This window comes from Halichoerus grypus, chromosome 5 (genome assembly GCF_964656455.1).
Source record: "Halichoerus grypus chromosome 5, mHalGry1.hap1.1, whole genome shotgun sequence".
Taxonomy (NCBI): Eukaryota; Metazoa; Chordata; class Mammalia; order Carnivora; family Phocidae; genus Halichoerus; species Halichoerus grypus.
In genome coordinates, this window is record NC_135716.1 from 181,070,642 (window position 1) to 181,131,589 (window position 60,948).

At 48.1% G+C, this 60,948-nt stretch overlaps 2 protein-coding genes and 1 long non-coding RNA gene across 5 annotated transcripts in view; 1 reads left to right on the forward strand and 2 right to left on the reverse strand.

Moving 5' to 3' along the window:
• The window catches only part of CA6 (carbonic anhydrase 6), a 23,694-nt gene extending 12,857 nt beyond the window's left edge, over positions 1 to 10,837 (reverse strand). For both annotated transcript variants that reach the window (XM_078071758.1, XM_078071757.1), the window contains exons 1-4: positions 10,653 to 10,837; positions 8,920 to 9,593; positions 8,233 to 8,374; positions 6,111 to 6,290 (exon numbers count right to left, since the gene is read on the reverse strand). In XM_078071758.1, the coding sequence (XP_077927884.1) occupies positions 6,111 to 6,290; positions 8,233 to 8,311 (259 nt within the window). In that variant the 5' untranslated portion in view covers positions 8,312 to 8,374; positions 8,920 to 9,593; positions 10,653 to 10,837. The remainder of the gene's footprint in view (positions 1 to 6,110; positions 6,291 to 8,232; positions 8,375 to 8,919; positions 9,594 to 10,652) is intronic.
• Positions 10,838 to 38,956: 28,119 nt separating this feature from the next.
• Positions 38,957 to 45,643, reverse strand: LOC144381992 (uncharacterized). The gene is made up of 2 exons (XR_013448396.1): positions 44,257 to 45,643; positions 38,957 to 42,051 (listed from the first exon to the last, which is right to left on the reverse strand). It is a non-coding gene; the product is annotated as an uncharacterized LOC144381992 (long non-coding RNA).
• A 132-nt stretch (positions 45,644 to 45,775) lies between these two features.
• On the forward strand, positions 45,776 to 60,693 carry ENO1 (enolase 1). 2 transcript variants are annotated; one of them, XM_036090537.2, is made up of 12 exons: positions 45,776 to 45,915; positions 48,750 to 48,843; positions 51,153 to 51,248; positions 52,634 to 52,692; positions 54,450 to 54,519; positions 54,922 to 55,055; positions 55,491 to 55,713; positions 56,998 to 57,195; positions 57,685 to 57,886; positions 58,640 to 58,748; positions 58,919 to 58,977; positions 60,225 to 60,693. In XM_036090537.2, the coding sequence occupies exons 2-12, from the start codon at positions 48,759 to 48,761 to the stop codon at positions 60,292 to 60,294; spliced, it is 1,305 nt and encodes a 434-aa protein (XP_035946430.1). In that variant the 5' UTR covers positions 45,776 to 45,915; positions 48,750 to 48,758; the 3' UTR covers positions 60,295 to 60,693. The 2 variants fall into 2 exon arrangements, with proteins under 2 accessions (XP_035946430.1, XP_035946429.1); XM_036090536.2 differs by lacking the exon at positions 45,776 to 45,915 and adding an exon at positions 46,236 to 46,393.
• Positions 60,694 to 60,948: the final 255 nt, after the last annotated feature.

Sequence of the window (60,948 nt, forward strand, 5' to 3'; positions counted from 1 at the left end):
AAGTTCTTGCCTACGGGAAAATGGGCCACTCATCCCACTTCCTCCTCCTGCCCTGTGCCCTACAGATTGGCCCCAGGGAGGTCACTCTGGTCACCTAGCTACAGTTGTTCCCTTCACTGGCTCAGGCCTCAGAGACATCGTTAAGCTTTGGAATGAGCCAGGCCAAAGGGAGACACAGGAGGGTGACAGCAGAGAGTGACGAAGAAAAAGATCTATGAGGATGTACATAATTTAGGACTGGGACAGGGACAAGCAGCATCTATGCTGTTAGCCAGGTCTTTCTATTTAAAGTCATCAAAGAGGATTATAAACAAGCAGGCTTTCTTAAAGAGTTAGTGTTAGGGATTTGATATCTATCCATAATGTCCCCTTCTTCCCTTTCAATTTGTCGAAAGCAGCAGCGAGCTGTGATTAAGTTCATATGCTTGTAAAACAGGAATCTGACCCCAAAGAGTTTAACATGTTCTTTGGCAGAGCTTTGTATTTATTTAGTGCTTAAAATGCAGCCAGCCTCCAAATCAATGTTCATAGGAAAAAAAAAAAAAAAATGGAAAAGCCTTTAAAAGAAGATATGCAGAATCATCTGTGCCAAGAGATTGGAAAGCAGAACACCAGACCAGAAATTTCTAATTGGACACTTAGCCCCACGTGCGCAATGACAAAACTCCTGACAGGGATGTTTCCCCCAAATATAATTCCCTGCAGACAGAGTGTTTTGCCCCTCAAGTTTTATCGACGGATCGCACGGGCTGGATTGAAAAATGGCAGCATATTACTTCAGAGCATGTTACCGTGCCTTTGGAAAGGTGAAGCCAAATACCTGTCCCCAAAGGTGAACTTGCTGAGCCTCCCAGATTCTGAACATTGATTTAACTGTTAGCAGAAGGTGCTCCTCTTTGTTTGAAACTAAGTTCTTCAAGCTCTTTTCAAGCCAGAAGAACCACGTGATTTAAGCATTTTCTGTGCCCGAGAAAATGACAGCGAAGCGTCAAGGTCGTGAGGGTCAAAGAACCATGGAGGAACTGACCGCGGTTGGAGGAGACTAAGGAGATGGGAGAGCTCCATGGATTGTGGGATCCCGGATGAGGTCTCGGAGCAGAGAGAGGACATCTGTGGGAACGTGATGAAATTCACATGGGTCTGTGAAGTAGTCGATCGTGTTGTATTATCAAGGTAGTAAAGTTATAGGATGTTAATATTAGGAGAAGTGGGAGAAGGGTATGTGGGAACTCTGTACTATTTTTGCAGTTTTTCTAGTCTAAAACTATTTCAAAATGAAAGTGGTTTTGGTTTTTTTTTTTTTATTTTTGTTCTTGTTTATTAAAGACAAAACCAGCCTTGCTCCCTCAGCCTTCAGAGATGGAAACCTGCTGAGAAGCCTACATCACTCATGGGCATCTACTTGGGGATTTATCCTCTCACACATAAGTGCATCTGGCCCATGTCTGGCTCTGTGCCAGGTACGGAGATAGAAGGGTGAATGAGAGATCCTTTCAAGGAGCCTAATAAATGGAGTAGCTAATAGTACCTACTAAGAGAATAGTGTTGTTTCTCCCACCGACCTGTAGAGGCCAATGTCTCAGGCCTGTAAGCTTTTCTGGAGCTTATGAATATATATTTTGGGGGATAAAAAATATATATATTAATCAATGAGTACTGGTCCACCCACTGTTACTAGTCCACAACTAAATAGGGAAATTGAGAATAAGTTTTGGAAACCTTTGTAGCAATTTAAGTTTGTCTCAATATCAAACTATGTTTTCAATTTCTTTTTACTGAAATATAATTTTATATCTGTTGGATCTAATAATAGAAAATGGGGTACCTAAAAATGTAAATATAAAGTAGAATTTGAAATTAAATGCTGGATGCCATTTGTATGAGCACTCCCCGAAATTAAATACTTACGTACGAGTCTAACAAAGTGCGTACAAGATCTATATGAGGAAAGTTCAAAATTCCGATGAAAGAAATCAAAGAATCAATAAATGGAGAGATATTCTGTGTTCCTGGGTAGAAAGAGTTGATAGTGTCAAGGTATCAGATCTTCTCCACTTGGTCTAGAGAGTCAATGCAAGCAAAATTCCAGCAAGTTATTTTGTGGATATCAACAAACTGGTTCTGAAGTTTATATGGAGCAGCAAAAGACCCAGAATAGCCAACACAATATTGAAAAGAACAAAGCTGGAGGACTGGCACTACCTGGCCTGAAGACTTACTATTAAGTGACAATAATCAGTACAATGTAGTATCAGCAAAAGAAGAGATAAATAGGTCAATGGAACCGAACAGAGGGCCCAGAAATAGACTCACATAAATATACTCAACTGATCTCTAGCAAAGGAACAAAGACAATACAATGGAGTCTTCACCAAATGGCGCTGGAACAACTGGACATCCACGTGGAAAGAAACCAATCTAGACACAGACCTCACACCCATCACCAAAATTAACTCAAAATGCACCACAGATCTAAATGTAAAATGCAAAACTGTAAAATTCCTAGAATAGAACATAGGAGAAAACCTAGATGACCATGAGCGTGGTGATGCCTTTTTAGACGTAACACCAAAGACAGTGTCCATGAGATAAGTAATTGACGAGCTAGACTCCATTGCAATTAAAAACTTCTATTCTGTAAGGGGTGCCTGGGTGGTTCGGTTGGTTAAGCGTCTGCCTTCGGCTCAGGTTGTAATCTCAGGGTCCTGGGATCCAGGTCATGATCTCAGGGTCCTGGGATCGAGCTCCGCGTCGGGCTCCCAGCTCAGCGGGGAGTCTGCTTCTCCCTCTCCCTCTGCCCCTCCACCTGCTTGTGCTCTCTCCCTCTCTCAAATAAATAAAATCTTTAAAAAAATAAATAAAAACTTCTATTCTGTAGAAGACACTATGAGGAGACTTAGAAGGTAAAACTCAGGCTAGGAGAAAATATTTGCAAAAGACACACCTGATAAAGGACTCCTAGCAAAAATATACAAAGAACCCTTTAACACTCAACAATAAGAAAACCACCAACCTAATTAAAAAATGGGCCAGAGACCTTAGCAGACGCCTCACCAAAGATATACAGATGGCAAATAAGCATGTGAAAAGAGACTCCACATTGTATGTCATCAGGGAAATGCAAATTAACAATAGTGAGATACCACAGCACACCTATCAGAACGGCCAAAATCCAGAACACTGACCACACCAAATGCTGGGAGACTGGAGCAGCAGGAACTCACTGCTGGTGGGGATGCAACAAGGCATGGCCACTTTGGAAGACAAAACTAAACACAGTCTTACCATACAGCTCAGTAATCATGCTCCTTGGTCTTTACCCAGTGGAGCTGAAAACTTACGTCCACACAAAATTCTGCACCTGGATGTCTATGACAGCTTTATTCATAATTGCTGAATTATGAACTTGAAAGCAGCCAAGATGCCGTTCAGTAGGTGAATGGATAAACTGTGGGCTATCCAGACAATGGAATATTATTCAATGCTAAAAAGAAATGAGCTATCAAGCCATGAAAGGACATGGAGGAACCCTAAATGCGTTACTAAGTGAAAGAAGCCAATCTGAGAAGGCTACATACTGTATGATTCCAACTCTGTGACATTCTGGAAAAGTCAAAACTATGGAGACAGTAGAAGGATCAGTGGCTGCCGGGATGGCAGTGGGGGGAGAGATGAACAGGCGGAGCACAGGGGATAATTAAGACCGTGAAAATACTCTGTACGATACTGTAATGATGAATACTGTCATTCTACATTTGCTCAAAGCCATAGAATGTATAATACCAAGAGCAACCCCTAAGGCAAACTCTGGACTTTTGGTGATTTTGTTGTGTCAAGGTAGGTTCATCCGTGGTAAAAAAAAAAAAAAAAAAATGTACTATCCTGGGGGCGCCTGGGTGGCTCAGTCGGTTAAGCAACTGGCTCTTGATTTCGGCTCAGGTCATAGGATGGAGCCTGTGTGTGGGGCTCCATGCGCAGCACAGAGTCTGCTTGAGATTCGTTCTCCCTCTCCCTCTGCCCCTCCCCCTGCTCACTCGCTAAATAAATAAATAAATAAATAAATAAATAAAATCTTTTTAAAAAACCATACCATTCTGGTGAGTGATATTGATAATGTGGGGACAATGTATGTGGGGGCAGAGGGTGTATGAGAAATTTCTGTACTTTCCTCTTAATTTTGCTATGAACCTAAAACTGCCCTAAAAAATGAAGTCAATTAAAAATATGTATATATAAATACATATATACATTTATATCTTAGGTTCCGAGATCTAGAAAAACCCTGCAAAATAAAAATTAATAAATGTTTATATCATATCAACTTTATTGTTAAACTTATTCACCAAAATGTTATCAGATTTGAAAATTTGTTGATTAAGGTGTTGTTGTTTTTTCCTTCAGTAGAATTCTTAAAGTTCGGAGCTTGCTGACAATGTAAAGCCAATTGTAAAGAGTTCTAAAAATCTTTCAAAATCCTTGACATCAAAAAAATATAAGTAATGGGAGCTGTTTGAGTGCATTCCAATATGTTTGATATGATGTAGGGTAGATTGGGGACCTTTGGCTTCCAGCCTTCAGAGAGCCCAGTACAGCCCATAGGAGGAAGGTCCAGGGCCCTTTCCAAACTGGGAGGAGGGAGCTGCTGTAAGCTTCGTCCCCCACCCCCACCCCCCGCCTTCCCCGGGGAAGCTGGGACCTTCCTAACACCTCCCCTCTCCTGGGTCCCCAGCACAAAACCCTACCAAGCAGACATGCAACACAAACAGCCCATGTTACCAGTGGGGGTTTTCAATCCTTCGATACTTCTGGCTGCCTGTCCTGGTGGGGTCAACCAAGCTTCTCCCCTGCCTTCAGCTGCCACCTTTGGCCCTTCTTCCTCGAGGGCAAGGAGAGCAGGGGAAGCTCCAACCTGCCAACCTGCTGGAGGCTTCAGGGAGCAACTTTGGAAACAGGAGCTTGACATTAATGATAAAATCAGGCTTTCATGAATTATTTGTGGAGTTCAGGGATCTAGGCCATGTGTGCCTGAGGCCTTTTATAGATCTTCACTCTCCTGTGTCCACCAGCTCCATTAAGGGCAACTGGTTTTATCTTCTCACTTGTGCACATGGGAGATCTAAGTCCTATGACCCCCATGCACCTCTGTGGGTGGGCAGTAAATCGGCCCAGCCCAGGTGGAAGTGGGGGGGTGTCCAAGGAGGACGTGGTTGAGGAATCAGACATGAGGGGGAGGGGCCTGGGTCCGGCTCAGCCACCAGACACTGTGTGACCTTAAGTCCTTCAGCCTCCCGAGGCCCCTGGCCTCCAGCCTAAACAACGGCCCCTGCCAGGGGTGGGAGGTATCATGAAGCTCGGAGGAGATGGGCCCACTTGGAAAACTCAGAAGTGTGTTCAGTAAACATAAAGCATGGATTTTCCAGTTGTCCAGTCCAGACTTCTAAAGGCGGGGGGGGGGGGGTCTCCAAGACCCAGGTCAGCCTTTTCCTATCTGGCCTCCACCCCCTTCCTAGAAGAAGACCTAATTCAAGACCTCAAGAGCCTCTTTGTAAAACCTTTGAGGGATGCCTGGGTGACTCAGTCAATTAAATGTCTGCCTTCGGTTCAGGTCATAATCCCAGGATCCTGGGATCAAGTGGGGAGCCTGCTTCTCCCTCTCCCTCTGCCTGCCCCTCCCCCTGCTTGTGCTCCCTCTCTGTGTCAAATAAATAAATAAAAAATCTTTAAAATAAATAAATAAATAAAACCTTTGAGAAATACTGGGCCCGCCTGTCAGGCATTTTGAGCCAATCAGACTCAATACAGAAAATATGGAAAAGTCAGAGCAGGGCACAGATCACAGATGGCAGGCGGGTCAGGGCCTCGGTCAGCTGGATTGCATGCTGGCTGGGTCAGACTGAGCTGGGGAGAGGTTAATGCACAGAAGGAAGGAGCCAGCCTGGAATCGAGGCCAAAGACAGAGGCCCTCCCGCGCAGCTTGGGGTGGAGGCTGCCGCCTGCCTGGGGCCTGCAGCTCCCAACCTGCGCTCTGCGTCCCCCGTGTGCCCCTCTGGCACCCGGCACCTGCCGCCAATGCTGAGCACCTGTGGACAGTCCTGCCGCCTGCCCCTTACCTGTGTGGCCGTTGTTGACCACGGGGAACTCGCCCGCCTGGACCTCGTAGCCTGACAGTTTCAGAGCCTTCAGCGACGGGTTGTACTGAACCTTTCTCCTCTGCAGGTCGATGGGTGACTGTCTCGTCCCCCCACAGGTGGGGTACTCCCTTGGCCAGTGCGCTTCGTCCAGTGCCCCCTCTGTGACAGGAGAGAGCCAAGGGGGGGTCAGAGTTCGGGGGCAGTTAGCTCTCAGCAGGGTCTGCCCGGCGGGAGGCCAGGATCAAGGCCAGAGGTCTGCCTTCTGGAAAACAGAGCCTGACCCCCAGAAGGAGGTGGGAAGGACACCGTCGAAGTCCGCTCCGTGGAAGCTGGCGTCTCAGGGGCTTTGACACGGATTCCAGACTCCCCTGTTGCTGTCTCTGGCGCCGAGAACAGTCGGCGTTTGGGAAACAACGAAGGTCTTTAATATACAGCTTTAGTTTTCCCCTGGAATGGGAATATGCTGATAAATGCACTGGAAGACTCCTTGGGGCTTGGCATTGCTGTGTTATTCTCAGGGGTCCTGTCCCCATTTCCTCCTAAGGGCACAGTTTTTCTTCCCCTTCCCCAACAATCTTGCAGTCCCCTCCCCAACTGCAGGAGCCCCCACCTATTTACTTGCTCCAGCCCCTTTCACTGGGTCCCACCTGGGTGCCTTCACCTGTGGATTCAGGGCAAGAAAGGGAAGCATCAGGTTCAAAGATGACCAAAGTAATTAGCTGAAAAAAATCAAAGTAAGGAAATGTCTCTTTTTTAAGGTGGGCAATAATTCTAGGGAGAGAAGGAGGAAAGCTAGTTGTTGTAACAGGCCCACCCCTTCGCAGTCGAGGACCCAAGCTCTCTCCCCCATTAGGGGGTAGCTGCATGGCAAGTGCATGGCTTGTTTTAAGGAAGATGTTTGTATTTGGGCCCCTCACAGCTGCTTGGTTTTGCAATCAACAGAAAAGTCAATTTTTTATTTCTCTGCTCTTCTTGATTTAATACTACAAACCAATATTTAAACAATTCTTTCCCAGAGGTGGGATGCCAGGATCAAGGCCAGAGGCCCCGAGCACAGCCCCCTGCATGGATCAAGAGGCTTTGGCCTGTGTCCCTAGCAGTGGTGTGGGTTTCTCAAATATTCCTGAAAGGCCTTTGAAGTAGCCGCCCCCCAACCCCCCGCCCGAGTGTTCCCTGGGCCCTGTGGCTTTCCAGAAGGCCCGCAGTCTCAGAGGCTGGGCTGAGCCTGGAAAGGACAAGGCCTGACTGTTGGAATTCTCTCTCTCTCGCTTACCCGTCTGAACCACCCCGAGTACCAACAAGCCACACGAAGCAGAGGCCCAGGGCCTCCGTGGCACTGGCCGCACATGGCCTCCTCTGCTCCAGAGCGAGGCACTTGGTCAGAGCTGGGGGCCCCTGCCCTCTGACGCTGGACTCTCTGAGCCTCCCATGATGTCCCTAATTCTTTTGCCCTTGACTTAACAGGGCATCCATCCACCCTGAATGTATGCTTCCCCTGGTGTCCAAAGCTGGGGGGCGCCATGTGGAGAGTGGGTCAGCCAGCGGCCCTGAGGGTCCTCCAGAGCCCCATCCCTGGGTGCAGTGCAGAAAAAGGGGGGCAGGGGCAGGAGCTCTCTTCACCGCCCCGTGGGAGGGGTGACTCGGGTCCAGATGTGCAGCTCTGGGCCTCAGCAGGGTCATGGCCACTGGGAGACGGCAGCCCAGGGGCCATGCAAAGTCGCCGGGTTCTCGGCAAGTCGGGATGTTCTGGGTAAACCTCAGACCATGAACTCCCCAAGAAGAAAGCTCTCACAAACCCGCACACCCTCTGTGAGATGGCAGGAAGCCCTTTCTAGCAACCTCCTCCTCCACGTGCAGAGCCGGGGGAAGCAAAGGGCTTCGCAGTCAGAGGCGGCAGGTGGGCTCCCAGCCAGCACCGTGGCCAGAGAAGGTTCTAAAGCAGAAACCCCGGCCGGGGCAGCGGGGGTCCGGGGAAGGAGAGCGAACTCGCCTTGTCCCCATCAGGGGTCTGAGGTCAGTGCGCTCTCCGGAGGCAGGGAGGGCAGGCCCAGCAGGGGTGAGGGTAACGAGGAAAGGCGCAGCCCCTGGGGTGGGGGCTTACCTGAGTAGGTCCACTCGGAACTGTGCTGGGCCCGGGCCCCCAGCAGGAGCAGGGCCAGCAGCGGGGCCGAAGCCCTCATGGTGCCGCGGGTCTGGAATCACGCCGGTTCTCGGGCCGCACTCTTCTTTTAAAAGCTCAGAAACTGTAAATAACAATTTACCAAGTCTCACTGACTGACCCACCCTCAGCTGCGCCCACTAAAACACTAACACCTTCCCACAAGGTCCTTGTGACTTGGGTGGCGGGGCCGGGTGGCGCCCTCGTCCGAGCCCCACTGGCGTCACCGCCACGGGCCCTGAGCCCACGGTCTGGGTTGTTCTGTGCCCTACCTTATGAAAACTCACTTGAAGGACCACACAGTGCGCGCTTTGTGGATGAGTGGCCACAGGACAGGGCAAAGGCCCAAGGCGGAGAATCAGGATGGGGAAGATTTCCCGGGACAATGACACTTCCTGTGCCCTTGCTCCTGGCAAGCAGGGACTCTGAGAGTGGGTGAGGGCCGTCCCCGGGGGCCTGGAAGCCCTAGCTGGATTCGGCTTGCTATTTCCTGCCCATCTCAGCAGTCCACACGGGCTGCCCCTGCAGACCTGGGCTGTCCTGGGAGATGGCCTGGCCCCCTGGGCTTGGGCACGGACCTGAGAGTCCCACCTGGAGGCCCTTGTGTTCTTAGCCTCACTCTTGAATCACCTGTAGACCCTGGAGCCCCAGCTCAGGAACCACGTCCCAGGGCGTGCCTCGGGGCCATGGAGTGTGGGCGTCCTGTCTCTCCACGGGAAGCCTTCGTTCTGACAGCTGCAGGCGCTTGGTCACACCCAGACGGGTTGGATCAGCCGCGTGCCTAATCCTCCTGTGTCTACTTGGGTAAACAGTCCTTGAAACCAGCTGAGGGAGAAACTTTTTGAGTTTATACCTGCTGACAGGCCAGCATTTCCCATGCCCTTCCGAAAGGGCAAAGGCACGGGGCAGGCAGCGTCCCCACAGGGCGCATGGGGCACTGGCCAGACACAGACGACCGTCCTGTTCTGGAGAGCAGCGCTAACGCGACCCCTGCTACCCGAGCTCAGCCCTGGAGCCCGGGGATGCGGGACCCGCTACGTGCCGGCGCCAAAGGAGCCTGGCCCAGAGCAAGGGTTCTTAGGAAGCCAGACTGACGGGGTGCAGATCCCCGCTCTGCCACTGACGAGCTGTGTGTGACCCTGAGCAAGTTCCTCACCCGCTCTATGCCTCAGTTTCCCCACCTTGAGTAGGCTTCCACGATAGGAAGGGTGCGTGGCGAATGGCTTGTGTCTTCTGTTCAGATCCCTCCCTTTATGAAGAAAGGAAGGCACTTCCCATCATCAGCCAGCCTGTTAGTGAGGGAGCTAGAGACAAAAATGAGGGGCTCATTCTTCCCCTCCTGGAACTCTCTTCCACATTTTCAGAAATTGGAAGCCCACTCCCCTGTCTTTGCAAACTGAGTCATGCCCTGCCTGCTGGGCCCCGGCCCTGGGTGAGACCCCGCCTCTCCTGAGGACAGCAAGGACGCCAGGGACCTTCCCATGGGCCAGGGACCCCTGACGTCCAAAGGGCAGGGAAACACAAACCGAGGCGTCTGAGCATTTTTCTTGGGAATCTGAAGTGGGACTCGGGGAAAGAGGGAGCACAGAGGGAGCCTGAAAGGTCATGGCCTGCTGACTGCTGGGGGGGCGGAGCCTGAGCAGGGGAGGCGGGGGGGGGGGGGGGCTGAGTGAGGGGTCGGGGCGGCCTGCAGAGGGAGGGAGGGAGGAGACAGGACCCGTGCTCACGGTAAGGAGGGCTCCAGGAGCAGGTGTCCGCTGCCTGCCAGGGAGTTGGAGGGCATCTGTTACCACCCATGACTCCATTTCCCACGGGTCCCCCGTCCTGCGCTTAGCGCTTTGGGGATGCCCAGGGAGCCCCGGCCCTTTTATAGCCCCACAGAGTCCTCACAGTAAGCGCATGTGAGTCTGTAATTTTAGACACCTCACCATGGAGCCATCCTGCAATATACTCATCCATCAGACCCACAGCCTTTCCCTGGTTTCTCCGAATCCTTGGCTCAGGCAAGAGCCGGGGCGTGCTGGGAAGCTGTGCAGCTGGCCAATGTGGACAAGAGGGGGTTAGAGTGAGTAATTGAGTTAACCAAGTGATCAGACCAGGCAGGACCCACCTGCTAAGGAGGGCGCCTTACTGGAGAAAGAGGGTCCCTCCCTCTCCAAGGACATAGTGGACAGAGTCAAGCAGGGTCCCTTCCATTGCCTACTTTCTAACTCACTGTCTTCTTCAACCATAAAATTTTCCATTAACTTTGAACATGAGTTTCCTCCTTCTTGTATTTGCAAAGCACGTTGCTTGTTTTGGTTCGGGTTTTTCTTTCATTGTAATTTGTTTCTTCGGGGTGTCGCGTTTGATTCTGAACTCACTTTTGCCATCATCCGACCACATCTCCGGCTCAAGGCTGTGTCTTATTCTAAACGCCTGTTTTTCTAGGCCTATGGCTTGAGTGACTGGCTGAGACGAGCTGTCAGGTTGCCAATTTCATCATAACATCAGGTCAGAAATGAGAAGGGAGCTTTGTTCTTCCTCAGTGCCACCACAGCTCCATGCCGAGACCCATAGAGACAAAGAAAAGGAAGAGGCAAGAATGTGTGGTCAGCCCAGGTAAACAGGGAAGCACCATCAACCCAAGTGAGCAGGGAGGGGTGGTCAGCCCAGGTGAGCAGGGAGGGATGATCAGCCCAGGTGAGCAGGGATGGGGTGGTCAGGTCAGCCCAGGTGAGCCAATGATCAGGTTTGCATAAGACGCCTGGGTGGTTCAGTCAGTTAAGCATCTGCCTTTAGCTTGGGTCATGACCCCAGGACCCTGGATCCCAGGACCCAGGACCCTGCATTATGATCCCATGATCCTTGCATCATGATCCCAGGACCCCGCATCGGGCTCCCTGCTCAGTGAGGAGTCTGCTTCTCCCTCCCTCTGTCTCTTCTCTGGCTTGTGCTCTCTCTCTCTCGCTCACTCTCTCTCTCAAATAAATAAATAAAATCTTAAAAAAAAAAAAAAAAGACTAGCATAGAAGAATGGATCTGGCTACCCAAGAATATGCACATTCTGATTGTGGTAATACAGACGGGCCATCATTTTGTTTCATTCAGGAGTGCTAGCTCTGGAATTCTGAAGAATGAATCATTCTGGACAAGTGAACTTTCTAGATGGTTAAAGGCTCAATTCTATATAAGTACCAACACACAGTCTCTTTTGGATTAAAATTAACTTCTCAAATGTATCACACTCATGCCTGTTTTCTTAAACAGATTAAGCTAATGTAATTAAGTTTTTCTTAATGACTGAGGCTCACTGATATGAAAATCAGTCATCCTGCATTGTCATATATTAAATGCCCACGGGCCCATAACTATATAAGACTGTTCTCCCTACATGAAACAACCCCTAACTGTTTTATTTTTGGATTTCTTAGATACTGAGGGGGGAAAGTTAGCTAGCTTAATTATTAAAGCAATATACATTGGATGTTCCTGAGTGATATTCTAATTATTAACATCGATAAGGCCAAAGCATGACCAATCAGGACAGAAGTGATACTTGGTTCTGTAGCAAGGTCTGGAAGCCCTGTGCTTTGCCAGGAGTTAACCCTTTCGTTGGTGGACTATATGGAGATTGTGAGGCTGGAGCCGGGCTGGGCAGCAAGAGGCTCTGGAGGTACCACTGTGTATATGTTTATTTTTTGCAGTTAGCATTGCTCACACAGGTTGTCAACTGTTTCCTCTTAGGGTCGTCTGTTTGCCTGCCCTTATCTTCCGGCTTCCTAAGAAGTACTGTTTTTTATCTGTTTGGCCAGAAATCAGATGACTACACATCTTAGAATTACATGCACAAGAAGAATGGATAGAGCTGAACTGAGAGCCTACAGAGTGTACTAAAACCAAAATATGCAAACCCTGAAACATCTTTTTTTTTTTAGTGTATCTTTTATTTTATTTTATTTTTTTAAGAAAGCTCTACACCCAACATGGGGCTTGAACTCACAACCTGAGCTCAAGAGTCGTATGCTCGACCAACTGAGCCAGCCAGGCACCCCTGAAACATCTTTTTTGACTACCCAAAAGATTTTTATTTCCTTTCTGACTTTCAGCTATGTCCATATAAGTGAAGCATTAACATAACTAAATTGTCATGTGAAATAATCTGCTTGCAGAATATTCAGCCGTATCCACCCACAATCAGTGAGGATGCTCATGCTTTCTCTCACCAGCCTCCCTGGGAAGAGACCCAGTCTTACAGGGTATCTTCCAACTCATCCGTTCCCCTAGAATTCAGCACTTAGGGTGTCTACCAGCAGGCATGTTCCTCCATCATATCTACCCTTCTTCCAGTAACCCACATCAAAAAAACACCCAGACCAAAACCCTGGTGGAAATTCTCTTCTCTATTATTAGTTTAGGTATTAACAAAACTGGAATCAAATTCCTAACAACATTTGCAGCCCAGCCTGCCATCAACATTCTGAGCCCTTTATCTGTGTAAACTCACCATAGGACCTGCTGTTGGAATTGGTCATCCCTTTTGCACCTGCTGGATGGACCTTCTACTTCTTGGAGCAGGCCAGAGTCTTGCTTATATCCCTTTCACGTACTCCACGCCCACTTGCCTTCTGGAGGACAGGTGCGTGCCTTTCAGCTCCACCCCGAAACCAGTCAGTAAACAATTCCAAATCTATGCTGAGTCCTGACACTCCCCTTACACCCAAGAGAATGGTTATGAAAGTAGACTGTATCAGTTTCCTGTTGCTGCTACAACAAACTGCCCCGAAACAATGTAACGTATTCTCTTACAGATCTGGAGCTCAGAAATCCAAAACCAGTTTCGCTGGGCTCAAGTCAGGGTGTTGGCAGGGCTGGTTCCTTCTGGAGGCTCTGAGGGGAAAATCCGTTCCCTCACCCTTTCAAACTTCTGTAGCCACTGGCCTCCCTCCCAGAATCCCTCCCATCTCGTTTCAACCATCACACCTCCTACATCCCCCTTGGGTCTTCTTGCTTCCCTCTTATGAGGATCCTTAAGATTGCATATAGGACCCACCCCAAAAATCCAGGATAATCTCCCCATCTCAAGGTCCTTAATCACATCTGCAAGGCTCTTGTGACAGTCACAGGTTCTGGGGAATAGGACATGGTCGTTTGGGTCAGGGGGCAATATTCAGCCTACCACAAGGAAGGAGGTAGGGACCCACCAAGCTAAATGAAACTTTGAGCCACTGAAAACTGGATTTAGACTCAATGTCACGAAACACGCTAGGAATGTGTGTCCCCCCACAGGGGCTGTGGGGGAGCAAGATGGACCAGGGCTGATCTGTGGGGAGCATACCTATTGCTGGGCACTTCTCTGAGCTCTTAACAGTCACCACGGTGTGACCAGGGTCAGCTGGTTGGACCGGTACAGCAACCCAGTAACCTGAACAAGTGTCAGTAGCACTTTAGGAGAGGGTATCAAAGACCCAGTGTGGTCAGTCTTCCAGGAGTGGGCAGGACCAGCACCCCTTGATGTGCATCAAGAGGGACAGAGGAGTCACCTTTGGCCTGAGGGACAGCCTTAGCATTGCTCACATCAGAAATAGGGTGTCCTTTGCCTTGTGCCCACACACACCTCTGCGATATCGATCAAAGCGTGAAAAGGAGAGTGTAACGGGTAGACTGAAATTTAAAATCTTTAAGGTTTTTCCGCTTCAGCAAAGGAAGCCTAACTTATTTTTTTACCAATACTTCCACCAAGAAAACTAGAAATGCCGGAAAAATTAGGTTTTTTAAAATATTTTATTTTTAAGTAATTTCTGCACCCAACGAGGGCCTGGAACTCACAACCCCAAGATCAAGAGTCACGCACTCCTCTGACTGAGCCAGCCAGGCACCCCAAGGGCAAATTCATTTTTTTAAAAACCTCTTGGAAAACATCAGAGCTCACCAAGACAGGGATATATAAACAGGATAATACATCACCAGAGGTTGGGTTTGTCCCAGGAATGCAAGGTGAGTTTAACATCAGAAAATCAATGTAACAAAAAATAGGAGAAAAAGATATTAAAAGCATTTCAGCATATGCAGAGAAAATCAATCAATAAAATTCACCATCCAAAAGAGAAAATCAAAATCCACTTATGATTTTTTTAAAAAGCCTCTTAGGAAGCTAGAGGAAAGGGGGAGTTTTCTCAATCTGATTGAGAATATCTGCAAAAAATTCTACAGCAAGCATCATACTTAATGGTGAAACATTGGAAATTTTCCTCTGACATTAGGAAAGAGGCTAGGATACTTGCTACCCCAACTTAAAATTTAAAATTTACCTGGAAGTCCAGGCCAGTGCAATAAAGGAGGGAAAGTTTTCGGGATTAGAAAGGCAGAAATACAACTGTCTTATTCACAGATGACATAACTGAGTACATAGAAAATCCAAAATATCAACAAATATATTATTACAGTTAATAAGTGAGTATACAAAGTTGATGTATACAAGGACAGTCTACAGAATGCAATTGTATTTCTATATAACAACAAACAGAAAATGAAACTTGAAAAAAATTTTTAAGTAAACTCCACACCCAACCTGGGGCTCAAACTCACAACCCTGAGATGGAGAGTCGCACACTCCTCCGAATGAGCCAGCCAGGCACCCCAGTGGTGGTATATTTATACAGGGGAATGAATTGGCTACGGTTACAGGCAACTACATGGAGGAAGCTCACAATATGTTAAATGAAAGAAGGCAATCACAGAAGAATAAATGAAAAATGATTCTATTTATATAAAGTTCCAAAGCAAGCAAAACTAATCTCCGGTGGTGGGGGTGACTAGAAGGGAACACGAAGAGCCTCCTGGAGAGCCAGAGGATTCTGACCTGGGCATTGATTTGAGATGATTGAGTGAAGTGTGCATGTCTGATTTATGCGATCACCGATGCGTAAAACTTCAATTAAACAGGGCGCCTGGGTGGCTCAGTTGGTTAAGCGACTGCCTTCAGCTCAGGTCATGATCCTGGAGTCCCAGGATCGAGTCCCACATCGGGCTCCCTGCTCAGCAGGAAGTCTGCTTCTGCCTCTGACGCTCCCCCCTCTCATGCTCTCTCTGTCTCTATCTCATTCTCTCTCAAATAAATAAATAAAATCTTTAAAAAAAAAAAAAAACTTCAATTAAATAGTTAATAATGACAGAAAACCGTTTGGCAATTCCTCAAAAAGCTAAACATAGAATTACTGTCTGATCCAGCAATTCCATTTTTTTTTAAGTTTTTATTTATTTATTCATTCAAGTAATCTCTACACCCAACATGGGGCTCGAACTCACCACCCGGAGACCAAGCGTCTCATGCTCTTCTGACTGAGCCAGGAGCCCCTCCGCTTCTTGATACACAGCCCAAAAAATTGAAAGCTGGGACTCAGACAGATACTTGCGCACCCATGTTCACAGCAGCGATATTCATCATAACCAAAAAGTGCAAACAGCCCAAATGTCCTTTGACAGATGAATGGATAAACTAAATGTGGCATATATATACAATGTCATATTATTTATTCAGCCTTTAAAAGGAAGGAAAGTATTTTTATTTATTTATTTTTTCCAGCTTTATTGAGATAAAACTGACATCTAACATTGTGTAAATTTAAGGTGGACAGTGTATTAACTTGATATATGTATATATCACAAAATCATTACCACCATAGTGGGAGCTAGGAATGAAATTCTGACAGATACACACTACAACCAGGATGAACCCGGAAAACATGCCAAGTGAAAGAAGCCAGACACAAAGGGACACGTACTGTATGATTCCACTTACGTGAGGTACCTGGAGTAGGCAGATTCATAGACACAGAAAGTAGAATAGAAGTTACCAGGGCCTGTTGAGTGGGTCCAGTTTCTACTTGGGAAGATGGAAAACTTCTGGAGAAAAAACTTCTGGAGATGGATGGTAGTGGTGGTTGCACAACAATGTAAATGTGCTTAATGCCACCAAACTGTACACTTAAAAATGGTTCCAGTGGTCAGTTCTGCACCTTCAGCTCAGGTCATGATCTCATGGGTCTTGGGATCGAGTCCCACGTCGGGTTCCCTGCTCATCAGGGAGTCTGCGTCTCCCTCTCCCTCTGCCCCTCCCCCCTGTTTGTGCTCGCTCTCTCTCTCAAATAAATAAATAAAATCTTTAAAAATAAATAAATAAAACTAAAAAATTAAAATGGCTAAGATGGTAAGTTTTATGTCATGAATATTTTATCACAATTAAATTTTTTTACTTTTTGGTGGTTAGAATGGTAAATTTTACTCTATAGAGAGTAGTAAGATATAGTAAAATTTACATATATAATAATATTATATATATATATTTATAACCACAATTTAACAAGTTAATTATGGGCGCCTGGGTGGCTCAGATGGTTAAGCGTCTGCCTTCAGCTCAGGTCATGATCCCAGGGTCCTGGGATTGAGTCCCACATTGGGCTCCCTGCTAGGCGGGGAGCCTGCTTCTCCTTCTGCCTCTCTCTCTCTCTCTGACTTTCATGAATAAATAAATAAAACATTAAAAAAAAAAAAACAAGTTGGGCACGTGGGTGGCTCAGTTGGTTAAGCGACTGCCTTCGGCTCAGGTCATAATCCTGGAGTCCCTGGATCAAGTCCCGCATCGGGCTCCCTGCTCGGCAGGGAGTCTGCTTCTCCCTCTGACCCTCCCGACCCTCCCCCCTCTCATGCTCTCTCTCTCTCAGTCTCTCTCTCTCAAATAAATAAATAAAATCTTTAAAAAAAAAAAAGTTAATTATGAACAATTGTTTGTCCATTGGTGTGAAAACATAGATCAAATGGACAACTCTCTACAAGAATATAATGTAATGTAATGTCTCTTAGAAAGAGACAAGCAGAATTATCTTATAATTTTTAAAGAAATTGAATCAACAGTTTAAACACATCTTCACAAATCAAAAGCAGGTCCATGAGGTATCACAAGACTGTTTTCTCAACCATTTTAAGACACAAATAATTCTAAACTTACACAAAACATAGCCCAGAGCGGGGATAGGTAAACCACAGTTTGTGGGCTGAATTTGGCCCTGTCTGTTCTACCCGTCGTCTGTGGCCACTCTCAAACACTAACTAGCATGCTGAGTAGTTGCGCCAGAGACCATAGAATCTGCAAAGCCTAGTGTGTTTACTATCTGGCCCTTTACAGAAAACATTTGCCAATAAAAGAGAACTCTCTCCGACTCATTTATAAGGTTAGTATATCCTTGACACCAAAATCTAACAAGGACAGCATAATAAGGAAAAATTATAATATCACTCATGAATTTAGATACAAAAACCAGAAACAAAACAGGAATGAATGAATGAGTGAATGAATGAATGAAAGAACGAACTAACTAACGAGTGAACAAACAAGCTTCCTAAGACTTTCTGAGTTTTCAGTCTGCATTCCCTGGGCCTGTTTGGTTCCTTATGGGAGTGTCATTTTGTTATTGATCAGTCTCTCTTAGTTCATTTACTCAGCCATGGAAGGCACCATTGCTGACTAACCGTCCCTTTTCCTTTGCCCACGTCCCAGCCCCTCTTGTGGCTAATAGTGGCCACACCACTCACTTTTGACCAATGAGACATAAAGGGAAATCAGCTGGGGAGACTTCTCAGAAAGCTCTTGTTTTCTTTTTTTTAATAACAGTTTTTTTTTTTTTTTAAGATTTTATTTATTTGACACAGAGAGAGTGAAAGCACAAGCAGGGGGAGTGGCAGAGGGAGAGGGAGAAGCGGGCTCCCCGCTGAGCGGGGAGCCCGATGCGGGGCTCGATCCCAGGACCCTGGGATCATGACCTGAGCCGAAGGCAGACCCTTAACCGACTGAATCACCCAGGCGCCCCAAAGCTCTTGCTTTCTTACAAAAACAGGCAAGAAGAGAGAAGAGCTTGCCAACATGTTTCTTCCTCTTTCTTTGGCACTAAAATTCAGGTCTGATGCGTGGAGCTGTGGCAGCTATCTTGCGACCACGAAGGTAAAAAGCCAGCACGTTAATGACGGCAGAGCAGAATGAGAGGAAGAGTTTGGGTCCTCGACGGCTTCGTAGAGCAGCTGAGGCACAGCCAGAAACTGCCTCTAGACTTCCTGTTATCCGAGGAAATAACCCCTTTTGTCTGAGTCTCTGGTAGTTGGGAGTTCCATCACGTGCATATGAAAGCATTCCGAAGAGATACATCCACAAATATGCAATATTTCTGTCACTTTTCTAAGCTATGCTTTCACAGAGCTTATATTCTGGTTGGAGGAAGTCAATATTTAAAAAAATTTAAATAAATAAATAGAAAATAAATAAATAAAAATTGGGGCACCTGGCTGGCTCAGTCAGTGGAGCATGCCACTCTTGATCTCAGGGTTGTGGGTTGAAGCCCACGTTGGGTGTAGAGATTACTTAGAAATAAAATCTTAGGGGCTCCTGGGTGGCTCAGTCTGTTGAGTGTCCCAGCTCCCTTGCTTGGACACCTGTAGTGGTCTCCACCCAGTCTCCGACTTCTACTCAGGTCCTCCGTTATAGTCTATTCTCCAAGTGGCCATAGAGAACCTTCTAAAACATGAACCAGCTCAGGGCAATCCTTGCTCAAAGCCATCCAATGGCTCTGGTCTCACTCAGGGTAACACCATCTCCTACCACTCTGCCCCCATTTCCTGCTCTTCTCCTATAAAATGTGATCTCACCACAGGGCCTTTGCACCTGCTGTTTCTCTGCCTGGAAGGCTCTTTCCCTAAATATTCATATGACTCCTCCCTCATCCCATTCAGGTTACTGGTGGAGAGTAACTCTTAAGAGAAGGTAACTCTGGCCACTCATCCCAAAACATACATCGTCACTCCCGGTCCTTCCTATTTCTTCTTGCACCATCATTCTAAAGAATGATCAGATTTTCTTTTTAAGTTCCGAATCTGATCTTTATTCCATACTAGAAGTTGTTAGTGTTAAGGATGGGGAGAATTTAAGTGCATTTTTAAAGTATAAGCTTCCCTTCCTTCACTCCTGGGTTTGCTCAGGTGCTGGGCTGCTACTTTACATCACCTACTATTGAATACCTCATAGAAATAAAAATGTAGGGGTGCCTGGGTGGCTCAGTCAGTTAAGCATCCAACTCATGGTTTCTGCTCAGGTCATGAGCTCATGGGTCGTGGGATTGAGCCCCGTATCCAGCTCCTCGCTCAGCAGGGAGTCTGCTTGGGAGTCTCTCTCTTTCTCTCTCTCAAATAAATAATCTTTAAAACAAGAAAGGAAGAAAAATGTATTTTTTAGATGTCTTATCTAATTTTGTGAATATATTGTTTGTTTCCAGCCCCCTGTTTCCAATTTCTCTAAGCCCACATTTCAACACTTCCATCTTCATGAACCTGAATTGGCTTTTAACAAACCATTCAAATCCTTATAACTTGCAGACAGACCCACCTGTGGAGGGGGCGGGGAAACCTGGTGTCCTTGGAAGTATGAAATTTAAACTATCAAGAGCCTAAATTTATTTCCTACTCAATTCATTGACCTTCCTTCCTAATTAAAAAAAAAAAAAAAAACGTTAGCAATGTTATTGACACAGATGATTTCCCACAACCAAGAGGAATAATTAGAGCTGCTGGTTGGCACACTCAGGCCTCCCTAACTGCCCCAGCTTCGAGAGGGAACAAGAGTACTTTCATAAATGAGGAAATACTGATATCAAAGCTGGGTGTATCTGAACATTCCATAGCTGTACGATTCTGAAGTGGGATCAACTGCACTCAGGATGATTTACACAGAAGTTACTCTCTAGAGGAATTAAAGACTATTCAATGGGAGGCCGGGGTGGGTGCGGGGGACCTGGCTGGCACACTCAGTAGAGCATGCCACTCTTGATTTCAGGGTCGTGAGGTTGAACCCTGTGGTGGGCATGGAGCCTACTTAAAAAGAATAAAGTTTAAAAAAATTTTAAGACCATTCAATGGGAAATAAGATAGTGACAAGCATCTACTTGTCCTTATTTTAATTTGCTAAATGAGTGAAGCTCTGTACCGTCTAAGGCCAAAAGGTACTCTTAATGCCTCTCAATGTCATGCTTGCACAAACAAAACTTTTACAGCTCATCCCTTGCCCCATGCCCTCTGCTCAGACATACGGAGGACCACCGCCATGTTGAATGAAGCTGAGTTCCTCCGAGGGCAGTTTTTCTAGCTGAGGTATATACTGTGCGCTCATGACATCCAGTGGTCAGAAAAATACTGTGCAGAATTTTTATTTATTTATCTTAGTTTCATACACGATCCTCAGTGCAATTGCAAACAGCTGCTCTGTAGAGGAATAAAGGATCCACAATGAAAGAGAAATGAGTTTGGTGTCTCCCTGCTGCAAGGTTAGCAAGAGTCCAGGCTGACCCGGGAAACCTATTTGACGGATGCCCATAAAAGGTCTTTTGGCTATTTAGAAAATTCCATTGCCGGGGCGCCTGGGTGGCTCAGTCGCTAAGCGTCTGCCTTGGGCTCAGGTCATGATCCCAGGGTCCTGGGATCGAGCCCGGCATTGGGCTCTCTGCTCGGCCGGGAGCCTGCTTCTCCCTCTCCCACTCCCCCTGCTTGTGTTCCCTCTCTAGCTATCTCTCTCTCTCTCTGTCAAATAAATAAAATAAAATCTTTAAAAAAAAAAAAGAAAATTCCATTCCCCACACCATCCAATACGCGGTTATAGAAAGAGTGAAAAATTTTTTTAATTTTTTTAAATTGAGGTGAAATTTACATAACATAAAGTTAACCTTTTTGAAGAGTACAATTCAGTGGCATTTAGTATATTCACGATGTTGTGCAGCCACCAACCTCTGTCTAGTTCCAAAACATTTTCATCACCCCCGAGAAAATCCTGTACCCATTAAACAGTCACTCTCCATCCCTCCTTCCTTCACTCCCTGGCAACCACCAGTCTGCTTTCTCTCTCTGTGGATTTACCCATTCTGGTTATTTCATATACATGGAACCATCCTATATTTGACTTTTTTGTCTGGCTTCTTTCACTTAGCATAATTTTTGGAGGTTCATCCATTTATAGCATTGTATTAGCATTTCATTCCTTTTTATGCCCGAGTAATAGTCTATTATATAAATATATCACATTTGGTATATTTATCAAATTCATCTGTTGATGGACATTTCAACTGTTCCCACCATTCAGCCACTGCTCATGGTGCTGCTGTGAACATCTGTGTATGAGTATTTGTTTCAACACCTGATTTCGATTCTTTGAGGCATAGACCTAGAAGTGGAATCCCTAGGTCACATGGTCATTCTAATTAACTCTTGGAAGAAAAAAATTTTAGAATCCTTGAAATCAATAGAAGAAATTGAAATAGATTTTTTAGACTCTTTGAAATTGATAGAGGAAGAATTTTATTTATTTAAACCAGGACCAACTTTTCCCAAATGACCCACTGATTTTTTTTTTTTAAGTTTCCATCATTCATTTGTTTCTAAAGACGTTAGCCCAGCCTGAAAGTACCCACGGGAATGAATGCAGATGGATGAGATAAAAGAACCCATTCAGGGGAAAGTTAATTTGCCTAAGGATACTCTGTTGACATTTGTTTAGCTTGAGGTGACAGTTCAGCAAACGGAAATCCTTGCCCCAAATCTTTCGTATGAGCTCTGTCATAACATTTTGTTCGAAAATAGCCTGCAGACCTAAAATGAGTTTGGACAGCCAAAGTGAATTAATTAAGCTGAAAATAACTCTCAAAACAATGATTTCCCTGGTGTGTTTTTTATTCAAATCTTCCGGGTCACTAATTTGTCATGTTTTCTTTAAAAGGAGAAAACAATGAGGGGATGTATTTGGCGCCCTCTATGGTAAAATATTCTTGACTTAACAACAGTGGAGAAAGAGCTGCTTGGCGTAAATGAATGTTCCCGTAAGCCCCCATTATAAATACGTTAACCATTTTGGATGAAATGCTTTCTAAAATAGCACTCGATTTCCTGTCTTCTTAAAAAGAAGATTCTGGGGGCGCCTGGGTGGCTCAGTCGTTAAGCGTCTGCCTTCGGCTCAGGTCATGATCCCCGGGGCCTGGGATCGAGTCCCGCATCGGGGTCCCTGCTCCGCGGGAAGCCTACTTCTCCCTCTCCCCCTACCCCTGCTTGTGTTCCCTCTCTCGCTGTGTCTCTCTCTGTCAAATAAATAAATAAAATCTTAAAAAAAAAAGAAAATTCTTTTAAAAAAACAGAAGATTCTGAATGTGATTATGAACATATTTGTTGGACCCAGTCGGAGCGACAACACAGTGGTCTTAAGAGCGAAGGGCTTCGGGGGCACCTGGGTGGCTCAGTCGTTAAGCATCTGCCTTCGGCTCAGGTCATGATCCCAGGGTCCTGGGATCGAGCCCCGCATCGGGCTCCCTCCTCTGCAGGAAGCCTGCTTCTCCCTCTCCCACTCCCCCTGCTTGTGTTCCCTCTCTCACTGTGTCTCTCTCTGTCAAATAAATAAAATCTTTAAAAAAAAAAAAAAAGAGCGAAGGGCTTCGAAAGGGTGCTTGAGTGCCTGCCATTTACTCTAAAATCCTTCAGCGCCGTTTGTACATGTAACTTAGTTTCAGTCTACGTCCCGGAGACAGCCTGCTCTGATCAATCAGAAATGCAAAACTCCAGAGATAGTTAGAACCTATTTGAAAGACTCATCGAAACCCCACTCAGGCTCTCTTTATCTCCAATCAACACCAGATGGTTTGCTAATCAGCATAATGGGTGCTAAGAATAATTTTTCACTGATGGATTGGTGGAATAGCCAAGAATATTGTCTAGCATCTAGACTCTAGACACTCTTGCCAATGTATGAGCAATGTGTGTGTGTATCCGATGAGCCCTGTGTGTGATTTTAATTTTCTAGTAGCCATGTTTAGAAAAAGTAAAAGCAGGTGAAATTAATTTGAATAATAAATTTTATTTAATCCAATATATCCAAGACATCATTTCAGCATGTAATTAATATTTAAAATATTTATGAGATATTGTACGTTATTTTTCTTGTACTGAGTCTCGGAAATCCAGTGTGTATTTTGCATATTACTAGCCACACCAGCACTGTGCTGGAAGCTCTAGGTGTATTTTATATCTCTAATCTTTAAAGCAACCTTGGAAGTTAGGGTATTTTGACCCATTTTACCGAGGAGCAAACTGAGGCGTGGAGATCTGAAGTAACTTTCTCAGGTGATATGCAGTTGTCAGGGCGGCCAGAGGTAGGAGGTAATACGGTCACACTTAGATCCTCTCTTGGTGGCAGGCACCATACTCCACCTGCTGACGCAGGGATACAAAGGCCCAGCCCCCCGGTCTCAATTTCAGACCAGCGCTTTCTCACAGAACGGGCCTCAGTTGCAGCCACACTGGGCTCACCATCTCCCCGCGCCGGGTCCTACCCTCCTCACAGCCAGGCGGCATCTCTCCCCAGGGACTCCCCAGGCAACATCTGCCGTGTTTCAAAGGGAACCAGTCTTAGACCCCAGGACTCCAAAGCCCTTCCTTAGATATGCCCTTCTCTTGAGGCGCCTGGCTGGCCCAGTCGGTAGAGCGTGTGACTCTTGATCTCGGGGTTGTAAGTTCGAGCCCCACATTGGGTGTAGAGATTACTTAAAAAATAAAATCTTTAAAAAAAAAAAAAAAGAAGAAATGTTTTTCTCGTCATGAGCTAACTGCAAAGAGGGTGTAGTGCCCTGCACTGCTGACCATTTGGTCTTTAGAAGCTAGGCAATATGAGCTCATTAGGAGAACAAACGGGGGGTGGTGGGGGGGTGGTAAGCTCTCTGCAGTTTTAGAGCACACGGACCTATAGAGACAGACAAATCAACAATAGCATCGGCTTGATTTCCGAGGAGTCCCCCAACTAATAAAATGTATCTTCAAAGTACTCTGAAAATGGCAAATCTTCAAGAGACCTTAGTCACCGTGGATCTTTGTATCACTTTCCATCAGCCCAACCTCAAAAATTACAGCAGCAAACTTCTCAGGTTGACCAGCCAGCAGGCCAGGGGTCACCGGGGAGTCAGCCCTGACCCAGTCGCCTGGTCACTCGGTCTGCTGGGTTGGCACTGCCCGCCCCCCAGGGCGTGGACTCACCCAAGACCTGAGGGGCCCTCCAGGACGAGCAAAGGCATTACCTGTCTTTTAGATGTCCCTTCCCGGGAGATCTGGGCAGTTCATGTATCAAAACAGCCCTGTTCCCTAAATTTGAACTTCCTGCTCAATGCATCCTGTGGCAAGGATGCATTCGATTCCTGGGGTCCCTCTGGTTAAATTATGTAGGACTTTTTCTAAATAATTATTTTTTTTTAAAGATTTTATTTATTTATTTATTTAATTGACAGAGAGAGAGAGAGACAGCGTGAGAGGGAACACAAGCAGGGGGAGTGGGAGAGGGAGAAGCAGGCTTCCCGCTGAGCAGGGAGCCCGATGTGGGGCTCAATCCCAGGACCCTGGGATCATGACCTGAGCCGAAAGCAGATGCTTAACGACTGAGCCACCCAGGTGCCCCTTTTTCTAAATAATTAAAGGGACTTTTAGAAACAGGCCCTGGCCTGTCCTTAACACCGCACCAGGGAAGACAAAACAAAAAGAGGGGGAAGAAAAGGACAGATCGCTTTTATTTACATCTGGAGCCCAGGGGCAGCTCTTCATAGCAGGAAAACTCATCTTCAAACAAACAAATGGCCTAGGGCCACAGTGGGCCTTGGGGGCTGGGGGGTGCCCACCAAGGGATCTATCCAGCTTGTCCCTAGTAACCCAGTTGGGCAGGGGGAGGAAGTGAAGATAAAAACCCAGCTGGATCGGGGCTCCTGGGTGGCTCAATTGGTTAAGCGACTGCCTTCAGTTCAGGTCATGATCCTGGAGTCCAGGAATCGAGTCCCACATCAGGCTCCCTGCTCAGTGGGGAGTCTGCTTCTCCCTCTGACCCTCCCCCCTCTCATGCTCTCTCTCTCTCTCATTTGCTCTCTCTCTCTCTCAAATAAGTAAATAAAAATCTTAAAAAAAAAAAAAGCAGGATCTAGGCTGGCTGCTTTGCCTCCCCTTCCCTCTCCCCGGTCATTTCCCTTCTCCAGCCAGCCCCAGGGACACACGGAATGTCACCCCCTCTTGCCCCAACCACCCCTTATTGTACCTGATCTGAGTCCTAGCCAGATGCAAACACATGTGGGCTCCAAAAATTGTACACCACAAGGAGTAATGCTTGTTGTAAACAAAACAAAACGAAATGAAAAGAAACGAAATAAATAAAATAAAGGAATAAATAAAATATCCCAGCAGTGTGTAGAGGAGTAAAAAGAAATCCATTTCCTTCCTCCCTGCAGCCCCTCCCCAGGGGTTGCTGCTGTTAGCCATATGGTGTGTGTCCTAGACGTTCTCCAGATGCACACGCGCGCACACACACAGTTGGGTTCGTGTGACACGTGTGGCCCGGAGCTTTGATTCTTCTCCTCTCACTACACAGTGGACACCTTCCCGCATCACGCATACACTGTAGATCATCTGTTCATGGTGAAGGCCGGTTCCACTGAATGGATGCCCCATAACATGGTGCAGAGGAGGACCACACGCATGTGCTTTCTTCTGCTTCCCCTCGCAACGTTGGCGGGTCCCCTCCTCGGGCTCGGCCAGCTCCGCCACTCGAAATACAGCCTCTCCTTTCCTTTCGCCGCTGTGGCCACAGCCGTGAGTAAGCTCAGGCTTCAGAAGAGGCTCGTCTCGGGGCGCTCATGATCCTGGGGTCCTGGGATCGAGCCCCGAGTCGGGCTCCCTGCTCAGTGGGCTCCCTGCTTCTCCCTCTCCCTCTGCTGCTTCCCCTGCTTGTGCTCTCTCTCTCTCTGTCAAATAAATAAATCAAGCTTTAAAAAAAAAAGAAGAGAAAGAAGAGGCTTGCCTCCAGTGTTCTTGGCTGTGGCAAAAAGAAGGTCTGGTTGGACCCCAATGAAACCAAGGAAATTGCCAATGTCAACTCTGGTCTGCAGATCTGGAAACTGATCGAAGACAGGCTGATCATCCGAAGTCAGTGACTGTCCATTCCCAGGCTTGGGGCGGGAAGAACATTTTTGGCCTGCTGGAAGGTCAGGCATGTGGGCATTGGTAAGAGAAAAGGTTTATTTTTTTATTTTATTTAAAAAAATTTTTTAAAGATTTTATTTATTTGACAGAGAGACACAGCGAGAGAGGGAACACAAGCAGGGGGAGTGGGAGAGAGAGAAGCAGGCTTCCTGCAGAGGAGGGAGCCCGAGGCGGGGCTTGATCCCAGGACCCTGGGATCATGACCTGAGCCGAAGGCAGACGCTTAACGACTGAGCCACCCAGGCTCCCCGAAAAGGTTTATTTTTTAATTCTACCATTCATTCTACATTTATTAGCTGGGATTCTTGTGTAAATAGAGCTTTCCCTCATCAATTGAGCCTACTTGGTTCCTATGAAATATAGAGTATATTCTACTGGGATAAATGCTCTAATTCTTTTCCTTCAAGTACCAGTTCTGAGAGAAGGGAGGTTGCATTACAGTCATTTTCAATGGTAACAAGTGAGATGGGCTGGTTGTTGTTGTTTGTTTTTAGCTTTTCCTCCTCAGGTATCATTGACTTGTGGATTTTCATACGTTTATTACGCTAGAATTAACTACAATCATCTCCTCCTATTCTTCCCGTATCCATTAGAATTTATCAGAATCACCAGAATCAACTACAGAAGAAAGGCTTCTTTTGTGGCTTTGACCTTGGGTAACTGTAGGAGCTGATTACATAGTTCCTGTGTGGTTGTGCTTCTGTGTAGGCAGGCCGTTGAACAGGAAAGATGGGTGTGAAATGGGGAAAGGAAGGGCAACTGGAACCCACAAGGACGAGCCAGACCCATGTTGGTCTATCACCACCTCAAAGCCTCCAACTTCAGTGGTGTGGGTGACCTGCAGGAGAAGTCAGCGCCTTCCCCGCAGAGCCGCACACAAACCTGGCTGGAGGAGATCCGGCGGGACCTGGCGTTGCCTTGGCTCACCTACGGCTCCGCTCCGAAGAGGTGAGCCAGCGATCAGCAACACGTGTGAGCTGCCACAGAGCCTGACTTAACACAGACCTTCCCACCAGCAGAAACACATCTGCTGCTTCACTTTTTCCTTTTCTTAGAGAGAGAGAGAGAGAGAGAGAGAGAGAGAGAGAATGGAGGGCGTGGCTGCAGGAGGGAAGGGCAGAAGGAGAGGGAGAGAATCTAGGCAGGTTCCACACCCAGCACGGAGCCTGATGCTGGGCTCAATGTCATGACCCTGAGATAATGACCTGAGCTGAAATCAAGAATTGGACATTCAACCGACTCAGCCACCCAGGTGTCCTGCTGCTTCACTTCTGAAGCACCTTCCTGCTAAAGAAAGAGCTACACATGGGTACTGAGCCCCAGAAATGTGGGTAAAGTGAGATGTGCTGTTTGCTTAAGATATACACTGGATTCCAAAGACTTAGCCCAAGGAAAGGAATGAAAATATCTGATGAATAAGTTTAATATTGATCATATATTGAAATGACATTTTGGATCTACTGGGTTAAATAAAATACAGTACTAAAATTAATTCCACGTGCTTCTTTTTACTTTGTTTAATGTGCCTACTACCAATTTTTAATGGCCTATGTGGCTCATGCTATAGTTCTGTTGGGCAGCAAGAATATAGGCAGACAGTCATGTCAACTTCAAATGATGACAGTTTGGTTTTTTTCCAATTCTACATTTCATTTATTTTTCTTGTCTTATTGCATTAGCTAATACCTCCTCTTTAATACTAAATAAAATCAGTAATGGTGAGGATCATTGTTATGTTTCTGACTCAAAAGGATGGTTTCTCAGATTAAGGAATTTCCTAGCTTACATTATGGCTAAATTGTCCCATCCCCCCCGCAATTTATATGTTGAGGTCCTAACCCCCAGTAACCTCCAAATGTGACCAATTTGAGAACAGGGTTTTTAGAGAGATAATATTCAGTTAAAATGAGGTCACTGGGGAGGGGCGGGGGGGGCTGGCTGGCTCAGTCAGTAGAGCACGTGACTCTTGATCTCAGGGTCATGAGTTCAAGCCCCATGTTGGGGGTAGAGATTACTTTTAAAAAATTCTTTTAGGGGTGCCTGGGTGGCTCAGTCAGTTAAGTGCCTGCCTTCGGCTCAGGTCATGATCTCAGGGTCCTGGATTCCCTGCTCTACAGGGAGCCTGCTTCTCCCTCTGCCTGCAGGTCCCCCTGCTTGTCCTCTCTCTCTCTCTGTCAAATAAATAAATAAAATCTTTAAAAAAATTTTTTTAATAAGGTCCTTGGGGTGGGGCTTAATCCAATATGACTGGTGTCCTTATAAAAAGGGGAAAGTTAGCCACACAGAGGGAAGATGCTGGGAAAAGGCATATGGGAGATGGTCATGTACAAGCCAAGGAGAGAGGCCTGGAGCAGATCCTCCCTCACAGCCTCAGAAGGACCCTACCCTGCCGACACCTTGATCTCAGACTTCCAGGCTCCAGAATTGGGAAGATATACTTTTCTCCTGTGTAAGTCACCTAGTCGGTCGTACCGTGTGATCGCAGCCCTAGCAAACTAATGCACTCAGATTAAGGAATTTCCCTTCCATGCCTACCTTGGTAAGCATTCTTACCATAAATGATTGTTGACTTTTCTCAAATGCCTTTTCCATGTATATTGAGATCATCATATGGACTTTTTCCTTCAACCTATATATCAATAGTCGGTCGCTTTTCTGACTGAGCCAGCCAAGCGCCCCCCATCTGGTCATTTTTGGAAGTCTCTTCTGTTGCTCAATTTTTAACTCCTTTTTTCTTTTTGTCATACATAGGTATCTAGTTCTTGTTTTTTTGTGGTTTTTTTAGATTTTATTTATTTATTTGACAGAGAGAGACACAGCGAGAGAGGGAACACAAGCAGGGGGAGTGGGAGAGGGAGAAGCAGGCTTCCCTCCGAGCAGGGAGCCCGATGTGGGGCTCGATCCCAGGACCCTGGGATCATGACCTGAGCCGAAGGCAGACGCTTAACGACTGAGCCACCCAGGCGCCCCCATAGGTATCTAGTTATCTGTATCTGATCACTCCATGGTCTGAAATCTTCCACTGGCCTAAGTCTGTTGTTCATAGTTTCTGCTGACTCTCACTCATGATGGCTTGTTTCCTTATATGTTTGCAAATCATGTCTCATGAGTTTGTCTTTCGTTGAACTTGGTATAACCCTGAGGGCTAAGTTGGGGGTGCTTTCCTCCAGAGAGGAGTGACATGCAGCCGAGTCAGCCACAAAATGGAAAAGCAGTGAATGAGATATGATAAAACGCCACACGGTCTGACACCGTGGAAACTTTAAGTGCCCCAGGAGGTGAGAAGGGGAATAGATCTGAAATGAGTGTTAAAGCTAGTGAGCGAAACAGGTTGTTAAGTTAAGAAGTCATGTGATATCCTTTTCCTTTAGAAACAATTATTCTCGGGACTCCTGGGTGGCTCAGATGGTTAAGCGTCTGCTTTTGGCTCAGGTCATGATCTCAGGGTCCTGGGATCGAGCCCCGCGTAGGGCTCCCAGTCAGCGAGGAGTCTGCTTCTCCCTCTCTCTCTGCTGCTCCCCCTACTTGTGTGCACTCACTCTCTCTGTCAAAATAAATAAACAAAATCTTAAAAGAAAGAAAGGAAGGAAAGAAGGAGAGGGAAGGAAGGAAGGAAGGAAGAAAGAAAGAAGGAAAGAAAAAAAGGAAGGTACAGGGAATGTTAAATACAGCTCAGGACCCTGGGGTCTTGGGAGGGGACAAGGAGTGGGTGGAACGGGGGTGCAGGGGACCCAGGGGTCGTCACCGAGAACCGCCCCATGCTTTCTCTCCTGCTGGGTGGTCCTTCCAGCACTGAAGAGTAACTGACCTTTAAAATATCAGTTTGTTTCTAATCAAAATTTACTCAAAACAATGAAAAATAAGACACATGTGCCTGGGTCTCTGCAAACAACTTTCCCGCTCCTGCCTCTTTCCATCCCTTGTCTTTGCCTCCTCACTTTGGACAAGAGCAAACCAGCTGGTGTGGAAGCACGAGTCTCTTGCATTACACCCCAATAGAATGTTTTTATTTTTAATCATTTTTAATCACAGAACTTCACTTTAAGTACTTTTTTTTTTTTAAGATTTTATTTATTTGACAGAGAGAGACACAGCAAGAGAGGGAACACAAGCAGGGGGAGTGGGAGAGGGAGAAGCAGGCTTCCCGCCGAGCAGGGAGCCGGATGCGGGGCTCGATCCCAGGACTCTGAGATCATGACCTGAGCTTAAGGCAGATGCTTCACCAGCTGAGCCACCCAGGCGTCCATAGGTACTTTTTATGTATTTGGTATTAGACCTTTTCATACCCAAAGTGACCGTGTTTACAAACTGAATTGAGAAATCCCTAAAACATGTCTCGGGAAGTCTGCTCTGTTGCCAGTTCAGGCCTCTCTGCCACGGGCAGGGGGTCAGTGGTCACCCAGCAGCGAGGACAGTGGGAAGCCCCCAAGTGGCCCCTCACTGGCCACACACTTAACTGCTCCCTGTGGTGCCTCTGTTGGGGAAGGAATCCTGGGGCTGAGGGTATCCAAATGGAAATAAGCAGCCCAAACTCCCAGCCAAAAGGACTCCTTGTTACCCCTTATTATTGGATTGTTAATATTTAAAAGTTGTGCATCGCTCCACATACACAGGCTGCTTGTGTGTTGACTTTACTGTTAAAATAATACTAGAACCTTCCAGATAGTTTGGGGCAGGCACACCTGGAGAACTGCCCTCAATTCCACCCCCTAAATATCATTTTCCAGGCTTAGGCTGTATTTTGCCTAAAACACTAATTCGTTTTTCAGATTATAGGTTAGAAATACTTAATGATATGAAAAGATGTCTCAGAGTATGTTTTTAAGTTGGGGGGTGGGAGCAAGCTAAACTTAACAGTATGTTCAAAATTAGTCCATTTGCTGGGGAGGAGGGCCATATATCAATATATAAGCAAAGGAAAAACGATGAATGTGATCCAAGAGTTTCACCTCTAGGTTTAAACACAAGAGAAATGATAATATATGTCCACACAAAAACATGGGCGTGAATGGTCATAGAAGTATTATTCATAACAGCCAAAAGGTGGAAACAACCCAAAAGTCCACTGACTGTTGAATGGATTAAAAATGTGGTCTATGTGGGGCGCCCGGCTGGCTCAGTCGGTGGAGAATGAGACACTTGATCTCGGGGTTGTGGGTTTGAGCCCCACATTGGGCATAGAGATTACTTAAAATAAATAAATAAAATGTTTTTAAAATGTGGCATATCTCCAGAATAAAATATTATTCCGCAAAAACAAGAAGTATTGACACATATTACAACAATATTTGGAAAGATTATGGTAGGTGAAAGAAGCCAAACACGAAATATCACGTATCGAATAAGGCTATTTGTATGAAATATCCAGAATAGGCAAATTTTGTCAGCGATAGAAAATAGATCAGTGGGCGCTTGGGGCTGGGGAGAGCAGGAATGATCTGCTAATGGGTGGGGGGTTTTATCAGGGAAGATAAAATGCCCTAAAATGAGATTGTGCTGGTGGCACAATGCTGTGAACATACTAAGACATTTTGAATTGTATACTTCAAATGAGTGGATTCTATATTATGTAAATTCTATCCCAATAAAGTTGCCAAGGAGAGAAAAAATAAACCCCAAGTTGTTAGTAGGCTCGTTTATGAGTGGATATATGCATGGGTTTTATTTGCTTCTTTTCATGTGTCTGTACTTTCTAAACTTGACTACATTTGTAAAATGAGAAGGACTATTTTTAAAAGATTATGTTTTCCAGCGATGATGCATACGAATATTTCAGCTTTGTTCCTTTTGTTCTGACCTTGGTTCACAAGCTCCATCTGCTTTCAGAAAACAAGGGAATTTTTTTTTTCACTTAATATCAGTCAACAAACACTTATCTAGGTCCTACTGGGCCTTACTATACACTCTCTTTGCCACAGAATCTCATTTCTACTTGTCCTAAAGCTCACTGGGGACATAGGTCTCCACCTCCATCTGAAGCTAACTTCAGAGATTCGAGCTTAAAGACTTGAATAGATGCCTTGACAGTATTTTTTTTTAGTTTGAAATTTACATGACATTATTCTAGCTAATTCTAAAAATGCATGCAGGTTTAATAGCGCTAACTAATGGTGATCTTGTGATTTGGTGGTCCTTATTTGGGGGGGAGAGTTGTTTTTGTTTTCGCTTTTGTTTGGTTAAGACGGTAAATTTTATGTCATGTGTTTTGACCACAGTTAAGAATAAAGTATAATAATTAAAGTTGATAATAGAGGTACAAAAGTTTATAAAAATTACCTTCAATTCAAAAAAGTGTTTCACACAAAGAGAATATAAATTCATCAATAAATAGATGATGAAATTAATTCTATTTTTATGACAACTCACCCAGGTGGGATAACACAACCATTGACCTCTAACCAACAAAAGAAATGAACAAGGTAAATCATGAACAAAGCATGGGTAACATACAGACAAATACATACATAATTTTACTGACGATAGACACATGGCTGATTCAAACTTGAATTAAAGCCCATGTTGTCTTAAAATGCACTGAGTTGAAAACTCATCGAAAAACAGTACATAGGTGAAAAACAGAAACACAATTAGCTAATGTTGTGCAACCTACCATTAAAAGGGAAGCACATTGTTATGGAATTGCAAAACAAGAGTAAGAGAAAATTTAACCCCCCAAATTCTGAATAAAACAGATGTACCAAGTATAAAAAGGAATCCTGCTATATACCTGCAATTTTAAATTGCGACTGTGTGCCCACGAAAAACAAGTATTTTGAACCATTGTCATGTGTTTTATGGCAGTAAGACTGGGCAGAAAATTCATTACGATCAATCATAAAAGCTCTAATGAAAAGTTTTATGAATAAGCATTTAAATGACATTAGAGAAATTTATTATGTTATTAATATATTGCTCCTACTCTTACACAGAATGCAAAGGCTGTAATCCATCCCTTAGATGCAAAAAAAAAAAAGAAAGAAAGAAAAGAGAGAAGCTAAAAAAACAAGAAAACCTCTTCATTTCTGAATAAAGAAACACCATGAAAGTTGTAAAATATGCTGAGAATCACTGAAACATAAAACAAACATTTGGGATTAAGTTACACCACGATTCAGATACGTTTTGAAGAAAGTGCATGATTATTCCAATAATTACTTTTTGCCTTAAGTAAACCTATATTTATGAACCAAACGTTTTAATAAATATGGAGTGCCTACTAAGTATCTGACTCACTTATAAAATGTGTATACATTCCAGCACATTCTGTCAGAACTTACAGATCTAAAATCACAGGGGAATTTCACATAAAATTAATCAGAAAGTGAAAATATATAGGACATAATCCCAGGAAGCTTCATATTAAACAAGATGTAATTATGAAATGATAGTTATTAAAAAAATAAGGTGATGGGACATCTTGGTGGCTCAGTCGGTTATGGGTCTGCCTTTGGTTCAGGTCATGATCCCAGGGTCCTAGGATCGAGTCCCTCATTGGGCTCCCTGCTCAGTGGGGAGCCTGCTTCTCCCTCTCCCTCTGCTACTCCCCCTGCTTGTGCTCTATCTCTCTCTGTCAAATAAATAAATAAAATCTCTAAAATAACAAACGACAAACAAACAGAAGAATTCTCTGATGTAAATACATACAGTAAGTTAGCTTACCACTGAGGAACTGGAACACAGAATTGAAATTGCTAACGTTAGTTCATACAAAGAAAAAGGAACATTTGAAGCGAAATAGAGGATTAGGCTTTCTCGTTTTAAGGAGGTGTTTCATTCTCTGATGAAATCACGGACTCTGAACTTTGCAGTTATGTTTGAAGCCTCCATTAGATTGGAGATAATAAAGCCGAAAATATGTGGCATCTGTCTCTGGTGTTCCTGAGATTTCTGAACCAAATCCCAAAACTGTCACGCCCCTCACAGACTTCAGACATGAAGCCAAACCAGAAGCTGAATGGCTTAACGCAGGGGTCCTCAGCAATGGGCACAGATTCTTCCTGACCCCCCAGAAGGAAGCAGTGGGAAAGCAGGTCCCGCAGGCCTGGCAGTGACCGGGATGGAAGACACTGGAGTCGAGGAGAATCTTCAGAGGACCGGCGAGCGGGATGGTGTCGGACAGGTGTCCTTCTGGGTGGACGGCCACTGTCTCTTTCGCTTCATGTCCCTGGGCTCCTGCTTTTGTTCCATGAAGGTGCCCGGGTCTGGCTTAGGTACAGCAAGACCACAGGGATCTGAATTCCAGTCATGCAAAGAAGCTGCCAAGAGACCTTCTTCAAAGGAAGGAAATAGGCCCTGAGTGCGGTTTGGGGGAACCCGAAAGGAAGTTATCCTCATGCAAGGAGAGAAGGTTTATCCCTGGATAATTCCCACTGAGTGCAAAATTCCCACCCCTCCTGAGGGAATTCTGTGGCCCCGTCCCTGAGTGGTCAGCAGACCCCCAGAACCTGCTATTTCTTTCTCTTCCTCCTCTTGCTCCACGTTTCTTTCCCGGAAGATAGGATGTGGAGAAATGACATCTGCATCTGGAGAACAGACTAAGTTTGCTTACATTTTGGAGCTCATCTCCATTAGCACAAGGGAATCCCCCCCAGCCCGTGAAAGGGGAGGCTGCCCTGGGGACAGAAGAACAAATCTCAAATTTCTTTGCCCCTCTCTCTGCTCAGAGGACTGGAGCGCTGAGGAGTAGACAGGAAAAGAAGCTCAATTTAGCCAATGCTCCTAAAAATGCCAATTAAAGCAAGTTAATGCTTTTCACCTCACAGACTAGCAAAGATTAAAATGCTGGTGTTATTGAATGTTGGGAGAGATGCAGAGACAAGAGAGTTCTCTTCTGCTGACAGGGCAGCAATGCATGGTCTTGGTATGGTCACTTTTTTTTTTTTTTTTTAAAGATTTTATTTATTTATTTGAGAGAGAGAGAATGAGAGACAGAGAGCATGAGAGGGAGGAGGGTCAGAGGGAGAAGCAGACTCCCTGCCGAGCAGGGAGCCTGATGCGGGACTCGATCCCGGGACTCCAGGATCATGACCTGAGCCGAAGGCAGTCGCTTAACCAACTGAGCCACCCAGGCGTCCCGGTATGGTCACTTTAGCAATATCTATGAAAATGGTATAAATTCATGCCATTTGTTCAAATTCTAGAAATTCCGATTCTTGTTCAGTTCAAATTTAGAAATCTGTCCTACAGAAATACTCTCACGGGGGCGCCTGGGTGGTGCAGTTGGTTAAGCCTCCGACTCTTGATTTCGGCTCAGGCCATGACCTCAGGATTGTGAGACTGAGTCCTGGGTCCGGTTCCATGCTGGGCATGGAGCTTGCTTAAGATTCTCCCTCTCCCTCTGCCCCTCCCCCACTCTCTCTCCCTGTCTTAAAAAAAAAAGAGTGAAAATTTGGAAACAACCTAATCCACCAGCAGGACACTAATTAAATCACGTGTGATATTTAAACTCTGATGTTCAATGTTGCCTTAAGAAGAGCAAGGATAGATGAACTGAGAAATATACACATGATATAATGGGTGGGGAGGAAAGCAAATGGTACAAGTATATACATCTAGTATTTTCCATTTTAGTCTTTTTAAAAAGTATTTATACATCTCTATATGTTTCTTGGAACATACGCAGAAAAAGTCTGGAGGGTCACACACCAGACTGTTAACAGTGCAATTGAAATAGGGATGGGAAATGAGCATGCTTCTGTTTTGCTTGAATTATTTAATAACTAGTATAGAGTACTTTCGGAATTTTAAAAGGAAGTAGTAAAAACTCAACTGCTTCTTTTTCTGCCCTACTTTAAGAACTGGGAGAGTCTCTAAACATATAAACTGCTAGAATTTTATATTAATAAGTTGATTTATATGGATCACATAGCACCTTGATCATACATGTCCCACTTGTACTCCCTTTCCGACTCCCCTTCCTGCTTTGAGGATCTTCACAGCATTTACCGCCAACTGACTATCTTTGTCTTACTTGCTTATGGCTTGTTTCCTACATCAAGGTATCAGTGCCATGAGAGCAAGAACTTTACCTGGCTCTCTATTCCATATCCAGCTCCTAAAACAGTACCTACCCATATAGTAGGCCCTCAATAAATATTTGTTGAATGAACCTTAACCAGCAGAAGAATAGCAAGGTAACTTTAGGGTGTGTAATCTGAATCAGATTTCAATACAAATCAGAAACCAGAGGTGTTGCTGCCCGAGGTATGACATTGTCAGAGAGGTAAAACCGTTCCTCTACTCTGTTGTGTTTAGTCATTGGGGGCCTGCAAATTAAACTGACAGGAGACAGATCAGCGAGAGAAAAGACACATTTTGTAACATATAATTGTTGAATCATTATGTTATATACCTGAAACTTAAAAAAAAAAAAAAAAAAAGACAGATTTTCATTTCTGTATGTAGTGGAGTTCACAGAAAAACATGACTAAGGAGATTAGAACTTGACAGGGGAAGGGAGGAGTGAAGGGCCCTGCGGAGAATAGATGGGAATTTTGTGACAATGTCTATCGATAAGAGTCCACCTTCCCTGGTTGCTCCTTATGACAATTTGAGTTCCTTTAGGAGGTTCTACTTTTAGACAGATAAAGGAGACAGAACAGCAACAAAAAAATCCCATTCTCAAATGCCTTCAGCTCAAAATAATTCTCATGCCATAGTCCACATTGCAGACCCCTTCAACACTTAATTTTGCATCGTAGCTGGGTGTGTTCTGTCCCACCCAGCCCGCCCCCCTGCCTCAGAGGCAGGAACTGCGTCTGACTCACCTTGGACTCCATCCCCAGCGCTGACTTGGTGCCCGGAAGGCATTTAATAACCGTTGCTGCATGCAGAGCTTTTCAAAATCCCTCACACAGAAGGCAAACAAGAAGGTGGTGCTCTCTCCCCATCCAAGTCGAAGAACACCCAAAACTGTGTGAATCAACACATAAATGTACATTTTTTTATTGGGCAAGAACCTCAAACCCCAAAAGGGTTTGTAACCCTCTCTAAAAGGTAAAAAAAATTATCAATATGAGTGCTAGAAATTGATGCCCCCCCCCTTCTGATTCTCTTCTCCTGGCATATTTATCATAGATTCTGGCCCAAGGCATTTCTCCTGGCAGGGGGTAATGCTGCCTTCTAAGGTGGGTGCCTCTTCCCTGCTCCCCCACCCCCCAAGGTGCTGAGCGAGGCTCCTGATTTTGTATTTCAGGTAAAATGCCAGACTTTGTATTTCAGGTAATATATCCCGGTAAATGGGACATAGTCTATATATTGACTCTGGGTAAATGAGAATAAATTAAACTCAGAGTATAAGAAGCACTGGCAAGATGTAGGCTCCTGCCTGGGGAGCTGGTATCTGTGGGTTTGGCAGCAGGAGTAAAAGCTTCTGTCTAGAGCGAGCCCAAGGACACCATTAGGATGGAACCAAGAGAAGGACCTTGGCACGACCGGCGGGGGCCCTTCCCCTGCCAGGAGTCTGTGCACAAGCACTGCATTAGCGAGGCCCAGGATGGCATCCAAATGGGACACTTTAATTGGAAAGTTACAGAAGCATCTTTGTCTTTGCCGAAGCATCTCTGTCTTTCCTGGATCCAAAAATCCATTTGTTATGAATGGAATCCGTGGCGGGTGTTCGTTCTCAGCCTTGGGGGTTTTGTTTGTTTTCCTCTTTTTTGTTTTAATCCCAAGTATTCACAAATCATCTTGAAGATCTTCTAAAAATCTCAAAAGGGTTGACAGTAAATTAATATTTATTCACCTTAAATGTGTATCCATACATGCCTTTCGGAGCCAAGGGAGCAACGGCAGAGTCTGGGGAGACTCTCCCTGCACAGCTGGCCCCCAGGGGCGGAACCACGTGTCATCTGGAAATGTTGCCTCCTATTTTTCTCCTACATCCAGCTGTAGGAGACTCCCCAGCCTCCCCGAGACTCTCTTTCAGCTCTCAAGTCCCCCGAAGTCTGCTCTGCTCCGGGGGGTGGGGTGGTCCTGCCTACCGCCCACGCTGCCTCCCTAGCAGGGTCCTCTGTGGGCTGGACAAGAATCTTCTATCGACGGGGCGCCTGGATGGCCCAGATGGTTAAGCGTCTGCCTTCAACTCAGGTCATGATCCCAGGGTCCTGGGATCAAGCCCCACATCGGGCTCCTGGCTCAGCAGGGAGCCTGCTTCTCCCTCTGCCTCTCCCCCTCCTCATGCTCTCTCTCTCTCTCTATCTCTGTGTCTCAAATGAATAAAATGAAAAAAAAAAAAATCTTCAATTGACGCTGCTTTAGCATTAGCTACCGTATCACCCTGGGCCAGGAATTAGGGAGAGGCAAGCAGGCGCTCGTCTGGGGCACACAATTCAAGGGGGAGCTCAAACCTCAGTAATGTAGAGAAATCATCTTTTTTTTTTTTTTTAAAGATTTTATTTATTTATTTGACAGAGAGAGCGAGAGAGCACAAGCAGGGAGAGTAGAGGGAGAGGGAGAAGCAGGCTCCCCGCCGAGCAGGAAGCCCGATGTGGGGCTCGATCCCAGGACCCTGAGATCATGACCTGAGCTGAAGGCAGACGCTTAACCATCTGAGCCACCCAGGCGCCCCGAGAAATCATATCTTAAAACATCAAAATTGACACCAAAATCCACGACGAGCAAAATATTGCAATTTTATTTTGTTGCACACAGAGATTTCAAGTAATCTCTACACAAAACATGGGGCTCAAACTTACAGTCAATCCCAAGCTCCACTGACTGAGCCAGCTAGTTACCCAAATATCACAATTTTAAATAAGAGGACCTGCAATATTGGAGCCCAGCACAGGAGGAAAAATGTATGCCCCCAAATACATGTGTTTATGTATTTTTTAATAGTTGATTTTCCCCCCCAGGACATTAAAGTGGTTGAGGAATTATTTAAAAATTGAAAAGTAAGGGGCACCTGGGTGTCTCAGTCGGTTAAGCATCTGCCTTCAGCTTAGGTCAGGATCCTGGGGTCCTGGGATCGAGTCCTGTGTCAGGCTCCTTGCCAAGTGGGGAGTCTGCTTCTCCCTCTCACCTCTACCCCTTCCCCTGCTTGTGCTCTCTCCTCTCAAATAAATAAAATCTTTTTAAAAATTGAAAATTAAGTGTATTAAAATTCACGTTAAGTGTAAATACTTTACTTATACCCCCCCCAAAAAATCTATTACAATCTTACTTTCCCAGCTTTAGCAGAGGCGAACTCATCAGTAAGTCTTTTCAAAATCTTCTGTAATATATTCAGTATTACCATGGCCGATCACACCCCCGGTGCTTACAGCCCACTCAGTGCCCAAGCAGGACCACTGCACACGTGCGGTCAGAGGATGCACCACCCAAGGGTGTCGCCTCTAAAGGGGCACCATTCCCACCATGGCCATCTTTCTTCTTTTGACATTTTTGTATTTTTATTATAACCATATTGATTCCTAAGATGGAAGCAAAATGTCTCAAGGAACAAGTATCCTCTGGGCCAAGGCAGCCCTTGCTGCCAAGCTTTTCCCTCCCCAGTGGCTGCTTGCCCATTCTCTTGACCGTTTGGTATGGATCTTTCTAGTCTTGATTTAGTAGGCATTGATTTTATTGCACACAGCTTTCTTCAAGGAATCTCTCAGGTCCTTTTTGGAAGTAGGTGAGGTAGAATAAATAATTGTGTGCTGTGCCCACATCCAGTCCATCTGCCAAAAGCGTCAGCTGTGTTTGCAAATAAATATATCTGGAACCAATCACTTCTCACGCGTCCTTTGCTATCACCCTTGGGACTTAGGCAGCCACCACGCACCATGGTCTGTCCCCTGGACAGGCAAGAGTCCCCTCACCAAGCCTCCCCGTTTCTGGGCTGCCCTCTGTGGCTGTTTCTTTGGGGTCCCTATGAGCAGGCCTTTTGGGAGCCAGGCCTGCGGGTAGCCCCACCCACAATGATGCTGGGCTTGAGCATGTGACCTGCTTCGGCCAATGGGACATCAGCAAGAAGTGTCTCCATCAGCTTTGTGCTTTCGGATGGCTGCTTCGTGGGCTACAGCCGTCGTGTGAGAACCTGGAACAGACGCGGGTAGAGACAAGCTTTCTCTATAAAGGGTCAGGTTAGGTTCTGTGGGCCTTGTGGTCTCTGTCACAACTACTCAACTTGGCCCTTGCGTCTTGAAAGCCGCTGCTGACAATATGTAAACAAAGGACCACGACTGCGACCAGTAAAACTTTGTTTACAAAAACAGATTTGGCCCATGAGCCAGTTTGTCAGCCACTGGGCTCGACTATGGAATGATGAGAGGCTACAGGGACAGACCCTGCAAGATGGGAGGCTGTACTTTGTTGAATAGTGTCCCCAAAACGTCATGTCCACCTCAAACCTATGAACATGACCTATTTGGAAACAGGGTCTTTACACATGCAATCAAGTTAAGATGAGGTCATAGTAGATTAGGGTGGGACTTAAACCAACAGACACCATACTACTTCTCACCACCTCGTGGAGTCTGTTTCCTCATGGACTTTCCAGCCTCATGACTGTTTCTTTGAGGTCCCCATGACCCCAAGACCACTTATGGTCTGTTCTGTGTCTTTCTACCATCAGATCATTCTCTTTGTATATCCTGAGTTCAAACTTGGCTGGCCAGTCACCCACAGGCCATCATGACATGCTCCTACCGGGCAGAGTTCTCAGGCCAGGCCAGCTCATTGGCCACTTCTGGTGCTGATCCTCGCTCCAGCTGGCTGCACGCGGTGGTAACGACCTGCCCTATCTGAGAAATCCTTCCATGGGCGCTGTGGGCATGGCAGGCACTCAGAAGCTCCTCAGGAGGGGGCAGTTTATCACCCCTGCATCTTGCTTTGGCCTGTCTGGGGCAAATCCTGAGTCAGCCACTCACTCACGCAGCTGTCCGGCCCAGCTCTGATGACCTGTGACTTTTTAGCCGCGTGTCCTCGCCACCCTCATCAAGAAGCGAGCCTTCAGTTTGGGATCAGCCCCTCAGGAGACCCAGTCAGCCAGTTATAAATCAACCCAGTCTGCACCGCCCTTCTAGCCACAAGACTCTCCTGACAGGCTCTGACAACTCTGCGCTGAAATCCGTTCTGTCCACTTTCCTGACCATCAGGAAGCAATCACGCAAAGAATAAAAGAGTAGCCGGGGAATTCCAGTATAGGAGGTCCAGGGACTTTGGCTTTTCAAGGGAACTGTAAAGGGTCTGTGGAAAATCGGAGAGAGTTTCTACCCTTTTGTTTAGGAAATGCCAGCAAATGCCACCATGAGTATGGGGTTGGGGACATTTTGTAATTGGAACTCAAACTGCAATACAATGTAACAGGTGCTCTGATTCTGCAAGCTGCCTTCTCCTTCTGGCTCCAAACTCTTTCTGGAGAGAATTACAGTATCTAGCGGATAAGGAAGCCTTCATGAGTCTTGTTTCTCAATGTGAAACTGTTACAATTAAATTCCATGAGGGAGTTATAGTCCTGGGTAGATAACCCTAGTTAAGGGCAGGCTCCTTGGACTAAGTTCAGTGTTGTGGCAGCTCATTAAAATCCAAGGACAAGGTGAACTTCCTCTTGGAGGAGCAGGATGCCAAGTGGTTGGGGGAAGAGCTGATCCCCTTGGCGCCTCTATTCACTAGCTGCGGGCACGGGCAAGTCAGCCAGCCTCCCCGTGCTTTGATAATGGAGGTGATCACACGGAACCTGTTCATGGTCTTGTTGACAGGGAAATTCAGTGCATCCATCTGTGAAAGGTGGAGGGAGAATTTCTCATTATCTTGCGGTCCTTGTAAAGCCTCACGGAAACCCTACTCTCGGTGAATCACAAGGGGCCACTCCCTTCCGAAGGAAGAACTCAGCTCCTGCTTTTCCATCGGGAGCTCACACTGCGTCCTCGGACCTCTCTTTCCTTCGCAGGGACTGGCAGTTCGGAGTGGGCCATCTGAAGGTCCTGCACTCCTCGGCTCCAGAAATGCCACCGGCCCAGCTAACAGGCAGGAGCCCTCTGTGCTGGCCACACAAATAGGGTTTTTTGGCCAAGGCTACAGCTGCCTGGGCCTCCCTTCCAGTGACAACCTTAAGAACTGGGAGAAAAAGAGGGTGGGGACAGATAGGGATAAAAAGAAAAGTGCCCCAGGGACCTGTCACAGCTGCTCTTAGAGATATCGGTGGCTGGCAGGTCTTCAGCTTTAAGAGATGATTCTCACACTGATAAGAACTATACAGTTCCAGGCAGCCTCCTGAGGTTAGTATTATCACACCCATTTCACAGATAAAGGAGTTGAGGCACAGAGGCTCCATCAGAGCTCTTTCAAACCAAGCCTCCAGTCCCCACTTGCTCTCCTTCATGAGCTCCTCCAAGGGGAACTCTGCTCAAGGGTGCCTGCTCCTTGCTTGCCCAACTTCCCTGGGTTTTTTAAATCTTTAGTCTCCCCTCCTCCTTATTCCTCTCCTCTGTGCACCCCTAGATAAATTCCCTCCTAGCAGTGACTTTGTTTAACAACCATACCATGCTCTGTCTTCCTAAATCCATGTCTCGTCCAATCCCTCCTTCTTCCAGCTGACTTTGTGAAGTCACCTCTGAAGAAGGCAGAGGAGGGGGCTGTTGACAGCAGGAAGCCCTAGAACGTGCCCTCAAAGCGCCATAAAGGTAGAGGGACATGTGGGTTTCTTTGTGAAGGACTGGAAAAGGGTGGTAAGTTGAGAATCAAATTTCTAGCAAAAATTGCAAGGGAAGAGTGGAATTTCCTTTCATACTGGGTCAGAACTCATATTCGCTGCTGGTGGAAGTGCATGGAGGTACAAGATACTTACTTTGGAAAACAAAGTTGAAGATGCTTATACCCACGACCTGCATCTAGGTGTATGTCCAAGGTTTCCTAGAGAAACCCTTGCACCTGTGCTCAGGAGACATTTGCAACAGGGTTCAGAGCAGCACTACTGGTACTAACAGAAAAAAAGAACCAGGAAACCACCCAAAGGTATGCTGATATATTTAAAAAAAAAAAAAAAAGTGCGATATTCACACAATGGAACACCACACACCCCTGAAAATGAACCATCTATGATGGTGCTTATAGGCGTCAGGTTGAGCCAAAAAGAACTATAGCAAAAGGCTATAAGCAGTATGATGCCATTTATGTAAAGTTCAAAAAAATATGTAACAACTCTGAAGAGAAGCAAGGAAAGGACAAACACAAGGATAGTTGATAGCGGATAAGATAAGTGGGGCCAGAGAAGAATACACAGGGACGTTAACGGCATTGCTGATGTTCCATTTCTTAAGCTGGTGATGGATACACAGACATTAAATTATTAATCTTTACACCAGATACACTTTATGCAGTTTTTGGCATATGTGAAATACTTAGAATAAGCACAAAAGCCTCACAGTCTGTTAATGAGGAGAGGCCATTCACATAGAGCCCCTGATGGCCTCTTCTCTCCTCTGATCTCTTACCGCCCTTAGGCCCCTTATCCAACACTGAAGTTTCCTATCTGGCTAGAGACTGGCCTTCTCAAAGAGCTATGTCACTTTTTCAGCCAGCCAACAGTTTCCAACCAGAGGTGCGTATATGGGCCACAGATAGAATCAGTAACCCAGGTAGGTCATAGGCTGCTGCAGATTCACCCTCCCTCAATCCTGGTGTCAGCAAATGTCTTCCAGAAGCTACGTGTGTGGTCTTCTGATAACAGCACTGGATACTCATATCCCCTCCCTGCCCACCAGGAAGGTGAGTGCTTTTGATATGCCCCTGCAAAAACTGCCCCACGAGCATCCTGTCCATGATCGCTAATAACTAAACCCTTGTAACAAGGTAAATGCCCCTGCACTGAACGGCAGACAAATGTGAGCTCCATGGCCTGCTAACAAAGCCTCAGGACCTGTGGAGACAGGGAGGGCATTTGGCAGCCTGTGGATTTGGGAAAACATTTGAGGGCATCCTTACCAATCATTAACATCTGAGCTACAATTTGAGGTCGAAGTGCTGGCTCAGGACGCTATGCTGTGGCCTCCAAGAATGTTGCAATAACAGCTGAGACCAGGTTCTCCATCTGATTTCCTGCTAGGTTCACGGGGTCTGGTCAGAGAGCCTCGTCTTTCTTCTTTATCGCTCTCACCATGTTCATGTAAAATAAAAGAGATTGTTTTGGATCCCTTTCAGGGCCACGCCTTAGAATTGCTCTGAACATGAGCTCTAACTGTCTGATTTCCTTAGAGTTATAAAGCTTAGAAGCTGATTCAGCTGCTGAGTCACGGGGCTGAGATCTTGGTTTGAAGCAGTCTGAAACATCAGTGTGTGGCTGGCAAAATCACAAACTCTGCTTGCAAAATTCACATAATTCTTTAGGAAACATTTTACAATTTCCTTGTTGCTTTAATTTAAGCCGAAAGTTCTTGCTTCTTAGCCAATAGGAAACAAAATACCGTGGACTCCATTGGCCCTCACCTTCACCCAGTGCCTTGGAAACCTAACCCAGTAGCTCAGGGGATAAAAATGTTAGGGGTGAAGCAAGAAAAGCGGTTTTTGCAGCTGACCAGGAGAAATAATAATTAAATTCAAATACATATTTGAATCTCTCTCCGCAAGGCAATGCAGAAAATACGGAGATACATGGCATTACTTTAGCTCTCAAATTTACAGACCAAGGAGAATGCTGGCAAATACAAAATTACTGATAATAGAAAACGAAATAAGGGGCGCCTGGGTGGCTCAGTCGTTAAGCGTCTGCCTTCAGCTCAGGTCATGATCCCAGGGTCCTGGGATTGAGCCCCGCATCGGGCTCCCTGCTCAGCAGGAAGCCTGCTTCTCCCTCTCCCACTCCCCCTGCTTGTGTTCCCTCTCTCACTGTGTCTCTCTGTCAAATAAATAAAATCTTTAAAAAAACACACAAAAAACGAAATAATCGCTTCAGCCCTTCCTTTGAGGAGGGAATGTGCTGCAGAAATGATTTTAAATGGGTAGCAGCTCTTCCTCAATCAGCAAGATGAAATCACTGCACCCCCCCTTTCCCGTTTTTCATTTGCCGGACTACCGTGGAATGCTACCCGCTTTGAACTTTGAGAAATCCGCCGGGTCTCTGTGAAATTCCAGTCCCAAATCATGACATGCATGGTTCACGGGAATCCGAGCGAGAAAGGAACGCGAAGCCGGCTTTCCAGGTGCAACATTAACAAGAGCTAGAGGCCGAATTAACACTGGGCATGCACGTGGAGAAGTGCCTGGCACGTAGGAAGTGCTCAAAAAGCATCAGCTCTAATTGAAGGAAAGTGAACTTCCTTTCGGCCACCTCGGCCTAATACCCATTGTCTGGCCGACGCACAAGGACAAAAAGACCGGGTCACCCCGGCGGGCGGGGCGGGGGCGGAGCGCGCAGGCGCGGACAGGCGCACGTGGCCCCCGACACGCGGCCCCCGGCCCCGCTGCAGACCCGGCCCGGGAGCCGGATCGAGGGGCGCGGCCGCCAACGTCTCCAGGTCGGCGGGGTCTTCCGCACCACACTGCGGGGCGGGGCAGGCCGGGAAGAGCGGGCAGCTAAGGTCGTCGCCAAGGTCGTGGGCCGGACGTGAGGCGCCGGAGCGACGCTGCGTGCGTGCGGGACTCGGAGTACGTGACGGAGCCCCGAACCCTCATGCCGGCCGCGCCACCCCGCCCCTCCCCGGGGCCCCGGCGCCATAGACCCCGCTCGGCCTGGGGTCCCAGCCGGGGGCGGGAGCGGAGGGCGTCGGGGCAGGGACTCGCCCCCACCCCCACGGAGCCGCGGGGTAGTCGGGACCCCCCAACCCCGCTCCGCTCCACGTCCCTGGGTCGTCGCTCCCCCCTCCCGGCCACGGCGGCCGCCGCAGTCCCGCCCCTTCCCGGGAGGTGCGGGCCCGAGTGACGGCGCGCCGGGCCAATGGCGAGGCGGCGCGGTGGGGGGGCGGGAAGTGGGCGGGGTCTCGGGGAGCTGGGCAGGAAGTCGGGGCAGGCGGCGCGGAGACGAGCTTTGGGTACTCGGAGCGCGAAGACCTTGCGACTTAACGCTCGTCCTCCGTGCCTGCAGCATCCTCTGCTTCTTTCCCGGGCAGCGCTATCCGGCGGCCAGGTAGGGACCCGGGGAAGTGCTGCCGGGCCGGCGCCCAGGCCTGCGGGGCCCTGCCCTTGGGTCGGACGGGGACGTGGGATGGGCGGGTAGGCACGTGCGAGCCGTGCTTCGCCGGAGGGGCAGGAGCTGATTAGCCCGGGATTACAGATTTACGGGGCCGCAGCACTGCTGGGAGCTCGGGAGTGGGACTCGCGGGGCTTTTGTGCAGCGAGCGCGGAGGGTGCAAGGGCTTGGGGAGATACAGGCCTAACCCCGGGTGCTCGCTAGAACCAGGCCTTTCCTAAAATGGAGGGAGGGGCAGGGACAGGAGAGAGGCCCAGAAGCCGCGATCCCCTCCCCCCACTAGCAGCCCCGCTGGTGGCCCTCGGCCTGCAGTCGGGAGGCTGGTGACGGAATGGGCAGCGACTAATGAATGGAACTTCAGAGGGTGCTTGCGTTGCATAATTGGGGAAAGCCGTCCGGGTGACCTCGCCCCGGTCAGGCAGGAGGTGCTCCGGCTCCCCGGCCTGGCCATCGGCAGTCGGCCCCCGATCTGACATTAACAGGACGTATTTTAAGAAAACTTATGTTCGTTGTTTCTCCTGCAGTGTGGTCTTCTGCGCGGTGTAGCCCGTGGGTGAGCCGCCGGGGACACACGTAGGCCCTGACTGCCCGGTCCACACGTGCCCCCCCTGGTCCAGGGTTCAGTCCAGGCAGATAAGCTGTGAACACTCCTGGTCAGGCCAGCCCTCCTTGCTGGCCTTGCTTACCGAACCTTAATAACTTAAGGAATAGTTTTCTATCCAATTTAAAGATAAGTTGAATTTTATTTTCACACCCTGAAATAAAGCATTTTATCGTAATGTCACTAAAATTAAACAAAAAACGACATCTTAGGACAGCATGAGGATATAGTGTAATAAAGATGTTTTAAAAGTGCATCTAAAACCTATAAAGTAAGTCTGGGGTGGCCTGGGGATGGGGGGAGATTGACTGCAAAGGGCCTGAGGGGGCTTTCTGGGTGGTGGCAATCATACACAGGTTTATCATTTGCCAAAACTCAAAAGTTAACTAAAATCTTAAAACTAAAAAAATACATTGAAACAAATTGGCCTTTTATTTATCTAGTAAATAAAAACTAGATACTTTTTTATTGGCTAATGAATAAAACTCCATTGTTGCATAGACCGCAGGGCCACAGATGTGACTTCACTGTCTAATTTTGAAACTTATAAAAAAGAAAGATGCCATTTGCTGCTTGAGAACATTCCAGACAAGATCCTGGAGAGGATCCCAGCTAGATAATGGCTCTGAACACTAGCCCAATTCCGCTGGGCCACTTTCAGTCCTACAAGATCATCATTTCTTCCTTAGAAGGGCGGGGGGTCGGGGGGCGGTGAGAAAGGACTTTCTTTGAGAACTTGGTAGATCTTTGTAGCTGCAAATCTTTTTTTTTTTTTTAAGGTGCTTTCAAAGAAAGCCTCTTCCCTTGGAGTATCTTAGCATTCAAGGATAGAATCTTTTTTTTTTTTTAAGTTAAGATTTTATTTATTTGACAGACAGAGAGGGAACACAAGCAGGGGGAGTGGGAGAGGGAGAAGCAGGCTTCCTGCTGAGCAGGGAGCCCGACATGGGGCTCGATCCCAGGACCCTGGGATCATGATCTGAGCTGAAGGCAGACGCCCAACGACTGAGCCACCCAGGCGCCCCTCAAGGATAGAATCTTTATTCTAGTTTCAAATTACGACATTTCATCCACGTTTTTTGAATGGGTAAAATGCCTATTGAGAGAAATACTAATTAGATGTTATTTTTGGTGTGTCCTGTCTTGCTAAAGATCCAAGTACTGTGAAATGTGAAAGGCCCAGAAATTGGCAGTAACAAGGACCACAGTGTACAGACCATGTCCCCGGCTCTGAATTCAGTATTCTACTACAAACCAGATTTTCCTCCTTGGATCACCTTGGGGTTTTTTGTCCTGGATGGGTTTGCTTGTGACCTTCACGTCCCCTTGGTCCTTACGTGGTCCCTTTCCATTCCCATGCCAACCCTCGTTGAATAACCCGCTTCAGACTGCCTTATCTTCAGCCATTCTGCATGCCAACAGCACATTAATCTTCCCAGTTGTTTTTGGTTTCTCTCTGGCACACATGACCAGGCTTTCTTTGCTTATAGGACAAGCGCTGGACTAGTGGGGTTTGAGGCCCTGCAGAGCTGGGCCCAGCAGCCTTTCCCCAGTCTTGGCAGCCTTCTTGCAACCCGTATCTGTCCAGTACAAATTCTTTCTAGTCCAGGAATCCTCAGAAGTGATTCTTCGAATGAATGACCCAAGGCTGCATGATGGTTGATGGGAAATATGAACTGTGTTTCCCCACAGAAAGTCACCATGTCTATTCTCAAGATCCACGCCAGAGAGATCTTTGACTCTCGTGGGAATCCCACCGTTGAAGTTGACCTCTACACCTCCAAAGGTATGTGCACCTTTGTTTCTGCACCTCCCTTACCACGCTCCATCTTTTTAAAACTTAAAGGGACAAAGCCTTTGGCAAGGAAAGGTCCGTTGTAAAAAGCCTTGTCCTTCTGATGTACACGTGCTGGTAGGTTGTGGTTCCTGACTCCCAGGAGATGGGGAGGGTTGCCAGGCATGGGGTCCTTGTCCTGCTACTGCTAGGTATTTCAAACAAAACCGCTTGGCTCCCAGGTCATTGAGGTCAGGGAAGTAAGGTGACACCTCGTGCCTAAAAGGGCCCATCACTAGTTTGCTTCACAGCTTGCTCTGAGCAAAAAGCAGATCTGGGGTGGGGGGATGGAGCTTTCTCACTTGAAAAGGAAAGGGCCCGGGAGTGCAGGTGTATGCAAAGTATTCTCGTTTTTTGTCTCCAGAAATCATTCTTAAACCGAGGATGGGGAACAATTCTTACGTGTGGGTGTGGGGCACTCTAGAGGCTCTTCTTTTTTTTTTAATCTGGCTCTAAGTCCCCCCTGTGCCTATGTGTGCACAGGGGTTTGCCCACGTGCAACAAAAAAATAAAATGGGGACTCTTAAAAGCTTTCCTTTTTGTCTAAATGGACCTCGTTGGCGAGGTAGGAAAAGAAGCTTCAGGCAGAATCACCCAGTGGTGCTGAGCACACAGACCTGCCAGTCGGAGCTGAGTCACTGTCTGTGGAAACTGCAGCCCTTCCCTTCCTGTCCTCCCCTCCCCCCTTGCCCAGGAAAAGAAAGTCCCTTGAGTCCAGGCATCACTGAGCAAATCCCTGCTGCGTTCTGCCCAGGGTTACTCACTGTGGTGGGTGCTCTCGGGAGCGGGGTTGCTTTGAGCGTGTGCTTCACGCCTAGGACCATGGGTTCTCAGAGGATGCTGGGACTTCCCTTTCATTTTACAAGATTGGCTTGCTTAGTCAGAGGGTGGAACTTTCCATTTAGAAATTAATGGACTTTAACCAACAGTGGAAAAAAGACTCAAGATACTAAAAGATTGTTGGGAAGGGGGCATTTCCTTTGAAACACTTTAAAATGATCAAAATTAATATTTTTTGGTATTTAAATGAATGGAACTCTCTTGTGTGTCTCTTGGTGCTTTTCAAAAACAGGAAATTGTGGATTTGTTAAGAGCCTCTCATCACTTTTTTTTTTTTTTTTTTCCAATTTACTTCTTAGAGCAGTTTTAGGCTCACAGCAAAATAGAGCAGAAGGGACGGAGAGCACACACACCCCAGTCCCCACATGCTCACAGCCTCCCCCACCAGAGTGGGACGTTCTGCATTGACACATCATCACCCAGAGTCCATCGTTCCATTAGGGTCACTGGCTTTCACGGCTTCCTCACCACGTCCAGCTGTGCACACACGGGCATAGTAACCGATCATCTGATTAACGTACCTGGTGGTTTTTTCCCTCTTTGTTCATATGCCTTCGGCCCCCTCAGATGGGGAGATTGCTTACAGTTTCAAGTAGATTCTAGAGGCTGCCTTCATTTCCTGCTCCCCTGGACCTGTCTGCCCTTGTAACCAGATCACAACAGTACCTTTATTGACTCTGCCCTCCAAGATTAGCCACATTCATGCCCCAGGGTATAGGTCTAGCCAGATGGCTGGGCTCCGTGTCTGAGTGCATAGGGCAATCCTTCGTTCCACCCTCTGACTAAGCAAGCCAATCTTGTAAAATGAAAGGGAAGAATTTAATAAAAGTGTTATTAAATTCACACCTTTATTATTTTTATTTTTTATATCTCATAATGTTTTATTGATTACATGTTTGAAATGATAATCTCTTGGATATATTTGGTTAAATAATATATTAAATGAATTTCCCTTGGTTTCACTTTGTAACTTCAACACAGCTACCAGAAAGTCTTAAATCTCTGGAGTGGCTGGCATCGTGTTTGTGTTGGGAGGTGCTGCTGGGGGGGGTCCCGGGCCAGCTGCAGGGCACCACCTGGGAGCTCGTTAGAGATGCACACAGAGTCTTCAACCTCCCATTTCAGAACCTGTATTTTAACAAGATCGCTTGGTGATATGTGTGTGCGTTAACATTTGAGAAGCTCTGCTTGAAAACTTCTTCCTTAAACTAGAGAAATCCACCAGCTTTGCCTCAGGGTCCGCCCTAGAGACTGGTACCAACGTGAAAGGCGGGGGACACGGACTGTCTGAATCTCCCAGTTGGTGGAAGGAAGTGGCAGTGTTCCCTAAGAGATGCCATCTGCGAGGGGGCGGGGCTCCGGCGGGGGCTGAACTGTGTTTCTCAATCGGGACTCTCTTCCCCGCCCTCCCTCAACATCAGGTCTCTTCAGAGCTGCTGTGCCCAGTGGTGCCTCAACTGGTATCTACGAGGCCCTCGAGCTCCGGGACAATGACAAGACCCGCTACCTGGGGAAAGGTAAGAGTCGGCGCCCGGCCCGGCCCGGGGGAGTGTGGCTGTGCGGCCCTCCCATGCCCGTGTGCCTTGTGTTCGAGGGCAGCACCCCTGACTGGGCCTGGGGTGGTGGTGAGCACGTACACAGGAGAGCTGGGAGAGATGGCCTGTCGATTCCAGCCTTCCTAAACCAATAAACTCGGGGGGCACCAGTTTTAGTGCTTCTCTTACCGTTTGTCTCCAAACTGGAAAACTCCTTGGGTAGGCCAGGGAACCTCAGGCTAAGGAGACGTGTTAACTAATACTAACTGAGGAGCCCTGCCATGCTCCCGGTCTCCGAGGGTGTCGTCTCAGGAGAGGATCTGGAAGGTCTAGCCCGTGGCTCACCTGCAGATCAGTCCCGGTAGTTTGAACTTCCTGGTGATGGGCTCACAGAGGCACCAGTCCGGGCAAGCTAGCCTCTGCCGGGCTCCGTGCGGATGAACCTGTTACTGTTGTTGCGTCGCTCCCCTTTCTGTGGACAGAGTCTGTGTGGCCGAATTGAAGAAAAGCAGGTGGGGCCAGACCAGGCATTCTCAACAGGGGCAGTATCGACCCGGGGGTGGAAATTGGTCCTTGGGGGAGGCAAAAATATCCTACGATTTTACCGTGACTTACGGCCCTCCAAAGGGCCACAGTATGGATGGACAGTGTATCCAGTATTACATTTTCAGAGGAGGGCAATAGGGGAAAAGTCTAAAAAGACTGCAGGGGAGCGGCAGAGATGAAGTGAGCTGGGGAAGCCCGGGGCTAGAGATCCAGCGATCGTGTTGCAGAAAGGCAGTTTGTCCTGTGGGAGCTCCCGCTGCCCACGGCCCGGGCGGGTACTGGTCTGGAGCCGGGCTGTGCCTCACTGTCATGAGGGTGAGCCCGTGGTCCTGCGACTCCCCTGCCTTCCTGTCTCCCTTTCTCTCTCTCACTCCCTGTCCTTCACAGCCTGTTCTCTTCTGAGTCTGTCTTTTTTCCTTCTCCGTCAATCTCTACTGGTCAGGTGTCTCCAGACCCGTTAAGTATATTAATGAGTTCCTGGCACCAGCCTTGTGCACACAGGTAATACATTGGACATCCTGTAGTTTCTATGGCTGGTGTTCCCAGTGCATGGTCTTGCCAACTAACCCCCCTTCAGACATTCTGAGATGGTTGCTCTGTGTGTGGCTTTAATCCTTGGGGGTCCTAGGTAAGAGCACTCAGACTGGGCCAGAAAGTACCCTGATTCTGGGGGGACAGAAATGGGGATTTGAAAGCGGGCCCGTTTAAGGTCTTTGGGTGGGCTTCTGGGTATTTGGGTTAACATCATTGGTGGTTCGCTCAATGCTGCTCAAGCCTGTTTTTCCTTAATGTTGGTAATTTGATATGATTGTTCCTTCTAGGTGTCTCAAAGGCTGTTGAGCACATCAATAAAACTATTGCACCTGCCCTGATTAGCAAGGTAGGACCCGCCTCCTGGTAACTAATGTATTAATGCCCTCGGCGCGTCTCCCAGGCCAGTGGGCTTTCCTGGTTGGTTATGGAAGAGCTTATTCTGAGAGCTAAAGAAGCCAGTCGGATTCCCTGTCATGCATGAGAATGATCTCACCTTTTCTAATCCACCCCCTGCCTGTGTGTCCCTAACAGTGCATGGAATTGGATCAGAGCAACGGGAGAGACTGTCTCATGGCCTCGATTTTGCCCTCCAACTATCTTGTCTCATGGCCTCGATTTTGCCCTCCAACTGTCTTGACCTTGGGGAAGTTAAGATCCAAATTTTAAGAGCGGCTCTTGGGCGTTGAGCATAGTATCCATGGTGACCCGACTATTTTTCATGAACTAGGGAATTATTTACTGTATTTCTACTGACTTTTTTTTTTTTTTAAACAAAGGAACTCTGGTTAAATAAAATCTGAACTTGGAAAGTAAGCTTACAGAAAAGTTGAGCTGCTGTGGGTAAAGTGGGGAGGGGGACAGACAGCCCAAAGCCGGCCCCAGCCTCCCATCTGTTCTTCTTGGGCATGGTCTCCCCCCAACCACCCCCGAATTGTTCCCGTACACCAGCAGCGATGGGGCTCCTATTGTGTGTCTCTCCGGCGTGCTCACCGTGGCCTGCCCTTCGTGGCGCTCGGTAATCGGTCCCAGATGGCTTCTTGTCGCTGCTCTGCGGGCTCACACGCTCCGAACCAGTCTCCTGGGCACCTCCACACACCCTGTTCTCTGTGCCTTGTGCCCTTACCTGGCGTGACTAACACAACGAGCAGGCCTTTCCTGGACATTTTTCTTCCCTTGGGGGAAACAGTTCTTCAGTCAAACTCTTGATGAGGGTTTGCCTTAAGCCGTCATCCTCGAGTGGTGGCTCCCTTTTGCCAAACGAGCTTTGCCAAAAAAGCCAAAAATGTCAAATTATTAATGTGGTATGATGGAGTTACGGATGGTTTTCTTTTCCTTTTTTAGTCTTTATACAAAGAACATTATAAATTAATACATTGTTATGATCAGTTGTGAAAGTTTTAAAGTAGTGTCGACTTTCAGTAAATTTCTTTGAGCTAATTTTTAAGACACCCGTTTTTGGGGGTTTGGGGGGGTTTTATTCCCAACATGGAGCCCAACTCGGGGCTTACACTTAGTACTTTCTACTCTGACCAGAAAGACACTTTTTGATCAGTCAAGCATTTTGCTAAAAGATTCCGGACTCCCTGCCAAAGTCCTGTCTCATAAGATAACGAAGTTTGCCATCACCTAGAACAGCCGAGAGCGGTGGTTATGTCACTTAACCCTTTGAGGAGCACAGCTCGCTTGCACAGAGTTCTTTTCTTTATTGTCCCCCCAAATCACACTCTTCCGTAGTGCTACCTTTGTTAGCATGTACTGGGCAGTTCTGTCTTACGTGTGATGTCACTTCGGACCCGCTGGGTGGACTAACCTCTGTGACGCTGGGACCGAACCTTCCACATTACATTGTCAGCTCCCTGGTGCTTGGAGAAATGCCCGATAATGGGAGAGCAAGGAAAGCACAGTGTTGTGTCTCCTGTTTTCTCTCGATCCCTCCCCTGCCCCCCTTTCTTTTGCCTACCAAACAAACGTATAATATAGAAGCGATTCGGGCTTTGCACGGTTCCAAAGTTACCTGGGCTCTGTCACGGGAGTACAGAGGTCCTGCGGGGGGTGACTGCAGAGGTCCCCCCCCAGGTGACTGACCCTCTGTCCTCCCTGTAGAAACTGAACGTCGTGGAGCAGGAGAAGATTGATAGACTGATGATCGAGATGGATGGGACAGAAAATAAATGTGAGTTGCTGGGGGTGGTGTGTGCTGGTCTCCCGAACACCTTCGACCCTCGGGGGGTTTTCGGGGCCCCTCGCCTCAGCTGAATAAATTTTTTAGTTTTAAACATCAAGAGCAACACCAGGTGAGGCAGCACTTGTGTAGGGTTACCCAAAAGAGGCTTGTGCTTTAGAATAAATCACGTAGTTTGTGGAATTTGCCCGAGTTCCATTGACCAAAGAAAGGGCTTTCTCTTAGGGGGGAAAGCAGGTGAGTCCCCGTGCAGGGCCGTTGCGTTTCTGGGTCGGACCCGGGGAGTAGACGCGGTCAGGAGAGGAAGGGTTCCGAATCCAGTCCGGGGTGGGGATGCAGGCCAGAAGGCCGCGAGTGAGAAGTGCCTCAACTTCTGTTGTTGTTCTGTTCCAGCTAAATTTGGTGCAAACGCCATTCTGGGTGTGTCCCTGGCTGTCTGCAAGGCGGGGGCCGTGGAAAAGGGGGTGCCCCTGTACCGACACATTGCTGACTTGGCTGGCAACGCTGAAGTCATCCTGCCGGTTCCGGTGAGTGGCTTGGAACCTCCCAAGTGAGCAGTTGGGGGTTTTTGCTTACTTGTGGGGACCTGAGACCTCCCACATCTTGGTCTCATCCACATGTGACTGTCCCAGCACAGTGGGGCAGGCAGGCCCTGGAGGTCTTGGCTGCGGACCCCTGCCACTTGCTAGAAGTGCCCCTGGTACTCCACATCTCTTTAACTGTTGACGAGGGGATGAAAATCATGCTGGCCTTGCTGGGTTGAGTGTGTGCGCTGAGGCAGCAGCCAGTCCTCAGGACAGTAAGCTCACCCGGTGGCGATCGCTGCCCTTCCTCAAGAGAGACCCGGTGAGCATTCTAGAGTCACATGCAGCCCCCTCTGGGAGCCGTGCGGTCGGATGTGAGGGGGCTGCTGGGTGGGACTCTCCGGGGCCAGATGGTCGTATTTCCCTGTCTCTCCCTAGGCTTTCAACGTCATCAACGGTGGTTCTCATGCTGGCAACAAGCTGGCCATGCAGGAGTTCATGATCCTGCCCGTTGGTGCGGCCAACTTCAGGGAGGCCATGCGCATCGGAGCTGAGGTTTACCACAACCTGAAGAATGTCATCAAGGAGAAATACGGAAAAGATGCCACCAATGTGGGGGATGAAGGCGGCTTTGCGCCTAACATCCTGGAGAACAAAGAAGGTAAAGGCTCTGGTCGGGGGTGAGGGGGCACGTTCTGCAGCTCGGCCCTGGCTCTGTGAGCCCATGTGCCACACCTGTCACTCACCAAGTACCTGCCAATGGAGTTCTGGGGAGGGATGTGCGAGCTGGCACTTAATTTTCAAAAATAACAAGGAATTTCCTTATTAATTTGATTCCTGAGTCGCCTGGTTAGTTGTTTAAATTAAGCTCTTGCCATTTTTCTTTCTTTCTTAGATTTTATTTATTTGAGAGAAAGAGAGCGGACACGCACATGAGTGGGGGGAGGGCAGAGGGAGAAGCCGACTCCGCCGAGCAGGGAGCCCGACCCTGGGCTCCATCCCAGGATCCTGGGATCATGACCTGAGCCAAAGGCAGATGCTGCACTGACTGAGCCCCCCAGGTGCCCCTATGTTCTTGCCATTCTTGCACCACCCCTTGGCGGCAGAGGTTTGAAGTCCGTGTTCAGTAGATGCTCTCAGTCCGGCCTGCGACCATCACCCCCTCAGCTCATTCCACCACAGGAACGTTTACGCGGCGCCATTTTGCCTGGAGCCCCTAGACACAGGCTTAAATGTATGAGTTGAGTCGGACACAGGGAGTCTTGGGACAAGAACTCCTGGCTGAGCCTTTTGTTGTAGAAGGAAAGGAGGGTTCAACCACATTTTGTTGCCTTCAGGGCAACTAGTGAAAGAAAAAAGTGCCCATCCTGCTCTTCGGGTCAGTCCTAGGAAATGCTGGTGCTCAGCCATTTTGACCTACACAAAATGACTCTCTCACGTGGTTTGATGTGATGGCTTGGACGTCTGTGGTGTGGAACAGGCGCCGAGTGTCTGTCCCCATCCGTACGGGCAGCACTGCCGAGGGAGGCCGAGCCCGAGCCCGGGCTGGGGACAGCAGGCCGCGGAGGCAGGGCCTCGCCCTCCCCCTGCCCTCCTGGGCTCCCAGGCCCAGCTCAGCTCTGTCGAAAGCCCGTTGCTCAGGACGGCCGAGCTCAGCTGGCCACCGTCACGGTCTCGGCCAGCACAGCTGCTCCTAGGTGCTGCATTCGGGAGCATTCGTCAGTGAGAGCGCGTCTGAGTTGAGAGTGAGGTTCCCACTTGTCTGCTGGGGGCCCTGACCAGCGGTTTCTTGCTCCAACGCAGAAAAAGCACTGGAATCATGGAAGCCATGGCTGGGGCCAGAGCACCTCTCGGGCTTCCTGTTAGGGTTCCTGTTCGGCAGCTGTGGAAGGGAACTTCGTCCCCCTGCGTGGTTTCCCACCTTGTCCCCACCCTCTCCTTGCAGCTCTGGAGCTGCTGAAGAACGCCATCGGGAAAGCTGGCTACACCGACAAGGTGGTCATCGGCATGGACGTGGCTGCCTCTGAGTTCTTCAGGTCGGGCAAGTATGACCTGGACTTCAAGTCCCCCGATGACCCGAGCAGGTACATCACACCTGACGAGCTGGCCAACCTGTACAAGTCCTTCGTCAAGGACTACCCAGGTGAGTGCCCGCTGCTGGCCTGGCGCGGTGGGCTCTTCTGTCCCCGGCACAACCACCTCGGGGGCGAGGAGAGCCGGCTTCGAGAACTGACGGCCGGGGGTGAGGCTCTCGGGGAGCTGGTGCTCCTCTGGGCGTCCCCTAACGCACACAGGGTAGAGACCGTAGATACTGTTTCATGGGGGCGGGGGGGGGGGGGGGGGGGACACTGAGGCACAGAGTGCGTTAGTAATTCACTCAAGGACACTCGGCACGCGCTGGAGCAAGACTCAGACCGGGAAGTAACGCAGTTAGCGATCGTGCCCGAGATGGGCCGAGACCAGCCCCGCTCAGCACGTGTGGGGGCCCAGGACTGCGGGCGGCTTTGGTGGCCTGTCACGGGAGTCGGTGGGCAGGCAGAGTGTTTCCGGGGCCGGAGCGGGGGGAGCCGGTCCTGTCCTGCGGGGGCGGGGGCGGGGCCGGCTCGGGTACAGACGTGGCTCTCCTTTCCAGTGGTGTCCATCGAGGACCCCTTTGACCAGGATGACTGGGAAGCGTGGCAGAAGTTCACTGCCACCGCCGGTATCCAGGTGGTGGGGGATGATCTCACCGTCACTAACCCGAAACGGATCTCCAAGGCCGTGGGCGAGAAGTCGTGCAACTGCCTCCTGCTGAAAGTGAACCAGATCGGCTCCGTGACCGAGTCTCTGCAGGCGTAAGTGCCCTCGGCGGGGGCGGGGCCTCAGCCCGGGCTCCTGTCTGCTGCGGGGGGGCGGGGCCTCAGCCAGGGCTCCTGTCTGCTGCGGGGGGCGGGGCCTCAGCCAGGGCTCTTCTGCTGCGGGGGCGGGGCCTCAGCCCGGGCTCCTGTCTGCTGCGGGGGGCGGGGCCTCAGCCCGGGCTCCTGTCTGCTGCGGGGGGCGGGGCCTCAGCCAGGGCTCCTGTCAGCTGCGGGGGGCGGGGCCTCAGCCCGGGCTCCTGTCTGCTGCGGGGGGCGGGGCCTCAGCCAGGGCTCCTGTCTGCTGCGGGGGGGCGGGGCCTCAGCCAGGGCTCGGCTGCTGCGGGGGGGCGGGGCCTCCCGCCTGGGGCTGGAACACAGCTTCCAGCTTGAACCCCGGCTGGCTTCGAAGTAAGCAGTGGCACCGAGGGGCCTGGGGCATTGGGCAGCTGTGGCCCAATCCTGACCACTTCGTGATTCTAGACTCGTGACCTGGTTTTTCGTGGAGAACGTCAGTCATAGGCACTGTGGGGAGACAAGTCTCTCCCCTCCAGGGGGGCTGAACCCTGATTTTTAAATGTGACCTAGAGGCTGAGAAGGTCCTCAGGGCTCTGTGAGTAGAGAGAGGAAGGTGAGGATTATTGTCCCACCGGGGCTGAGGAAGCCTGGCATCAGGAGGGCCCAAAGGGGCCGCTGTGCCCGGGAAATGAAGTCCCACCGTCACAACCATCTGGGTGGTTTCCTGCCTTCTAGGTGCAAGCTGGCCCAGTCCAATGGCTGGGGCGTCATGGTGTCGCATCGCTCTGGGGAGACCGAAGATACCTTCATCGCTGACCTGGTGGTGGGACTTTGCACCGGGCAGGTAAAGAGCTGCTTGACTCTTCTCTGACCTCAGCTTCCCGAACACGGTACCAGGAAGGAGGGGGGCAGATGGGGTCCTGGGGGCCCCTTTATCCCCTCCTTCCTGCCCGAAATGCTCACGAAGATTGAATGTCCATGACAAGCATAGTGACCTTTCTTTTCCCCTTCCAGATCAAGACAGGGGCACCTTGCCGATCTGAGCGCTTGGCCAAGTACAACCAGATCCTCAGGTAAAGAGGAAGCCTCCCCGCACCGGTGTGTGGGCCCCGCCCTCCACTGGGAGCTCCTGGCTCTGTGGGTGTGTGCAGATGCCGGCCGGGGTCCTGGCCTGAGCAGTGTGGGGTTGGGGTGAGCTGGGCGTAGAACCTAAGGCACCTTGTGGCATGGCCGGGAAGCTGGAGCCTGAGCCGGGCTGGGCTGCCATCTCCTGGGGGAAGAGGGAACAGGTCCCCTTTCAGATAATTTAATCCTAGAATTTTTAGAGCTACAAGAGAGCCTGAGTGATTACCTAATTTAGCACCCATGTTTTGTGGCGAAGGAAACGGGGGCTCAGAAAAAGGGCAACAGGAGGGGTCCCACTAGAACCCAGTGCTTCTGGATGTTCTGTCCCCCCCCCCCCCGCCTTTTTTTTTTTTTTTTAAAGATTTGATTTATTTGTCAGAGGAAGGGGGAGTGGTGGCAGGCAGAGGGAGAAGCAGGCTGCCCGCCTGATGGGGGACTCGATCTCAGGATCCTGGATTCATGACCTGAGCCAAAGGCAGACACTTAACCAACTGAGCCACCCAGTCGTCCCGTTCGGGTCCCTTTTTATCATAATGGGTCCTTGGGACGCTTCTGATCGAGGAGACGTGCCTCTTTTTTTTGTTCTTTTTCCAGTCTTGCAGGAAAAGGACAGTCTCTTTCATGAGTCCGCCCCATGTTACTCTTCCTTAAACTGGGACGTCCCCCCCCCCCCACGTCGGCAGCCATCGGCACTCCCACAGGGCTTGTTTTCTGACACCTACGCTTCTTCCTTCTTTACTGGAGAATTTTAAGCACATTCTAGTCATAGGATATCACCTATAAATACCTTAGTCTACATCTCAGAAGCATTTATGTTTACTTGTTAGCACCACAGTGCCATGAGAGTGTCCGGGATTCACGGTCGTTCCGTGACACCCACGCCGAGTGCTCGTGTGTCTGAGCTCCCCCTCCTTTTGTCCCCATGCCACTTCTCTGAAGAAACTGGGTTGTCCTTGTGTTAAAAAACATTTTTTCTTATATTCCAAGAAATAGCAGTTCTGACCTTTCTTCTAGTTTGTCTGGGGGTGGGGGAAGGCGGGAGGAGACGGGGCAGCAAACGGCCCACTTGCTGGGGGAGCTGGGTGGATGGGAGAGCCGGATGCTCCTCTCTGTCTCTGGGTGGGGAGATGTGGGCCTTGGGAATGGACATTTGACTTCTCTTTCCCCCTCCCCTCTCTCTCCTCTGCTTCCTAAGAATTGAAGAGGAACTGGGTAGCAAGGCTAAGTTCGCTGGCAGAAACTTCAGAAACCCCCTGGCCAAGTAAGCTCCAGGCGGCGCACCCTGAGTCCTGTGGTCCTGAGTCGGCCCATTAGACCTCTGCTCCCCTCGGGCAGCTCAAGGCCCCCAGCCGAAACTGGCCAGGGCCCCTGCTAGTTAACTGCCCTCTCCCCTCCCTGTGATGTTCTCACTGCTTCCTTAGAACTTAGAACTGCTGCAGAAGCCAAACTTGACCATCTGGGACCCTGCTGGAAACCCTAACTCTAATCGTGTGATTGGCCCAAGTCATTGTTTTCTCACCTCACTTCCCACCCAGTGTCTGGAGCTGGGTCCAGAAGATTGAATGTCTTCTATCTACGTCTGTCTACTTTATAATCTTGAGGTGTCCACAGGCGAGATCCCCAGTGGTTTTGTGTGCAGAATAAAAAGGCCTCAGTGACCTGTAGGAATGCTGTGTGTGTGTGTGTGTGTATAAAATAGTGAGTCTCTTCGCGTTGAGTGTCCACGGAGTGTTGGCATTGGGCTGTGGGCCTATAAGAGTTGGAGACTTTGTCATCATCACCAAAAGGGCCAAGGGCGCTTGGCTGGCTCAGTTGGTAGAACACACGACTTTTTTTTTTTTTTTTTTTTTAAGATTTCTTAGTGGGGAGAGGGAGGGGCGGGGAGGGGGAGAGAGAATCTCTAGCCGACTCCTGAGTCT

What these genes read in the sequence shown, in the direction of transcription:
- ENO1 (XM_036090537.2), top strand. Translation starts at nt 48,759, where the DNA reads ATGTCTATTCTCAAGATCCACGCCAGAGAGATCTTTGACTCTCGTGGG. An exon ending in GACCCGCTACCTGGGGAAAG is followed by an intron (nt 51,249 to 52,633) that starts GTAAGAGTCGGC and finishes TGTTCCTTCTAG; the next exon opens with GTGTCTCAAAGGCTGTTGAG. An exon ending in CATCCTGGAGAACAAAGAAG is followed by an intron (nt 55,714 to 56,997) that starts GTAAAGGCTCTG and finishes CTCTCCTTGCAG; the next exon opens with CTCTGGAGCTGCTGAAGAAC.